This window comes from Lactuca sativa, chromosome 6 (genome assembly GCF_002870075.4).
Source record: "Lactuca sativa cultivar Salinas chromosome 6, Lsat_Salinas_v11, whole genome shotgun sequence".
NCBI lineage: Eukaryota > Viridiplantae > Streptophyta > Magnoliopsida > Asterales > Asteraceae > Lactuca > Lactuca sativa.
Genome location: NC_056628.2, coordinates 131,640,035 through 131,712,123, shown reverse-complemented (window position 1 = coordinate 131,712,123; position 72,089 = coordinate 131,640,035). Strand labels below are relative to the sequence as shown.

Sequence of the window (72,089 nt, the reverse complement as noted above, 5' to 3'; positions counted from 1 at the left end):
GGTATATAGGATAATGTTATGTTAGTGATCGGTTAGGTCGGTATCCTGGTTATAGGATGTTGCTATGATAAGTGATCCATTAGATCGGTTTGACTATCATATATACGTACATATATATATATATATATATATATATATATATATATATATATATATATATATATATATATATATATGCTAGCGTATGATATTTATGTACACATGATTGTTTGATTTGGGGGTTGGGTTGAGGCGGACCTGCTTTGTGCTGAAGGCCAACAAACCCAGGGCAGACCGGATAAACTATAGGCTCGGGAGGGTATACTAGTTAGGCCAAAGGCCCGACGAGCAGTGCAGATAGGTTGTAGGCCCTGAGAGGCGATCCAGACGTAGCGGAGGCCCGGAGAGCGGTCCAGAGAGACTGATGGCCCTGCGAGGCGGTCCGGTCAGGCTGAAGGCTCATTATACATGTTGTTTGTTTGTTTATATGATATTGATATGGTTTGTATGGCGTTGGTATTTTTGGGGAACTCACTAAGCTTCGCGCTTACAGTTGTTGATTTTGTTTTAGGTACTTATGATGATCGCGGGAAGGCGAAGGCGTGACCGTACACCTCCTCATGTTTTTATGATTTGATTATGGGATACTCTGACATGAAACCATTTTGAAAACAAATTTGTAATACTTATTGGTTTTTGAATGACTTAAAAAGTTTTAAATTGGCATTATTTTTACGGCGTTACAATAAAAATGGTCAAAAGTGATGCTATAATAAGATATTAACATATTTATAACATTGTAGTTCCATTTTGTCTTAATAGGACAAATATTTTTGAGAAATTACTTATAGATTAATTACCTTATCCTTTTCCTATTTGAAGAACCATGAGTGGTGGAAAAATGAGTGATTAAAGGAGAAGTAAGTTGATTGTGGTTGTTGCTGCAGTAAGGGGAGACTATGAGGACAAAAGCAAACTCGCCTTTACATGCAAATGATATCACAACCTACACTAAAAACAAGCAATCAAAATATAAGCGATTGTTTTGTAAACAAGACATGTTTATGTTTATTTATAGCATTGTACTATCTGAAAGTCACATTAATGACATATTTTGACGGTTTCTGGAAAAATGACCATTTTTAAGTTCACTTATGGCTTTGTACTATTTAAAAGTCACAATTATGACATAATTGGCCAGGTTCTATAAAATTGATAGTTTTTAGAGTAAATTACACGAATGGTCCCAATGGAAAGGGGTAATTTGTGCGCTTAGTCCCTAACTTATTTTTTAACTCGGAAGGTCCCTACTGTTTGTTTTTGTTACGCGCTTGATCTCTATTGTTTGTTTTATTACACGATCGGTCCCTATTTTTTCTAAAAATACTATTATTTAAATAGAGAAAATATAAAACCTAAAATTTCAAGCAAAATTTAAACTTTTAAAAACATGTCATGTTCATCAAAACATTACAAAATTAGTTTTCAAAACATTGATTATCAGAGTCTTTTCCCAGAAACATAACATAGTAGGAGGAGTTGTACGATCACACCTTGGCCTTGCCGCGATCCCCTGAGGTACCTGAAACCATAAACTGAAACTGTAAACCCGAAAGCTTAGTGAGTCACCCCAAAATACCGATACACATACAGTCCACATAGCAATATCAATAATATCATATCATATCAATCAAAACAGAACAGCATGTACTGGGTCCACAACTTTTCAAGCTGGACTACCCCTGGGCCCTCAGTACAAGTCTGGAATGCCTACCGGGCCCTTAGCTCGTATCTGGAATGCCATCGAGCCCGCAGTACGAGTCTGGAATGCCTACCGGGCCCTCAGCTCGTATCTGGAATACTCCCGAGTCCTCAGTATGAGTCTGGAATGCCTACCGGGCCCTTAGCTCATATCTGGAATACTCTTGGGTTTGTTGGCTACCGCACGGAGCAGTACAACCTCAACCCACCCCACACAACATGTCGACATGTAACAAATAAATGCACATACAGGTAATCAATCAGTATCACAGGCAGTCCTACAGATCTACCCGACTAGCATATCAACTGTCATACATTACTAACTCAACTCAACATATCAATAACTAGGGGTGAGCAAAAACCGCACCGCAACTAAAATTAACCGCAAAAACCGTATAAGCCGCAACCGAAAAACCGCAACCGCAATAAAAACCGATGGTGAGGTTTTCTGTTTTTCAAAAACCGTAAATTTGCGGTGCGGTGCGGTTATTAGTTTCCATAAACCGCAAAAAAAACCGCACCGCACCGCATATATTATATACAATTTTTTTATCAATTATTAGTTTATTAAATATTAAAAATAAGACAAGTTTCATGAATGAAAGACGGATAAAATACTAAAAGACAAAAGTGCTGGTTTTTTCTTATGTTTAAATTTGAAAAAAGGATGAAATTAGAAAATTTTAAGATATTTGTTGTTAATTACAATTGATTTGATGTTTTTAAGATATTAGTTGTTTGAGGTTTATGTTAAATAGTTAATTGTCTTATACCTTATGGTTTTTATTATTATTACAAGTAATATGCTTGAACTCTTAACACTATTTGAACTCTAATCTGTGGTTAAAAACCACACAAAATAAGCGCACTAAATCCATGCGGTTAATAACCGCAACACAAAAAAAATAAAACCGCACCGCAAAAATAACCGCCTAACCGCACCGCAAAAATAACCGCACCATGCGGTTTTGAAAATGGATTAACCGCATTTGCGGTTAGTGGTGAGGTTTTGGCTAATAACCGCACCGAACCGCACCGCGCTCACCCCTATCAATAACTACTAGGATATCAAATCCATTGGGCCGGCCTTGATGCCTTAGACCCCTTAGTATAGTGAGGATAACTCACCTCGAAACGTCGACTCACAGAAATTAGTTCCAACCTTCGGGTTACTGTCACGAATCCCACCACCTATATTTATTACGATTTGCATACATAAGATTCTGATCCTTCTAGAACTGTCCTTAAAAGTCAACAGATCGACTTAGGTCAATGGTCAAAGTCAACAGTCAAGGTCAACAGTCCATGTTGACCTGACTCGTAGAGTTCCCTTGGCTCCTCGCCGAGTTTCCTTGGCTTCCAGTGCACTCGCCGAGTCATCAAGTGACTCGTCAAGTTTCCCTTGTTTTTCGACTGAATTCTAAAGCCACTCGTCGGGTTTCCTAAGCGAAACTCGACGGGTGCATGCGTGGGCATATCCTTGGGAAAGTTCATCTGACTCGCCGAGTTGTTCATCAACTCGCCGAGTTTCATGACGATCTTCACCGGACTCGTCGAGTTGTTCATCCAACTCGTCGAGTTCACGGCTTTCTTCATCGGACTCGCCGAGTTGTTCATCCAACTCGTCGAGTTTCACGGCTTCCTTTATCAGACTCGCCGAGTCATCCTTGTGACTCGCCGAGTCCGTTTGGTCTTTTTCCATACAGACTTATTCTGAGCCATGCAGTGGCTCCAATTCATAGATCTAGGCTTCTATGGTATACTTATTACGTAAAGTCTCAAACTTTACGTACATGCATTGCATTTAAGGCTCTAAATGCCAAGTCTAAGCTCTTAATGGGGCTTCATGCCCAATAGGGACCTCATACATGATCAATTCTGAGACTTTATGTTTCTAGAGCTTAGAGAGGGTTCAGATCTGAAGTTACAACTTCAGATCCAACTCATTGTTCAACTTATCAACCTGTAAGGTCCATAGAAAACCCTAGAACTTCAATGAAAGGAAAACTCACAGAAGAGATGGTAATTTAGGATACCTCTGGAAGATGACATTAGGAAGTAGTGCTGATTTCCCCACCTAACTTGCTCCAACCTCCTCTTCCTTCAAGCCTTCTCCTTCAAAATCTTCAAATCAAGCTTCACACACTCAACAAGCACACACACTCGAATCAGGGACTCACTAAGACTGTAAAGAGACCCAAGGGAGGCTAAGGCTCCTTTAAATAGGGACACAAACCCCGGGAATTAGGGTTTCACTTACCAGATCCTACTCGCCGAGTCTCACTAGTGGACTCGCCGAGTCAATCACTTAAGTCGCGATCCAATCCTGCTGCTACTCGACGAGTAGGGTAACCGACTCGTCAAGTAGGGTCAAAACCAAGAAACTATAATTTGAACAATACCTGAGAATCGGGGCGCTACAGAAAAATAGTGGGGTAGATAAGGTAAGGTAAAGGGGATGGGTTTGGGAGTGTGTTTAGTTAAATAAATTAAAAAATCAAGGGTAAAATAGTCCTTTTAGGTAAGACAGTGACCAAACGCGTAACAAAAATAAACAGTAAAGACCTTCCGATTTAGAAAAATAAGTTAGGGACCAAACGCGCAAATTACCCTAAACAATAAGGACCATTCGTGTAATTTACTCTAGTTTTTAAGCTTATTTATAGCATTGTACTATTTAAAAGTCATAAATTTGACATATTTTTTTAAATTCTTTTTAATTAGTAAATTTGTTTATTAAGTATTGTACTTTGAAAGTACATTACTATAATGCAAGAAATGTTGTGTATGTGTTGGACATTTCAATTAGGTAAAACAAGAAGAAAAAAAAGTATTTTGGTCATTTAAATTAGCATTACAAGTATAAAAAACATATTTGGACCGTTTTGGTCATTTAACAATTTAAATCTATTTTTGTCATTTTTATCATCAAAATCAGGTAAAACATAAAATAGAAAAAAAAAATCTTTTATATATATATATATATATATATATATATATATGGACCAAAGGTAAAAATGATCATTTATTATTATGATTCACATTCCTTACATTCCCACACAATTTCATATATTAATTATAGATACTTATAAATATACACTCATTATTATATACAAAGAACTATTTCTAAATTTATAATTAAAGATTATGTTTTTCTTATTATCCAGCTTATTTTAATTTTTCAATCGTATATTAACAGATTTGTACGATTACTACAAAATATCTAACTATATTTTAAAAATAATTGCTTGCAAAAATATTATTAATTTTAGCGCGTTTTTAAGGTTATAATATGTTTTCTTTTGTGGCCGTGTAAAGGGTTATTAAACCCAATAATTGTCCAATTTTGATGTATAGTCATCTTGCAATTGAATCTAGGGTGATCATGGTTCGTTTCGTTTTTTAAAATAAAATCGAAACTAATATCAAGAATCATTATGAGGCCATGGTTTGTTTTATTTATAACATATATATATATATATATATATATATATATATATATATATATATATATATATATATATATATATATATATATATATATATATATATATATATATATATATATATATATATATTGTTTTGTTTATTTCCATTCATTTGTTAATGTCGTAGAATCCGTATGGTATCTCCAAACTTAGTTACAATCAAGGTTCCAAATGGCATTTCTAGAACGAATGATTGAAAGAGTCCTATCACTCGCTCCCTCCCTCCCTCCAATCTATTCTTTCCTTCCTCTCTTTTTCTCTCAAGGCCTAAAATTCTGGCAAAGTGGTTATCACAATTGATTCATGATTCGCTCAACGACATTGGTGTGATATTTCATCAATAGCAAAAGAGTTGAGAACAGAAAATAGCCATGACAATGGCGATGATGTTAGTTCAAGATCCAAGATGATATGCATGTATATATATGAATTCATGAATAATCAACAATACTGATCTTGGAAACCACATATCTATTGATCATGCGTTCAAAGCCATGCCTTTACATTCAACCCAAGAACTTAATGAGCAGCTGCATGCTTTGATCCTCATCTTGGCCCCATTAAAGAAATCTTGTCCTACCCCCTTCATCCCTATGACAATCCTTCTAACCTTATGTCGTGGAGATCCCAAGGTAGAAGTGTATTTTATCTTGCATCGATGAACCATTGACTTCTTCGATCTTTTCTTGTGGTTAGGTTCTCTTCATATGTTTCTTCATCTCAATGGATTTTACATCTTTAAGATTTTGATATCTCCTCAATCTCTCCATGTTTCGTTGATTCTTGCCTTGTGTTCTTGTTCGAAACATATTACAACACCTAGATATGATATACCTTGGGGATCCTATACATTGCTCGAGGGGCTTGGTATTTGTTAAAGTGGTTTCGCGTTTCAAGCAACAAAATGAAGCGTTTTGGTTTCACATAAAAGGAATTTCCTTCATGTTTGAAGGTCGAATCTGCATGTATGGAGGTCTACATCAACAGGGAGGAAGAATCAAGGTAGGCGACACTCAATAGGTCCTATATATGGGTCGGTTTTTATCTTTTACATGTGGTTGTGGGTCCCATTTATGTAAAGAAAATGGGACCCACAAAATAAAGATTGGAAGAAGAAATGTATTCTAAATGTATATTACACTCGATCCACCATATGATGATGATTATCCAGAAGGGATTAACTCCAATCATATCCACCTTACGATTCCTTGTTCCTGTTCTAACAAATAGTAGTCGAGCCTAGATGATGCTACGGGATTTAATGTTCATCAACTGTTCTCTCATGATTTATTTGAACTTGATTGATTAATTAATGTAAGAAAAAAAGTATATAATGATGTGCATTTATATTGTCTACGTTATTTGGTGTTACCAAGGTCAACCCTAATGTAGACCATTTACTCTGTAATATTTTGGTTTTACCTAGGATTTTATATAAGAAGGCTTACATCGTAATAAGAAAAATTATGTGTTGAGTCTGCATCTTACATTATTGGACGATGAAATCATGAAATACAATCTTGTCATATTAAATATATTGTTTTGTACCAAATCAAACGAACATTGATAATGCTAATTTTAGTTTATTCTTTTAATCTCCAAGAAATGATTGAAATTGAATCCAATGACCTAGTTTGAAGCTACAAAAAATAGAATTTGTTACGAAGAAAACGGTAAACCTATATAGATTTTAATTTAATAAATGAATAAACTTGCTTGAAAAACAATAAGTGACCTGAATATTAGGCCATTAAATGAGGGATACAAATAAAGAATAACATCAATTAAGGCCATCCACAATTGTCTTAAAATTGACCTTATCTTCACCCACACCCACTTTAGAATATAGTGGATCATCAAACAAGTTGCTAAACTATATGCTGCTACAATCAAACATGTGTCTAATAATCAAGTGTGGTTGTGAAAATACAAATAGAAGGAAATATTGATTATAAAAAAACATTTATGGTGACAAATAACATAATCGTGAAAATACTTGGCCAAGAGACCCAAAAAAAAAAAAAAAAAATAGTTTCGGGTCATGTGGGTGTGGGTCGGTTTTGTTCGGTTTTCAAACCATTGGGTCGATTCGGTTTCAATTAGTTGGTTTTTAATATGCGAATCGAACCCAAACCGAATTTTTCAATTTTGAAAAATCTAAACGCGAAATCAATAGTTTTGGTTCAATTTCGGTTTTATTGAATTTTGTCAGCTTTTTATTTTCAGTTTCGGTTTTGTTCGGTCCTAATAGAAAGAAATGCTTCAAGTTTAAGAAATGCTTCAAGTTTGTGTAATTTGTTTGCTGAGATTTTTGAAATGGTAGGAGAAAAAGAATGTGGTTCAAATTGTTATCGACAATGCTACTAATTACAAACTTGTTGGCCATAAGTTATGTGAAAGATATACTTCCATTACTTGATTTCCATGTGCAACATATTGTCTTAATCTTGTATTAAAATGTGTTTTAGAATTTGAATATGTAAATTTTTGGTGCAAGACATATTGTCTTAATCTTGTATTAAAAGGTGTTTTAGAATTTGAATATGTAAAATTTTTGGTTACTCTTGCACGTAGGGTTCTTATTTTTATCTGTAATCATAAGTGGCCCTTGAATTGGTTATGAAATAGACCTGGATGGACGAACATAAATCATTCGTCTAGGTGCTACCACTTCTGGTTTCGCATTCATTGCATTGAAAAGTTTGTAAGACCATAAAACCGATTTACAAGCACTTGTCATATTTAACGAGTTTAAGATGACGAAAGTGGAAAATGCGGTTAAATGTAAACAAATTGTCTTGAATATTTTTGGAAAATTTGTTTGATTACGATGAAAATGGTGACTCATTTGTTAAGGCTTTTGTGTTTGTGTGATTCAGATGAAAAACTACATTGGATTATATTTGACAATAAAGTTTATAACTCTATTTTTAGCATATTTATCCTTATCTTCTTCTCATTCCATTGCTATCAAATTAGAGCTTTTTAAGCTTTTTGACAATATACTTTTATAAATTTGTATTTTTCTTATAGTGAAATGGTACTTTAAAGTTATTAACTTTGTTATTTTCATTACAGTTTGGAATTATCTTTTTTAATTGTAATTTCCACATGTTTAAACCTAATTGTATCTCCCCCACATCAGCTTCTCTCTCCTCTATCTTTCATATTTCCCAAACCAAACCCTATATTTCTCAACCAACTTAATTTTTAACTTTAAAATAAACATAAACTAATAAAAATCATACAAAACTAATTTACAAAATATTACAAACATACAAAACTAGTTTGATACAAATCTTAAAGCAAGAAATACAAGTAATCAATGCATGTCTCAAAATCACTGATTTGGTTTGATCTTAATGCGTTAGTATTCAACTATTATTCATCAATATTCAAAATCTTGGTAGCAACTCCAGATCAAAAAACAAGAACATTGGATAGATATGGAACAAATATCAAAAGACTACACTGAATCAAAGATATAGAAACAATTAACAAAGGACCCACCTCAAAAAATTGCAGATAGTTGAAGAGGATTCACTTCAAGAATCTCTTGTGTGTATTAAGCTTCCTCAGCTTTTACTGTTCATTTATGTGAATGAATTCAAGAAACTCTGATAACTTATCATTTCAAAACACTATTTCTTCTTAAAGGCCGAGTTGGCTTCTTCTGATAACATGAGTTCCACTCTCCTCCATCCTGAGAATAATAATCCATCGGATAATCACTGCCATTGTTGTTCCCACAACAAGCTTCATTCTTTTCACAGCAATTTGAGTTAGAACCATCTATAACAACAGCTTTTCTCTCCCACCAACCAGGGTAATCACCAAGTGCAATCTCAGCTTCAAATGAGGTCAACAATGGCTTCACAAACGCATCCCCCCAATCAATTGACAACCTAGGGCATGCAATCTGGATCCAAGCATCAACTGAATCACCAAACAAAGAAATTCTAGCGGGAGATAGCTCTGACATCAATACAATCGTCCATGAAAAGCCCTTTTCTCTCATCTTCTTCTCTAACCTATCGAGTATTCTAGGGTTCCCTTGTCTTCCTAAAGTACCCAACACAATCCCCCAGTTTTTGGCCTCTCGAGCTTTTAATATTGCGTTCATTCTGCACTCTTTCATCCCCTTGTGATCGTACTCTTCTAAGAACAAGGATCCGATGTAAGGATCGTAGCGAAAAGCCTTGATTTTAGGGTTTGCGATCATGAATGCTTCTAAATGAAACCTCCCATCAGCTACAAACACCAGAACTACGTCACTTTCGTTTTTGAATTGACTCATTGGAATAGTCGGAGCAGTGCAACCGAGAACTTCACCGGCTGATAGCGGCTTCGATTGAGGAATCAAAACCTTAAACCCTGCGTTTTCCAATTCAAGTTTAGCAGATCGAATCGCGGTTGCAAACTGAATCGTACCGGCGAGGATAAGCTGCTTCGTAGCGATTGACGGATCAAAATTTAGCTTCACGGTGTTGATTAGCCGCTCAACGTCGATTTTGATATCGACGAAGACGTAGAGGCAGGGGATGACGGTGTTATCTACGGGAACAAGGCAGCTATGGCCGTAATGGATGAGTAGATCGGCGTCGAGAGCTGCCGCGGAAAGGTCGTCGACGCAGCAAGCACCGTAAGTAACGTCACCGAGGACGAAGCACCGTTCGACGTCGGCGAAGGCGGCGATGATGTCGGAGATGACTAAGGAGTACATGAGGAGACCTTCAGGGAACTGAAGAGCGACGCGTTTAGCACCAGTGGAGCGGATACGCCAGACGGATTTGTGGATTTCGAAGCTGTAGTTGGAGGGGAGGAGAGCTATGGCGGCGTTGAGAGCCGGGTCGTTGATGATGGAGTCAGGGATTTGGTTCTTTATGAAACGCTTTGGTTGACGCGGAGTTGGCTTTCGGACTTCTTCATGATTGGTGGCGGTGGTGGTAGAAGATTGCGGCAGAAGTTGGAGGTCGGCTTCCATCTCCGGTGAAACAATAGGCGCTGTATGTGGTGGTTGTTGGAGGTTTAAGGGGCAACAAACCCTTTTTCCGTTTGGTCTAAATTAGGTTTTAATGCTACACGTTCTATGGTAGGCAAATTGTTACACACAAAAAAGCCACGAGTTTTTACTTTTAGGGCAGGGATTCAACTATAACTTAACCAAAAATTTGATATAGATTTTAAAAGGGTTGTTGATGTCAACATAGTTTTACGGTATGCTTTTAAATGACCATTCAAATTTTTTAGATCCATTAAACTTTAATTTTACCCATCAAAAATATATATATTTTTTAAATTATCAGGTTTCCCGGTTATATTGATGATGTGTACATTGACTTTGATAGTCATCGGTTTCCATAGCCACTTGAACCAAACATTGCACAGAAATTTGAGAACGTGTACATGAAAATGAAAAATGATTGTTTCTTTCAACACCAAAATGACTAACCTTGGAATAACAAAACGATTCTTTATTCGAGAAATGGTTCGAAGCATCAAATACATGTTGAAGCTATTTGAAGAAGAAGGAGACTCATTCGCCAAGAAAGTTGAAATCTATTGCCAAAAGGGATCAATCTCATGTCGAAGACTTCTACATAATGTTCATCAGACCTACACCGAAGCCAAAGCAGACTTGAGGAGGAGTCATGTAACGACCCGTTTCCGGTATGTTAATTCCTTAGTAATTGTGGTAAGTTTTGCAAGAGGAACTCGGCGAGTTCATAGCCTGACTCGCCGAGTAGGGTCGCGGCTGCGAGCACGCGTGAGCCGGGGACTCGGCGAGTCCATATCTTGGACTCGGCGAGTCCATCCGTCTGGGTGAAACCCTAAATCCCCGGGTTGCCCACTATTTAAACCACCTTATAGCCCCATTCTCGCCTCCCTCACCCTGAGAACACAGTGAGAAAACCCTAATCCTCCCTTGAGAGCTTATAAGTGATTTGGTGCCATTTTGTGAAGGTGTGAAGAAGGAGAAGAAGAAAGAAGCAAGGAAACGAGTGGTAGTGAAAAGATCCAAGGGCAAATCTGAGTTTATTGAGGTATTTTCGGAGTTCCCTTCTTGTTATATGCTTTAAACTTCCATTAGAGCTCTTCTAAGAGCTATTTGATGTTTGTTCCAAGCCTTATGTTTGCATGAATGTCTTCTTAAGTCGAAATACCTTTGGATCTGAATGTTGGGGTGTTGTAGAGCCCAGATCTACTGTCTTTTTGGAGTTACTTTGCATATTAACCATAGATCTACCCATTTTATGCATCTTTTAGCCTTATTTCCCTTATTCATGAGGTTGTGCACGTAAAGTTGGAAACTTTACGTGGTAAATCAGCTTATTGGACTCAGATCTATCAATTGTATGTGTTGGATTCAAACAAAATCAAGTAAAAGTCAGTTGCATGGCGGCAACTCGGCGAGTCGGGAAGAACGACTCGGCGAGTTGGGTCGCGAGTTCCCGAGTCCTTCATTTTGATCAGTGTCGAGTGAATCCAGTGAGTTAGAGAGTGGACTCAGCGAGTTGAGGGTAGACTCAGTGATGGAGGGACTCGGCGAGTTGTTCATACAACTCGGCGAGTCCAAGGCAATCTTCTTAGGATCATGAACAACTCGTCGAGTTTGTTCATACGGCTCGGCGAGTCGGATGAAGATTGTCTGAGTTCTTGGATCAAGAGGGTACTCGTCGAGTCGATGCCACACTCGACGAGTAGCAGCGTGTAGAACTGAGAAGTGAGAGTAGGACTCGGCGAGTTGGGTGGCCCAACTCGGCGAGTCAGCCCAAAGAGAGTTGACGTTGACCAAGGGTAAAAGAGTCATTTTACCCCAAGTGCAGTGTTTAGTATTTGATTGAGTGTGCTTATGGACTTGTAGCCGAGGAGATTCAGGAGCAGCAGCCGTTAGCTTCCCGAGCCACACGCTCAGCAGCCAGCTTACGAGGTGAGTTTCCTTCCAGTAGGGACGGGTCTAAGGCCACAATGCCGGCCCGTCCAGTTAGCAGTAGTTTCCGGACTTTGGTCCGATGTAGCAGCTAGTATGTTTGATGCCTTCGTGGCTCAGACAGGATTTATGTACTATGGTTTATGTGTTACGTGTTATGTGTTCAGGGCTACGGCTCGATGTAGTATGCAGTATACGTGTTCATGCTAATTGATATGCTATGATATGTTCAGTCAGTTAGTTCCGGACTTCGGTCCGATGCAGGGGACAAGGTCCCAGTTAGTTCCGGACTTCGGTCCGATGCAGTTAGTTCCGGACTTCGGTCCGATGCAGTTAGTCCCGGACTTTGGTCCGATGCAGGGGACAAGATCCCAGTCAGTTCCGGACTTCGGTCCGATGCAGTTTCCGGGCTTGGCCCGATGCAGTGGGCAAGGCCCAATATGTGTTATATGTTATTGTATGGTATGCGGTATTTTGGGGGAGCTCACTAAGCTTCGTGCTTACAGTTTCGGTTTTGGTTTCAGGTACTTCCGCAAGCAAAGGGAAGAGCTCGGGGTGACAGCATCGCACACACCACAGCTTAGCTTTTATCCTGGTGATGGTTTAGTTGTTTTGGATTTGATGTAATATGATACAGTTTTCCGCACAGTATTTTATTATGTTTTGGATTACATCACGCATGGTTTTATTATATGATGCTCTGATTACAGTTTTGATTATATAAAAAAAAAAAAAAAAAAAAAAAAAGTTTTTGGGTCGTATTTTAGGGTCGTTTCAAGTCACCCACCGGACCTACGATCGCAAAACTCAGGCAACTTCGATGTGTTTTCCAAACTCCCTTCCGCTATCACGTCTCTTGATTATGACTATATAGATTATCTCATCACTTATTAGAGATTCCAATCTTTTATTATTATCGAAACAAAGGATGTGACACTTCAACATTAGATTGTGAGTCAGATTCGAATGAAACTTGAATATAATCAATCAAACTCTAAAATCGCATATTATGCTTAAGAATTACATATCGACAAGGAAAAGATCAGCTCATTAGAAGAAGAGATTGATAAATTGAGGACTAAACTCCAAAAATATGAATCGATGGAACCCCTTTCAGATGAAATTCAAATTTTGGGTCTATTTTTCTGTCTCTAACATGGTTATGGAAGGAGAAAAGGCTCAAATTGATCAGCTTCTGATGGACCCACCTACTTATATATTCATTTTCATCACTTGCTTCAAAGATTTGGCTCGGTATGTTTCATGAATTAAGATCCTATTGTATTTGTAACACCTATTTCTGGTTCATTTATGCTTTTGGTCCAATTAAAGACGTAAAATCATGGATTTTAAGGTGATCACAACATGGGCAAGGAGGCCTCACGATGTGACCATCAAGGCAGAAACACACATCCTTTCTTGTATGCCACAACATGACGAGCAAGTAGTCATGACGTGGCGGCCACCTGAGGGTTAACCCTAATTCTCCATGTTTTACGCCCTATTTAAGGGAAGTGAGGGGCTAGGGTTTGCACACCCTCGGCCTCCATCACCTGCCCTAAAATGAACCTAACTTTCATTATTGATCTTGAGAACTCTTTTGGTGATTTTTAGCTCATTATTGAAGAAGAAAGTTCATTTGGTGCATTGTTTCATCAAGCCTCCTTCTCACTATCTTGTGTTGTTTCTGGACCTTTGTAAGTCCTCAAGTTCTTGCCTTCCTCATTTAAGCATGTTAGATCTAGGTTTTACTCACTTTTCTCTATGAACATGTTGAGTTGAATGCATGGAATCTAGGAATGACAACGGGGCGGGTTCGGGGTGGGTCTTGATTTCCCAAACCCGAACCCGATTTCTAAACGTGTCCCCGAACCCGACCCGATACCCAACGGTTTTCTTATCGGGGAGCCCCGTCGGGGCTGAGACTTTCCCCGAACTCGACCCTAAACTCGATAACTACCCGAAAACCCGAAATATGGCAGGAAAAAAAATGGAAAAACAAAAATTACAGAATGAGAAATTAAGAACTTAAGACGTTACATAGGCTTAAAATACCAAAAAAGTTCTTAAATTATTTAACCAAATAGAAATTACTAATAGTCTAATATTGTAACAACCAACCAACCAAAACACCAAAGTACAAAATATGAAAAACTAATTCATCACAATAATACATTAGCACTTAACATTAAAACAAACTTAAAATCAAACAAAATCATCCAAAATTGTTGTCCCGCTTTCTTTAGTGTTTTCCTACAAAATATTAAACAAACTCAAAATCAAACCAAATCATTGAAACTATATAAAATTAATATTCATAGAAGTGTCGTTTTACCTTTTCCACGTCATAATCAAATTCAACAGAACGACAATATGCCTCTGTCTCTTCAAAACAAGTTGTTATATATAAGAAAATATAAAATCAATTTAACAAAAATATTATTAATGTGAACGTGTTGAGCTTTTTGAACCAACCACTTCATCTCCATCTTCATCAAAAAATGTATCATTACCGTCATCAAAAAATGTATATAAGACAATTGAAATCACATCACCAAACTAAATCTCTTACCCGGTTACCTTCTGTAGACATGGTCATAGAGCTTGTTGATGTCCGAATTTCTTGCCTACAACCAAATGATCGATATTATTATGTTAGAGTCTAAGTCACAAGTTAGTTCTGCTGTAATTTGCAGAAAAACTCTTATATCAATAAAACCATGCATAAAACCATTGATTACACATAAGAAAATAAGTAAGGAATTGCAAAAACATAACAAATTCATTAGAAATAATGACTCTTAACAGTAAATCTAACTATCATAACACACACTGGTTATTATATGGAACAATCTAGATGTAACATTGCTACCAAAACTGAACCAACAATGCTAGCAAATAAACAGTGCCCCCTTTTAATTAAAGAAAAAACATCATCGATACAAAATAGCAGTACCTCATGCTCTCGAGAGCAACCTTCTGTAATCCTTGATCGCCATCCTGAACCCTCTCAACATACAAATCTAATTGCTGCTTCAACACCAAATCCTCATCTAAAAACTTCGACATAAATAATCATATTTTTAATCTAAAAACTTAGATAGAACTTGAGTCTAAAAACTAATCAGAATCTGGATTAAATCTTACATGGATTAGGATTTAGGTAGGGGTGTTCGCGGTGCGGTTTAAAGTTGAAACCGCAAACCGCACCGCACATGCGGTTTGAGGTTTTTGGAAACCGCAAACTGCACCACAAAAGCTCGCATTATGCGGTGCGGTTTCATGCGGGCGATTTGTAAGGTTTATGTGTGGTTTATACGGTTTGATAAGTTGTTTCAATTTATAACTTTGGCTGTTATTCATTAAATTTAAACATTTTCAAAATTTATTATTATATTGCATACCCCTTAAAAGGCATAGATATTGCAAACGAAAGACCACATAATGTTTTGCTAAGTTGTTATCACTTATGAAATTTGATATCATAGTCTTTTAAGTCTTTAATTACCAAATTTAACCATCATGATATAGAATAAAGTTATTGGACAGTATGAAGTATTTGGTGATTGGAAACTTTGAGATATATATATATATATATATATATATATATATATATATATATATATATATATTAATACGACGTGGTGCGTTTTAAACCGTGGTTTGGTAACTATAAACTACAAACTGCACCGCATAGTGCAGTTTGACAAAATTACGAACCGCAAACCGCACCGCGAAATTCTAAACTACATTATGCGGTGCGGTGTGGGCGGTTTGTGCGGTTTATGCGGTTTTTTGCACACCCTTAGATTTAGGAACTTATTCTTACCTGGATTTAGATTGTGTCGAACACATGTGCTTCAAGCCTGCGAATTGCGATTGCCGATTCTCCAAACGGTGGTGAGGTAAAATAATGAGGCAACGATCGACTAGAGAGGTTGCGACTTGCGAGGGGTGATAGACGAGTGAAACGAGGCAACTTGAATACTGGATTCGAGTCTTCTTCGATGAAACAGAATGAGCTTCAGGAATAGGCCTTTGATTCTTGTGACGTCGGCTGGAAGAGATTGACGATAGCGTTAAGTGGTAACGTGATTGTAGGGTTAGAGTATCTGAGGGGCTTATATATATATATATATATATATATATATATATATATATATATATATATATATATATATATATATATATATATATATATATATATATATGGGACAGGTCGGGTCGGGGCACGCATAACCCACTCTCTGCCCCGAACCCGAAAAAAAATACCCAATAACGACCCGATACCCGACCCATAACCCGATAAGCTTGACCCAACCCGCCCCGAAATCTTCGGGAATCGGGTTTTTTTGCCATCCCTAATGGAATCCATAAAGTTTGCAACTTTATGGATCTTTGATGTCCTTTGATAAACATAAGTCTCAGATCTGAAGTTTGGTGGTGGATTGGACTCCATGCATGAATTTTGGTCTCGTTTTCCCTTTATTTTGAACAAGTTGGTGTTCAAGACATGCTATATATATTTGTATGTTATCTACATTTGTATTTTAACTATAATTTTATAAAACATTAAATTATATCAAAATTTATAAATGCTTCTCTACAAATCAAAGACCAATATTGATATATCTATAAAAAAAATATAAATAATTTCTAAATTTTAAAATAAATATGTTACTTGCACTTTTATAGAATAAAAAAAGTTATAGATTCAATTTAAAATAGAATAAACATAATCACAAATTATATTTATACAGCAAAAGATTGGGTTGGTTTTAGTTGCTAATACGTGTGCAAATTTTGGTTTTAATTGGTTGTATGGATGGATGAGAGAGAAAATAGTTTTTTAATAGATAGTAGTCTTAAAGAAAATTTGTAAATTTTAGATCAAGAATTCATGAATAAACTCAACTCGCAAGCTCAATATATTTTTCATGAGGTTTAAAAAATCTCAAAACTGGCTGAGCTAAATCTAATTTTAAAATATAAACAAAATAAGGTGCATCGCTAAAATGTACTGTATGACTTTTTAAACACTATGGTAAGTTGCTAACACTATGGCTCTGTTCTTAAGGACGAAAATGAGACGAAAATGAAGGTAACAGGTGTTCTTGATTTTTAATTTTTAGGGGGGAGAAAGAAAAAAATGAAGGGAACATTAACATATGCAACATATTAAATGAGGGGAACATATGCAACATATTATCCAAACAAACAGGAAAGGAAACGCCCATTAATTGTTAACATCATTTGCTGCATATGTTTTAATAGAAATCCCATATCGTCATCTTACATTTTGAATATTGAATGTATTTTATGATTTAAAAAAAAAAAAAAAAAAAAGTGCAATTCCTAATTTCTAGAATATTTTGTTGTTATAGAAGATGATGAATGTAACTTGATCATTAACGTAAAGTTTAAAAAGCTTATGGAATAAGGAATTTCTTTTTAGAAACCTATTGGATCATTCTTCTAAATGCTTTTATGTTATTTTATATTTCTCATCTATCTTATCATCTATCTTATCAGCTAGTATTTATCAATTATATCTATCTTATCAACTAGTTTTTATCGATCATAATTTTTTATCTGCTACTTATTCAACTACTTTCATCGACTAGTTTTGACCCTAGATAGTTTTTACCGATCATAATTTTTTATCAGCTATTTTTTTCAACTACCTCATGAACTAATTTTTACCCTAAATTCCCAGCTAATCTGTCAAACATAACTTGAATGAAAATGCATTACATAAAACCCTATTTTCAAAAGTCTTTAGATGAAAATGAATAGACAAACATCTTACATAAAAGTTGAACACTAATTACTTGATAATTTTTTTTAGCGTTTTAAGAAATTGTTACAAAAAAAAAAAAAAAATTAGGATGCAACTAAATCGGGTGTTTCTGCTTCCACGGATATCAAAGCAGTGTGTACTTTCCCAACCCAATTGTCCAACCGATCACGCAATGACTTAATCTGAGCCACCCCCAAAACTCGCGGTTGCACCCACGACACATAAACCGTCCCATCAACTTGATCAATTATCCCCTCGATTAAATGCACCTACAATACAATCCAATCATAGTAAATGACTATTTTACCCTTCTTCTTCTATGGAATTCAACCATTTAAACCATTGTAAAGTGCATCATAATAATATTACACAAAAATTGCAAAAATAATTATGTGGTTTTGGTTTGGTGGTCCAATTTTGGATACCTTGTACATTAACTTTTTTAAATTGACAATTTTACCCTCAGGGACCATTTCTACATCTCTTCTTTTTAATTTTATGGGAAAAATGCAGAAAAGTCTCATTATTTTGGAAATTTTTTTGATAAAGTCCTAAAAAAAAATTCAGATTATTTAATATTTTGCCCAAATTAATGAAAAAGTACCTATTTTTATCTTAGTAGGAAACGACAGATTATCGTGTAAAATTTAACAATCGGGACTTTTCTGTACAAAAAAAGAACTTATGACTTTATCAAAAAATTTCCCAAAATAATTGGACTTTTCTGCATATTTCCCTAATTTTATTCAATTATTATACATTAATTCTTTTATTGGATTATTATAATATTATTTTTAATAAAAAAGAATTAATCCAATTAAAAAAAATTAATGTATAATAATCGATTAAAAATTAAAAAAAAGACGCAGACGAGGATAAATTTGTCATTTTAAAAAAGTTAACTGTTAAAATTAACGTTTTTGGACCAAAAAAACACACAAGGTATCCAAAACTGGACCAAAACCACATAATTTTGACAACCACAGGGACCATTTTTGTAATTTTGTCATAGTATTATTAAAAAAAAAAAAAAAAAAAACTTACGGATAAACTTTTCATGAGAAGGTATTCCACATCTTCAACCGTGAGTTTTGTCCGCTCTGCAATCACACTCAATGGAATTGTCCTGTCTTCAGAGGGCCGACTGCAAACAAAGGAAACAAATTAATTAAGGCATTGTACTTTTAATTTTTTTTTTATTAATAATAAAAAGAAATTTGAAAAATAATAATAATAACCTGAAGATAATTTCCATCAAACAGAGAATGTTGATCTTTTCTAGAAGCTTCTTCTCGTTTTCCAGTAAAGCAGGCTGAGCATTCAGTGAAGCTGAATGAACACGACATAGTTCTTGATAGCGAACTAAATCTCCTGAATTGAATGCTTCTAGAATGTGGTAAAGCCATTCCACTTTTGTCCCTATCAGACTTTTTATCTGCAATGTTCAATTTTGTACCACAAAAAGGGTAAAATCGTCATCTACTTTACTCTGTTCTTTTCATACCATCCAAAAAAGAAAACAGTTTTTATTCGTATATATTCAGCACTTTCCATATAGGTTGGTTCTTTTTGACTTGATGCATAAAAGACTAAAGGGTAAAATGGTCTTTTACTTTCTCATTCAGACACTTCTTTTCATAATACAATCCAAAAAAGAAACAGTTTTTAGTCGTATATAGCACTTTTCATTTATACATACAGCACTTTCCATATAGGTTGGTTCTTTTTTGACTAGATGCATAAAAGACTAAAGGGTAAAATGGTCATTTACTCTCTCATTCAGACGTTTCTTTTCATAATACAATCCAAAAAAGAAAACAGTTTTTATTCATATATAGCACTTTTCATTTATCCATTCAGCACTTTCCATATAGGTTGGTTCTGTTTGACTTGATGCATAAAAAACAACCAAATATATAAAGTCAGAGAAACAACACTTTCTCCATTGAACCCTATCTTTTTACAAATTTGCCCTTCTCTAATTTTTTTTCCTTCCATTTCCCCAAGTGTGACATCACTTTCTCAGAAATTTTTTCAAGATTATTTGTGTTTATTGTTAGCTTTTTGGATATAGCAAGAATACAAAATTTAATAATGGGGTAATATAATATATAAGAATACTTCACAAGATAGATATGGCTTTTGAGGAAAATCAAGTGAGATTAGATGTAAATATGTTCACATAGAGAAAGATGATGAAATATACTTACAACTGGATGTGCAAGTAGTTCTCCAAAGTTGTAAATGTTGTCTCCCAACAATGCAGATAGTGATAGATCAAATGCAAGATCCTAAAAACACAAAATGTAAACAGCTTTCCACTTAATTGTCTAAGTAAGGTCTTTTCAATATGATAAGACTTGTATTTCTATGAACATAAATGAAAATAAAATCAAAACATACCAATTTAAACGAATCAGATAGAGCCTCAACTGATGTATATGCCAAATAAAGTAGAGAATTCTTGTAAAACTCAGCAAACTCCTGGCGAGATTTATGGTATTGAGATGACACCCAATAGTAGTTTGCATACACAGAAGGGTCAATGTCAGTCATGCTATCAAGTGTACTCTTCCCATCTTCTAGAAGATTCTTGCACTCCTTTTGATCTCCTTTTTCAAGATTAAAGATGGCTATCTGCATCTTTATGTAAAGGATTGGCTCCTCTATACGCATCTCTTTTGTAGCTCTGAGTTTTTCAATCACTCCTTCCAGATAGCTTATGGCAGCTTCTTTCTCTGAATATTGCCTAGAGACTATAACAGCAAAATGTGCAAGTTTAAGAAGGTTGATCTTTGTCTCAAAATCAGTGATGAAGTGGTGGTATAGTTGTATGAGAGCATCACCAGCCTGAGATGTAAAAAGGAAAGGTGTTTCATGAGCATAAATGTGAAATATAAATAACTTTTTTTGTGTACTTTTGAGTCTTTGAGCAACTGCAAAAAGATTATGCTGTTTAGTTGTATGGAATCTAGAACTAATTAGAAGTTTAGAACTCATTAACATGATAGTATGATACCACTGTGTAGAAGTAACAGCAATATAAGGCTTAACTTTCAAGTACTTATCTCTTTTATTGGCTTGAATTAGACCTATTAATTGTATTCTTTACATAATCTCACCCTCTATTGTTAATTTGGAATGATTTAATTAGGAATCATGCATTTGTATCGTTTGATTGCAACACAGATTTAATTCGAAACTTCTTCTGTTAGAAGTTTATTTCCAAAGTATGATCAGGTTATCAACTTCACATCTAAACTCGTACAATTCATACAATTCACACAATTCATAGCAAGTATACTAGTATAGTGCCAAAAAATTTGAATATTGGACACCAAAATTTATGAGTTTATAGAGACAAAAACAAACCGGCAACCTGGATCTCCAACCTACTTTTTCGTCAATTCTCCAAAATCGAAAACAAATAAATCAAATTTAAACCCCGAGTATCAGAAAACAAAGAGTCGAGAAGCTCCATTTGAAAATCAAACTAGCATGAATATAGGGACAAGATAGGGAGAAATGACCTGGAAAACAGCGAGAGCAACGAATTGTTCGAGCTTGAGAGTGAGTTGGTGCCATAGCTTCCTTTGATACAGATCGGCAAGCGTATTATACCAATCGGAGAGCTCTGGATGAGTAGTACGAAGAGAATCTAGGTACTGAAGAGCTGTCATGGCTGAATAATGTCCAAACTGTTGTTCGAGAGAGGATTGGGAAGAAGAAGAAGAATGGGGTTGCTTGGGGATTTGTATATAAAACCCTTGTTGATGTCTTCGACTCGTCGGAGTTTTCTTTTCCCCAAAGAAACGAATGATTGTGATTTGTGAATGAATCTGATACATTTTAAGTATTTGATTTAAACCCGACCCACTTACTACAAAACGGGTCTCCTTTTTTAATTTTAATTATTTTCATTTTCTAATTTCAAGAAAGAAGAAATTAATATATTAAATTTAGAGAAATTAAGGTCCCGTTTGATAACTCTAAAAAGATCTTTTCGGCTAAATGGACGGGAATGACTATTTGATATGCACAAAAAATAGACATTTTCCGGTAAGATATATATTTCCAAAAAAGCTCTAAAACCATATTTTTTCTGGCTGAAAAAGCTGGAAAGATAACTGTACCCCAAACTGTCTCTTTTTTTCTTGGATTATTAATTTCTTTTAAATAATTTTTTTAATTTTTTATTGAATTATTATATATTAATAAATATTATGTTTAATATATAATATTTATGTATATAATATTATTTTATAGGATTATTAATTTCTTTTAAATAATTCTTTTTATTTCCTTTTTATGGATTAAATTTTTATTAGATTATTATATATTAATAAGTATTAGTTATAACTATATAATATTTATATATTAATAAATATTATTTTATTGGATTATTAATTTCTTTTAGTTAATTTTTTTAATTCATTTTTATTGGATTAATCCTTTTTATACACAACACCACCATCATCCTAATATATTTTAAATGATTATTGTGTAATTTTGATTTTGTATGACAATTTATATGTTTTTATACTTATTCAGCAACTTCATCCATCATAATATAGAAAATCATGGTAATATTGTCATTTTTCATCATTCAACTCGGCCAATAAGATGTATAATCAAATAACATGGTTTCTTTCACATTCAAAAAAATTTCTCATACAACACTTTCTCAAAAAGCATTGTCTCGGACAGAAACTATATGGACCTAAATATTCTTCTTCTTTTTTTGTTCCTATTATTTTTCTATCCATTTTAGATGGTGACAAGTGTCATTAAATTTAATTTAAATTTGGTTGAGATGTTAAATTTGTACAGTTGTCATCATTTTAAATAGGTAGGAAGAAAAGTAGGAACAAATGTTAGAAATATATTTAATTTCTGTTAAATTTGTGTTGACAAAATATATGTGATGTTTAAAATATTAAGACAGATGATTGCGTTTCTCCTTTCTTGAATCTAATGTTTCTGGTCTGTTAGATGTAATTCAATGAAACATCCTAAAAACTAAGACTACAAATTTTTAATTTTAAAGTAATAAAACCATTATTCAAAACAATATCATAAAAATCATAGTGAATCATAGTGTATCAATAAACATCCAAGTACATCAGAGTCATGTAATATGTGGAACAATGTGGTGTGTCCCGAGCTCTTCCCTTTTGAAACAAAAGTACCTGAAATATAAACTAAAATCATAAGCACAAAATGCTCAAATAGGAGCCAGGGTTTCGAATCTTGTGTTTAATGGGAAGGAGGCTGAAGATAAAGGGGGACTGGAGTTGAGTTAAGATTATTAAATAGGGTCCAAGACCCTAAATTCTAGTTTACATGAGGTTGGAGTATACCCTACGTACTCCCAGTACACCCACTGTACTCCATGAGGTGCCCGCGATCCTCCTGCCTAGTACACCCAACGTGCTCCATATGCACGCCCCGCGTACTAGGCTTAGCCTTAAAGCCACCAACTTTCGAACGCCATAACATTTTCGTTCTAATTTTGATTCCGACGATCCTTATATCCACGAAAAGGTAATGAGAAGCTCTACCCTTTTCTCAACTCCCCCATGCCATAAAACTCTCCGAACTAAAATCTAAAATTCATAAAAGGCCCGAACTGCCACTTTACTGATACACCCTAAGACTCCAAAACACAAACTGAACTCCCAGATCATCTAACTTACATTATCCACACTCAAAAAGGGAGGGGTCTAGGTCTCTTTCCCAAATGCCCTGGGCCTTATGATAATCTGTCTTCGGGTCACGACCCCGAATTATGAAACGATTTGAAACAGGGTGTTACAACTCCCCCCACTTAAATTAGATTTCATACTCGAAATCATTTCTTACTATTTAATCCGTCGTTGGACGATACTTCCCAAACATCCTGAATTCTGATTAAGATTGAAGATTCATCACATTCCAACGACCGCCTCCCAAACCTGCCATCCAAGCCCCGTCTTGGCATAAATTTCTTATACCTCTAAAAGAACGAACCTTAACACTCTAACCTCAACCCCAAAGAAGGAAACCCAACTGCCCTGCCAGAGAACTGAAAAAACTACCTTACTTTTGTCAACTGGAAGACCTCATAACACAGCGATAACCACCCAAAACATGAACTTCCCAAAAACGTGGGCCCATCAATTTAATCCCCAGAAGATTACTCCCTAGGATTACTGATCATTCATTCATCGCACCCACCCCTAGTCCCTGACTAGGAATACCATTCTACTATGTAGAAAGAAGGCTTAAAATATACCGATAGTGAATTACACCAAATTCCCAATTCGCAGGTTGCGCCTAACAACCTCAAATACGCGCTTGACTTCCTGACAAGTCATCACCAACCTGCTGATCCCACGAGCATAAGGATGGTCAATCCAAAAAATTTCATGCTGCATCCAAATCCCATGTCATCTCGGGTGTACCCCTCCTGGCGAATCGCTCGAGACATTCACAATGGATTTCATGGTTCAGGATTCCATAACCGATGTCCAACATTAGTAACCGAACTCCTGATAGCCATCCCTCAAGCATTCAAAGTTCATAATGCAAACACTCTGCAAGCGGTTACTGGTACACAACCATCACTCCTAATAATCTTTAACTACCCACATGATCCAAATCAGCTGGTCACCGAATCTCCTGACTCCCACAATGCAATAACATCCCAATAAGCCAGGAAAGCTAACGATCCGAGACCTGAGAGTCTCAATCAAAAAATTTATTATGAAAATTGGGATGTTAGATGTTAATAGATTTTTTTGTGATAATATTTGGGGGGTTTTGCATGTGGGGTTGTATCTATGATTTTCGCGTCAAGATTTTTGGGTTTGAATTTGAGTTTGAGTTGCAGGTTCAATTTTGGATTTGGATGTGAATTGAAGGTTCGATTTTGGTTATGGATTTGATATCCAGGTTTGATTTGTGTTTGGATTTAAATTTCAAATTGGATTTTGGTTATGTATTTGATTTACTGGTTCGATTTTGGACATTTAGGTAGATTTGTATTGAGTTTGAGGTGATTTCCTGTAGTATTGGGTGGGGTGGAATTGGTACGGTACCGATTCATTTTTCCTTAAACCGTGTATCGTACCAATTATAATTAGTATAAAAAAATTTGCTACCGGTACCGTACTAAGTACACTTGGTACCAATATATTTGGCTACCAACAAATTGAAGGGTTTTTATCATTCTAATACTCCCATGGTGTACATGCAACCCTAGATGCTTTGGATATATGTTTTCTCTAATTATACATGCAATATTGTTTCCAAATCGTTAAGCTTACAACTAGCATACAAATGACATAAACATCATAGAAATGAGTTATAGAATTACCTATTTGTTGTAGCTTGTAGTTCTGGCCTTTAAGAACTTAACACCAATAGTATGAATTCCTCAAATGGAATCACAATACACCTTTGGACAAAGGATGAATTTGAGAGAATATCCTCACACCAAAATCGGCTCAATGATCTTTCAAGAACTAGTGCACGATATGGAGGCTAAGGGGCTTCTTATATAGTGTGGCTTAATTAGGGTTACACCATGCAAACCCTAATGTGCATGACTTTCCACATTCCTTAGACTCCTTGGGTTTTAACCTCCATTGAGTATCCATGGTTCACCACATGGGTTTAGCCCAACATAAAGAACTATGGATCACAAGCCCACTTTATAAGAATGAATGATTTAGCAAATCAATCCCCATTTATCTAATTAGTCTCTTTTGATCACAAAATTAATTTCAAACTAATTCTTGATCAATACTAATTAAATAATATGATTTCATATTAATATATTAGAACTTATAATATATTAACAAATCATAAATAACCTCTTCTCAAAAGTCCATCCTATCAAATTGTCTTGGTGATATGCAACCCAAATGGACCACGCTACTCTCAGGTCAAGTACATACCAATTATAGTTATGGACATAGACACTAATCCGACAGTCTCACACTTGAATAAGTCTAATAACTATTATTGCAAGTACGACTCCACAACCCGACTAGCAATCGTAGCTCTTAAAAGCCGTTGTCGAACTCTGACCTAGTCAATGACGCGTCCATTAGATAATGGATCATGTATTCCTCCATTCTAGATATCATATGGACTGAGACATGGATTATAGTCATTCTCTTTGTCCATCTATTGTTTCCTGATTTCTGATTTATGACGAACGACTAATTGAACAAATCAAATCAGTCCAAGCTTGGCCAAACACTTAGGGGTGTCATCACTAAATCATCGAGGGGACCACATATATCGCTTTTATCCACATGGGGTAAAAGGAATGGATAAACTTCGACCCAAATGTTTGATTGTACTTACTCATCAAATTATACACAACGATATGTTTTATAACAACCAAGTTACTGGTGCGTTTGCATATGTCAATGTGCAACCGACTCACAACTACAACTCACATGTCTCCGTTTCAAGAATATAAGATATTATTGTCTCACAATCACTCGTGATAAAATCCATGAAGTGATTTAGGTGAGCGTGGGTTGAATCCAATACTTGAATCTTATTCCAAGAGTACTCATGAACACTATAACAAACTTATGTTATGACTAAAACACCTTTACAGACCCATTCATGACAGTCTTGCCTCAATACTTACTTCCAAAGTATGATCGACTGCGGATGGTTTGAATAACCTAGTTATTCGGTAAGTCAAAACATCCAAAGTGAAACACAAAAATAATACTAATCCTATATAGCCCCAAAACTTTTGAGTCCCATGTTGATTACTCATTATTCATTGTATAATGTTTCGAATAATCAACTTAATACTTGAATTAAAACAATAGGTGCAGCATGCACACTATGTTTGTCTATGGTCCTTACTTTGTGAAATAGATCAAATGACAACATTTCAATGATGCTCATTTCACAATTCCAAATCCTTACCGTAAATGTAAGAATATCAAATTCTTGCCATTTACTGTAATCTGTTAGATTCTAAACTTATATGCAATGATTATTTTGCAATGTCTAGGTACCAAAAGTTAGAGACTTGACCAATAATGTTACAAAATATTCCTTTGGAGATTGTTACAAGACAATTCCATGGAAATGAAGTCTCAAATTCAAAGTACATTCCTTTGAACATCCTTCTTGCATAAAGGTTTCTAACTTTCTCATCTATTCTTCAACTCCCAATATGGAAACATTCCATATTTTCCGTACGGCAACTCATTATTAATAGACACCATAATAATGTCAATATGGTCCATCCATTTCTATACTTCCAACTGTCCTTAAGCGACCAATTTTCGGCGAACCTTAGATTGTCCTTAACAGTTGTTTAACCACTTTAGTCATATCCGGTTCTATTCCTTTTTCCCTCTTAATGCCCTAGGCATTTGGAAAATTAGAACACGAGAATATTATAGCATATGCAATCGATCCTATACCCCGAAGTATATGGGACGCGATTCATAATGTCTAACATAAAGAAATGATACTTGATCAGTCTTTTGCTATAATATTTCTATGAGTAAATTACACGAATGGTCCCTATGGTTTAAGGTAATTTGCATGTTTGGTCCCTAACTTATTTTTTTAACTCGGAAGGTCCCTACTGTTTGTTTTTGTTACGCGCTTGGTCCCTATCTTACATAAAAAGTCTATTTTTCCCTTTATTTTTTAATTTATTTAAATAAACACACCCCTAATATCACCTTTCTCACCTTACCTTACGTACCCCATCATTTTTTCCTATTTAAATAATAGCCTTTTTAGGTATGACAGGGACCAAGCGCGTAACAAAAACAAACAATAGGGACCAAACACGTATAAAAAACAATCAGTAGGGACCTTTCGAGTTAATAAAATAAGTTAGGGACCAAACACGTAAATTACCCCAAACCATAGGGACCATTCGTGTAATTTACTCTATTTCTATTTGCCATGTTCTCATAATTTTGATTATGAAGAGGGATGTCGTAATCATGATTGAATTTTGAGAACACAATTAACCTTTCCATATATGAATTTCCTTATGTTGAACCATTCCAACATAACATTCATATATATTTGACTAAATTTGATTAAAAACTCAATCTAAGCTTTTAGGTTTTGAAATGAAGTTTAAATTCCTCTCCCTTAATTATAGCAAAACAACTTTTCAAACCCTGCACCTTTGCAAATTGAAACTTTTGTTTTTTTATAATTAACATTGCTAACTTTCAACACTTACCATAATAATTATGCTCCCACTAGCATAATAATTATTATCTTTACTAGCATAATAATTATGCTCCCACTAGCTTTGACATGTACTCATAAATCAGCTGGACTTCTAGAAATCAATATTTATTGACTTTTCTTACCAAAGTTCAGATTTCTGATACGAGATGCTTTGATAAGATTTTATATTGGCTTCTCAAACTCATACACCTTTCCTTAGATAGCTCACATGTGTGTCTAAACAATTTTAGAACTTACAACAATAAGTCTCAAATGTTTAGACCTTTGCCATTTCTCACAATTTCAAATTATGAAGAAGGATGTTGTAATCATAACTGAATTGAAGAATGCAAATAACACAATTGCTATCTCCTTAAAATCTACTTACTAAAACGTTTCCTCACAATCATTTTCATGAAGTGGAGAGAAACCTTATGACACTTAAATTGTATGGTGTATGTGTTCCTATCCATGTGAATTTGGCATAACCATAATCACAAGACAAGGTTAGTGACAAATCCAAACCCATATGGACTGAACCTGTTCAATCTTAATTTCGTGCCACCTGGCAGCACAAGGGTCTGCCATTGCTTCCAAGTTGTTATGCAAACAATTAAGAACTCATAAAACTCACATGCATAGTCAACTTTAACTGGAATGAGCACATAAATAAGAATATGTCATCACGATAGGTTACAAACCTTACGTCGTGTGCTAGTGTTTAATAATAGGTTTACTCTTGATTTGTTCTTGAAACTTTCAAGATCTTTAATACTCCCACTGACCTTTTGAGATATAAGATTCACTTTGTCAAGGAACATTACTTGACAAACAAATATTCAAGAGTTAGTGCGGATTCTAATCAAGACTAACACTTCACACAATTGAACTTAGTTGGTCTTTGTCCTTACCAATACATCACAACTTACTAATTTCAAATGTACAAGGGTAAGAAACATTTTACTCTACATTTGATGAGTGTTATAAACCTTCTTAAGATTATGTCACTCAAGTTACAATCTTGGATTATGACTCTAAGACTTGTTCTTGGAACGAAGTATGACTCATCTTCTTGATTTAACAATTTCAACAATTCACGATTCTTCTTCTTAGCCATACAAATGCACTAAGATATCCTTAGAGGATCAGTTGTGATATGGTTTTCCATAATCATTAAGATGATCATAAAACACGATACTAAAGTACTTCCTCATCTTTTCAGATCGGAGAAACCTTTTATCTTTCTGCCTAATTTCATTCTTCTAATTCGCTCTATCATACATTGAAACTTTTCCAATGTTCAGAATTATACTTAAACTTGTAAGCATAACCATATTTACTAAACTTTGGTAAATCATGATGAATAGTTTTATCTTTCTTTGTAGTGGACCTGACCAACACACACCTGGTGTACCCGATCCCCTAGTCCTTCACTTGACTCACATATACATATGAACAAGGAATAAGTCTTAATTTACCAAAGATGAAAATTCTCATTCATCACACAATATAAGTTGCAAGATTCCAAGTTTCTATCCAACTGAAACTTGGGTGATGAGAATCTTTCCTTATTTGGTAAATTTTGACATTACCACAAACGAAAAAATCAAATCCATATTGCTAACATAGAAACATACAAACATCATTTTTTCACAAAAGCCATTGTAAGGAGATATAAAAATAAAACAAAATTTTATTTATTTATAAAATGCGGAAAAACTTTCCTTACAATGCAATTACAAATGAAAACTATGTCATTACATATTTCCTAGCAATCTATCATAACTCTTACGCGACAACTCAAAAATTCGATCATCGAACAATGCGATTGAAATCCATCTTCGCGACCAAATTCAACATACTCTTCCTTTAAGCTTCCTTACCTTTTCATGATCCTACAAAACATCAAAAGTCAACCCTGTCACATCATGTATTAAAAATCAACAATTAGGAACTTAATAGAGTTAAATAGTAGACTTACCTGAAGTAGAGTTAAACTTTTTGATTCTACCTTCTTTCAAATCTTTCAAGTAGTCTAGGCAGCTTCGCTTCCAATGTCCCTTCAAATGGCAGTAGAAACAAATGGCTTCTTTTGCATTGGCACATGAGACAATCACAGACTTAGACTTTCTCTTTACCATTTGGTCAACCGAGTTGACTATGGCCGGTCCCTTTCCATTGGGAAGAGAAATCTTTTCTGGACTTCCAATGTTAGCATTGTCAATGTCCATAGAAGTTTGAGAAGTAGATCTTCCAATCAAATTTGCTTTTCTAGTGCGCCAAATCATTGTTGATTCAGCAGCAACAAGCAAATATGTAAGATCAATAAGGGTCATGTTGTGATCTGTCACATAGTAGTCTTTAATAAACTCACTGTATGACTCGGGAAGTGACTGAAGAACCCAGTCAATAGCCAACTTCCTTGGGAACACGACACCTAACATTCTCAGTCTGTCAATGTGTGACTTCATATCCAAAACATGTGCACACACATAATTTCCATCCTTGTGTTTGCTATCCAATAGGGCTTGAGTGATCTTGAACTTTTCAAGTCTTCGAACTTGTGGGTTAGGGAGAATAATTAGAGGAGGTGAAGGAAGTGAAACATGATATTGTGGAACATCATCTTCAAGAGGAAAGCTTGTTCCGAGAGATTTGGGAAGACCATAGTTGTCTGAACTAGACATCTACAATGGGAGAAATTCAAGTTAGTTGATTTCAGTTCTTAATATAACACCCAACAATAAATATTAAGGCTAGGACCCAACACAATTACAATTCGGAAGAGGGATGTCATAATCCGAATGCAAAATATTTGAAGGTAGGTAAATGACGATTTACCAATTTCCACCACAAAAAACGAAAAGAATTTTAGGTTTTAAGTGAATTGAAACTCCTAGATCCTTTGAGATTCATTGAACTTTTCAATGACATGTTTAAATCTCGATTGTGCCCTTCAAGTTTGTAACTGGGATGCCGAGGATCATAAACAAGGTGTGAATAACCATCCAAATTAGCTTGGTACACTAAATGTTACAACCACCTAATCAATGTGCTGGTTAACCACACATGCTCCATTGATCTATGATTAACACCAAGCTACCCATTGCCACACACTATCAGTCCCAGATTAGTGTGCAGGTTAACCACACATGCTCCACTAACGACTTAAAAATGTGCAAAGTGCAATTTCATGGGTTAGCACCAAATTCACATTTTCCTAAGTAACTAAGATTGAGAATTTATAAGTGTTTAGTTAATTAGTATTTCATTATACTTTTACTGAGAATTTAAATGTCTAATCAAACCCATTCGACTAACGACCCTCCACCAGTCAAGGAAGCGGTGGGTGAGAGCGGACACCCATTAAACTGCCATTTTATAGGCAGTAACCTTATACCCTCGTTATAGACCGACTTCGTGAATGGGGCCTACTAACGGTAAGACTGACTTTACTCTTATACATATATATATATATATATATATATATATATATATATATATATATTAAACCTATAATATTATAATAGTATAAGGGTTGAATTTTAAATTTTTAAAATTCTAGGGTTTGGAACTAAATGTTTCAAAGGTGAAACTTTACAAATTCCAAAACTTGAGGACAAGTTTTGAACTATTCAAAAACTTTTGGAATCCATAACTTATGAGTTTAATACAAGTTTTAATGAAAAAACTCTTGAAAATCCATAAGTTGAGGACAAGTTATGGAGTTCATGAAACATTTATGAAAATGACTCTTCATGTTCCATAACTCGAGGACAAGTTATGGATGACATAAAACCATTTAGGATGATATTTAAAAATGAGACTCTTCACTTTTCATAACTTGATGACAAATTATGGAATTCATCAAAAAAACATTTAGATTAACTATTGTAACTTACAAAATCAAACAATTTGTCTATGATCTGAATTAAACTCATAAGAACAAGACAATTCATATCAAACAAATTTCATGTAATTAGCCTAATCTTTTAAACTAACATGAAACTTTGACAATTATATTTTAAATTAGATAAGCATGATCATTACCACATCAAAAACAAGTTTATAAGTTCAAAAACAGCTTAGGGTAATGATCCTAGTCCAATCCTAGCCAAAAACCTCGAAAATCTGCATTCTGGACCACCAACTCGTCGAGTGCATGAACTGACTTGACGAGTTAGTCAGTTTTCTAAGGGGACTCAGCGAGTTCCCCAGTGGACTCGGCGAATCCACTATCCAGAAAGCAGAAAGTCAATTTTTTCAAGCTCTGAAAACAAGTAGCATCAAGTATAATGGAAAACAACCCTAGGCACTGATACCATTGAAGGGTTTTGAGCATACTAACACTCCTTTGGTGTACATGCAACCATAGATGCTTTGGATCTATGTTTTCTCTAATTATACATGTGATGTGTGCAAACTCACTTAGTTTTAAACCTACTTTTAATTATAAACTAAACACACAAAGGCAGTGGACCTATCAATTGTGGTATAGTCAAATAAGTATGGTATCGAACACAGGGAACGGTAAATTAAAACTAAAAACTAATTCTATCTAAATTAATTAATAAGTAGGTGGTTTTCTCTAGTTTTACAAGACTAGAAACTTACTAACTATCACTTAATCTAAAAACTAGAAAAACAAAGAATTAACTAGATTCAATAATGGAAAGGAACTTCTGTTTAGTTCAACTCAATTGATCCTATGGTTGATTTAAAGGTAATGGTGCAATGAATTAACTCTTTTGTTGGTTACCGATTCAAGTGATTAGATTCGCGTTCACTACACTAATCCATAGAGAATAAACTAACTTAAACAGTGATCAGTTGTCTAATTTAATTAAATTCACTAAATTAATTATTCGGGTTAATTTAGACTTGCAATGATTAACTAATTTGGTCCTTTAATTAACTTCTTGTTGATGGTCATCACACAAGCTCACACATGAATTTACTCAATTTTTTATTAATTCTAGTTTCATGTTCATTAATCCTAGACACATGACAAAGTGATCACATAAACATATGAGGTTGATAATCAAAAGATGTTCATGCTATTTAATTACCTTCATATTAACAGAAAATTAATTATCATTCACACACAAGGTTCTTTAGCAAGCTAAAACTAACAAAGATCACCAACATTGAATTAATCCTACCAATAATCAAACCATAGTCTCAATTTTGTATCCCCAAACAGAAGTTTAAGAGTTTTAGCTCATGATTGAAGTAAATAACAACAAACAAACGAATTCTAATTGTCTAGCCATAATGGAAAACAAAAGATTAAGTAGAATGATGAAATTTGCCTCAAATCTCCTTCGGAATTGGATTCTAGCTTGTATCTTCCTCTCTAGGGTTTTTCTGGTTCTCTAATCGCAGCTAATCTCTCCAGAAGGGTTCTAGAATTCCCCCTTGTCGATCTGAGAAGTTATCTTTATATTTGCGAAACGACTCGTCGATTCAGGAGCCGACTCGTCGAGTCCATCTCTCAATCCCCGTATGTGATAAGTCTCTGGGTCTTTGAGTCTTTATCTTCTCGAATATTCGCTCGGACTCGCCGAGTAGGTGTTGTTTTTGGTGTTTTTCTTCTTTGTTCAATTCCCGAACTCCCAACCGCTTCTCCCGCTTCCTTTTGCTTCCAAGCTTCACTTTTGGACTGAAAACATAATTCAAACACTTTTAAGTACCTTTTGTCCATGATATGCAATAATTTAGCTAATAAATGATAAAAAAATCTATACTTAATATGAACTAAATATGCACATATCAAAATACCCCACACTTTACTTTTGCTTGCCCCCAAGCAAAACTGAATTTTAACACATTAGAATCACATATGACAACTCCAATCTAACCCAACCATTATGCCAAGACTGCAACGCATACATTTGTTTCTAAAATTTTCCTAATAAACCCCCCCCCCCATACTCCAAATACTCACAATCCTCATAAACATTCGCCCACTCACCCCGAACTATGCTCATTTTATGCATCCCTCCGAATCCATTCGCAGAAAACCTCTTACACTCAAGGTATTTTTAGTTGAGCAACCCAAGCATACATAATCTAGAATTACAATTTATGATACCACTATGGAGCTCTTTTGAATTCTTCACTTCCTTGATAATTTGATCTTTGATTTCTTTGAATTCACCACCTTTGTTGTTTGATTTTTGGTATCTTCATTTTTTTGAATTTCTTTGGAATTTTTGATCTTCTAATTTCATATTTGACTTTGATGCTCCAAAAATTCTTCAAACTTTTCTTGTAATTTCTCTCTCTCTCTCTCTCTTTTACATGTTCCTCACTTTTGTCACTCAAAACCCTACATGCTTAAGCAGGGGCGCTCAACCTCAACCTTTATTGGCTACCGATAATAATTTTCCTGGATACATTTCTGGTACACGATGCTAAACATATTGCATCCCTCAGGCTGAGCGAGACCGTGTTTTTGTCCCATGATTTCACTGGAATAAGGAAGCCACAAATGCACTAGAACGTATATAGGCTCAACTAAACATTTGGGTCTTCATGCAATTATCCACACAACTCTAACACGGAATCCTAATTACTTTTACCAAAATTTCCTAAATTAATTCCTAAGTAATATTTTCGGTATGCAACAATTTTTTAAAATTAGACCTAAATTAAGATCCTAAATTTTCTAACATGTGACCAACCCCCTACCCCACACTTATTTTATGCAATGCCCTCATTGCATATTATACAAAAAATAAAAATGCAAATATAGAGGGAATTGGAACAAACTCCCCTGGGGGTAGCAGTCGATAGGTTGATACTTTTCTTTTCAGCTCCAACTTCAATTGACTTTAGCCATGGAAACAACTCATCCATGTATTGGGCATCAAATCACATGTGGCGGCTCCAAATAGGCAGGGAAAACAGTGTAAGATCTTCAAGAATCGATATGGAGGAATAAATGGTCAAGTGGTCCACTCAACAGTATCGAATCAGCAAGCTTGTCGGTATAAGATTGAGTGACTCGGCGAGTCATATAAACGACTCGTCGAGTATAGTCGCGGACGGCTTCGGATATGCGAAAATACAAGGCGACTCGTCGAGTCAGTTTAGTGCACTCGATGAGTAGACCACTGAGTGGAAAAATTCAGATTTTGCATTTGTTCCGACTTTTGATAATCTTCAAAACTCCTCATATCTTCTACACTCATTCACTCATGTCCTTAGGACCGGACTCGACACCTTAACTCTAAACTCCGCCATTTCTTGACTCTTTTCAACTCTTATATTTTTCTTTCTCTCTCAAACTCTAGACCCTTCTATGCAAGCATTCTAACCCAAAATCTGAAAATCATCAAGGCAATTAAACATCAAGCATAAAGTAAAAGTCTTAAATTTAAACACTCCAAACCCAAATAAAAACAAATTAAAAATTGTTCAACAAAAACATAAAGAACTAATCCTCCTCCTCATCATCATGGTCCTGTGCAGCTCCACTTCCACTAGCGCCACTCCTTCTTGCATTAATCACCTCATCCCAAGATGGAATATATGGGAAGTTACCACCATCGATATGCGGAATATGGAAGTGGTCAAAAAGTCGAATGTTAGATTGGTTGCTAAAATTGAGACTCCTTGCCATTTGATCTTGCATTCTCCTCATCTCAATATTATACCAATCCATTGGTACTTCATCATTATCCACCGGAATTATCGGCGGTTCCTCCTCCATGTCTCGCTCTCTCCTCGGTCTAACCCTCCTTCCCGGCGCCTCGGGACCAACCACTGGATCATCATGCGGGATAGCATAATGACCACCACCATAGTCCTCAATAATCCTAGCCATCCGAAAAAGAATGGGATTAAATGGAGGGGTAGGAATCACCGTCATCAAATTCCATGCACCGTGGGTCATCAACCCAAACGAGTTGGCTAGCCGGGTGACAAACATACCACCATTAATTTTTGATGTCTTGCGATCCTTGACCGCACCCTCCGCCAAATAGGAAGGCAAACACCACGGAATGTTGCAAAAAGTGTCTGGTGTGATAATGCTCCATAGATAAAAGACATCAAGGTTAGAAACCTTGTCATCATCCTTTCGTTGGTTAATGGTAGTGGAGATAAGGCGGTGAATGAGACTGTGCGTGGGCGACCGAATACTTCCTTCTTGGGCCGACTTTGGAATGTACAACTTGTTGGTGATCGTGTTCCACCAACCCGTACTCGTAACACCATCGGGGAACACCTTGTGAGAATGTTCCATAAAGGCGCGAAAATAGCAGTCGAGACCAATGGCCGGTCATAGATTCCCAGCCGACAAGCAAGATCAATAATGGAGCACTGATGAAACTCGCCCCCAAGGCAAAAACTGAATCTTGTCGGGTGATAGCAATCGTCACCTCCACGGAAAGATACCGTAGAGAAGAATTCCCAGCAAAGTTCCCGGTACACCGGTTCTTGAATACGAAAGACCCTGCTCCATCCGTCACAAACCATTGTTTACCCCTCGAATGTAAATTCCTTCACAAGATAAGGTGCTGACTCCTCCTCATACCGAACATTCTGCAACCAATCCCAATCAACTCTGTTTGGCATGTAGATCTCCTTCTTTCTAACTTCAGCTAACTTCTTCTTCCATCTCGTCATGGTTGAAGCTGATTTGATTTGAGGAAAATTCAACCAAGGAAAATCTCCTTGGCGTCCACTGGAACCTTGACCTCTGTGAAACATTGTCCCTGCAAAACAAAGAGCACACAACCCATAAAACACAGAAAATCATCAAAACAGATTACACCTGGGTCCCCGACTGGACTCGTCGAGTCCATGAGCGACTCGGCGAGTCGTATGAACTGCGCGAGTCAGTCGGCAAGTCGATCAAAATTCGACCATGAATACTCAAAATTTCTTCAAGGGTTTTATCCAGGGTTGTTCTTAAGATGTATTAAAGGAGAAATAACCATCCAAAACAACATAATTGATGTAAAATCAAATCCCTAAAAATTCACTATACTTCAAAATTGGGTATTATATGAAATTGGCAACCTAGATCATCTAAAAATCATTGCTTTAACAGAATAAAGGAAGAAATTAAGTACCTTTTGTGAAAGAAATCGAAAATCTTGAAGAAAAATTGAAGAAGTTGATGAATGCTTGAGAGAGAGCAAAAATGGAGGCGCACGACGAGTGAATGGGAAAAACTGATTTCATTAGGGTTAAAACCCTAGTTACCGGTTGTAAAAATAATTATTTTTTTCTGTAAATAAAACCGACTCGTCGAGTCAGGGTCAGACTCGGCGAGTCTGGTCGCGATTTTTTAACTTATCTAGAATCTGAATCGACTCGTCGAGTCATGGTCAGACTCGGCGAGTCTCTTGCAAATAGTTCAGAAAATTAAATCATTTTTCCATTAAAAATTTATTTCACCCCACACTTAGTCCATACGCACTCTCAAGCAGACATGTCTAGTGATTTGGAAGATTAATAAACTCCTAAAAACCAAAACCGAACTAAAACGAAAAAAATGAAAGAAAGCAAACTCTAAACGATCGGGTTGCCTCCTGCCAAGCGCTTCTTTTTAAGGAGTCGTTAGCTGGACTCCTTCCCATCTACGTTTCTTCCTCTTCCTGCATCAAGAATGCACGCCTAATCTTTTGCGGTTTGTACTTTGTCTTGTAAGCGTGAATTTTCTTCTTGTAAGCTCGCCTCAAGTCTTCTTTCTTCTTTCTTATAGCATTATCCTCAGCTGCATTAAATTCTCTTTTCTTTATCTTTTTATTCACCCCATTCTTTTGCACCTTCTCTTGCACTTCTGTAACACCCAAAGTTTTGAAGGCCAAGAAAGGAAAGAAAACCCTAATTTTTAGGGGCGACTCGACGAGTCCAAGGAGGAACTCGGTGAGTCCGAGCGGGATCCGGGTCGAGGAGTAAGTGACCAACTCGGCGAGTCGGCCAAGTGGACTCGACGAGTCTGGTCTGTGCGAGGAAAACCCTAAATCCGGGACTTTGGGCGCTATTTAAGCTCCTTATTCTCTCCATTAGGGTTCCTGAGAGCCTCCCTCATTCAGAAAGCGAACCCTAAGCCTCCATTGTTGTGCATTCAAGCTTCCAAGCCATTTTTGGGTGAATTGAAGGAAGAAGAAAGAGGGGAATCAGTGAAGCTTCAAGGATTGGCTTCAGATCTGGAGTTTGTGGAGCCTTTTCTGAGATATTGAAGGTAATAAGTCGTTTCTCTCCTTTAGATCTTCCATGGTGGTGAGATTTGGGGCTTTTAAGCCATGGTTTGTCACCCATTTGAATTAGAAGCCTGATCTGGAGTTGCTACTTCAGATCCAAGTGTGTTATGGACTAGAGAAGCATAAAGTATCAGCCCTTGAGTCAATTTTGATGCCCCTTGGCCTTAAACCCTAGTTTATGGTGTATTTTGCCTAGATCTCCATCTCTACACGTAAAGTTTGCAACTTTAGGTGAGGAATAGGCATGGGAAGGGTGGATCTACAGTTTGGAGTCCATGCATGACTCAAAAGTCATCTGCATGTTTGGAGATCTGAATGGACTCGGCGAGTAGCATGAAGACGAGGAGGAACTCGATGAGTGGGATGAACAGCTCGTCGAGTAAGATGATGTTGGGCAGGAACTCGGCGAGTTGTATGAACAACTCGGCGAGTCTGTTGAAGGTTGTCCTGGACTCGGCGAGTTTGTTCTTGGACTCGGCGAGTCAGGTCGCGAAACCCCAAACCCTTCGAGTTGAGACTCGAAACAGTGAGTCGAATAGAGACTCAGTGAGTTGGACAGGTCAGGACTCGGTAATCGGTAGACTCGGCGAGTTGAGTCGCTAAGAGAAGGGCTCTGAACATATGAACTCGGCGAGTCAATAGGGTGACTCGGCGAGTAGGGTTGACCTGGAAGGTTGACTTTGACCAGGACTTTGACCTTGACCAGAGTTGACTTGATTGTCTTTCGGGGGGTCTGTTAGACTCAGTGTTGCTTTGACATTGGTTGCTCGGGGAGCGAGTGGAGCAGGAGTTCAGAGAGTTGTCGGTCAGTAGCCAGAGGTTATCAGCAGAGTTCAGCAGTGCGAGGTAAGTCTCCTCACTATTTGTATGGGTCTAAGGCACCAATGCCGGCCCATTTAGAATATGCATGAAAGACCAGGGGGCGACTCCTGGCACACAGTATGTTATTATGTATGGTAGGAAGACTCGGGGGTTAGCCCTAGGCAATATGCATGAAAGACCAGGGGCGGCTCCTGGCACACGTATGTTATTATGGATGATAGGAAGACCCGGGGGTTAGCCCTAGGCAATATGTATGAAATACCGGGAGGTGGCTCCTGGCGCATTGTATGCTATTATGTATGAAAGACCAGGAGGTGGCTCCTGGCGCATTGTATGCTATTATATATGAAAGACCAGGAGGTGGCTTCTGGCACACTGTATGCTGTTTAGCTAAGTAGAGTAGTATGTACAGTTGTCTTTGTGATATTTGCATAAAAGACCAAGGGGTGGCCCTTGGCACATGTCTGTAAGACCATGGGGTGGCCCTTGGCACTTGTCTTAAAGACCCAGGGAGCGGCCCAGGCTTGACCAGGAAGACCACGCGCGGCCTGTGGCATAATGGCAAGACTATGTTTGGCACATAGCACCTTACTTGATTATGGATAATTCGGTTATGTATGGTATGTGGTATATGGGGAACTCACTAAGCTTCATGCTTACGGTTTTCAGTTTTGGTTTCAGGTGCTTCCGGTAACGGATGATGGAGCTCGGGATGATCGCATGGCACACACCATAGATTAGTCAGTCTGGGAATGTTTTACTCTGATAATGAACATGTGTTTTGAAAACTAATACTCTGTTTATTAAAAGAAATTTTTAGTCTTGAATTTTGGGATGTTACAACTTCCTTTTCCTTAAACTTAATTACTTCATATTTGGTGAGAACTCGTGCTCTAGGTTTAGTGATGAATGGTTGATCATCATCATTTCTCCTATCCCTTGCATTTTCTTCTTTTCTAAAGCTTGCCTCATCTTTAAATGGATTATCTTCCTCTTCTTGCGTAATTGTATCAAGGCATGCTACATGAGCGTGTTGAAATTTACCATCCACTTTTCCTTTTGCTGCTTGTTCTTCTAAAGAATGAGGAAAAATCTTCATGTCCAGAACATGCAGGGAGCTGGTAACAAACAGATCAAAACCATCCAAGTTGCTGGAAATTTCGACTGGACGCATCGAGTCTGGGAAAGCGACTCGACGAGTAGGGTCGTATTCCATACTTTCTTCTGTGTTTTCCGAGTCGGCTCCTCTCAGCAGCTTTTCTAACTCCTCTAAGTCCTTGTCAACATCTTCATCACCTCCAGAGGGTAGCAACAACTTGCTTGGATCTTCTTCTTGCAAGAGTGCAAGCTCTTTTTGTAGTATCTCATCATCCAAATCAATGAATGAGATCTCTTCTTTTCTTTCTTCTTCTTGCTTGATCCCTGGGCAAGCTTTAAACACCGCTGACTCGTCTCTGACCCTCAACATTAGTGTGGATTCACATAAATCAATTAATGCACATGCGGTGTTCAAAAATGATCTCCCAAAATAATTGGTATTTTAGGGTCTTCTTCCATATCAAGCACCACAAAGTCTATGGGAAAAATAAAATTGTCGACCTTAATAAGAAGATCTTCACACACGCCTTTTGGATGAATTGTCGTCTTGTCCGCCAAATGGATCTTCATGTTAACTGGTCTTGGCTCCGGTAAATTCAGCTTCTTGAAGAAGGAGAAGGGCATTAAGTTGATACTTGCACCCGAATCGGTCAACGCTTGAGTGACAAGTACACTTCCAAATTGGCATGAAATTATGATGCTCCCCGGATCACCCTTCTTTTCTGGTAACTCACTCAATACTATCTCCGTGACTTCAGCTAAATCTTTTCTGGCAGCGAACAGACCCTTTAACAATTTAAAGTACTTAAGTGTTTGAAGCATTGTTTCCACAAATGGAATATTGACTTGAAGGTCTCGAACATGCTCCATGAAGGCTTTATACGCTATAATCTTCTCTCTAGGCATGGCTTTGATTGGGAATGGCAAAGGGGGATTGTAAGGCCTCGAGGTAATGAAATTTCTGTCATCAGCGCATGGACTCGGTGAGTCTGGTCGGGTTTAGCTGGATCCGACTCTTCTGCCTTTTCTGTATTCACCTTGGAGATCTTCTGTGCAGGATTGAAAATGTCTTCATAACTGGAAGTCACTGCGCTCACATTCTCCATTCTCGGATTATTTTCGGTGTTACTTGGAAGTTGACCCGGTCTTCTCTCGTTCACTTGATATGCAAGTTGTCCTAACTGTTTCTCAATGTTGAGAATAGATGCTTGCTGATTTCTTAGCATATTTCTGGTTTCTTGTATAGCAACATCATGATCATTGTGCCTTTTCTCGGACGCGGCTATGAATCTAGTGAACATTTCTTCTAAATCGGCTTTCTTTTCCATAACCGGTTCTTCCTTTTGATAAAATCCCCTTTCTTTTTGCTTGTATTTCTCCTCCTTAGCTTTCTTGTATTCTTCGTATGGGAGCCATTCCTTCTTCGGTTTCCGCCAATTCTCGTCGTATCGATCGCCACTTGAGTAGAACACTTGAGCTTTCTTGTTTCCATTTTCATCCAAGTCACAATCTTTTGTGAGATGGGGCCCTCTATAATTCTCACATCCAACTCGAATAGCATGGATTGTTTGATCCATTTTTGTCATCCTTCTATCTAGACTATCGAGTTTAGCTATCACCGCCGTGATGCTATCATTTGCCGAGTTCACTACCCCCCGACTTACTTCGTTTCTTGGATTGTGGTATTCTCTAGAATGCTTAGAGAATTCTTCAATTAACTCCTTGATTACCGGGGGCGCCTTCTTCGTGAGCGGGCCTTGTGAATCGAGCAATTTCCTTGTGGTGACACTGACTCCATCATAGAAAATGGAGACCTCTTGTTGGCTATTGAGGTCATGGTGTGGGCAATTTCTAAGAAGACCTTTGTACCTTTCCTAAGCTTCATAAAGAGATTCCCCGGGTTGTTGCTTGAAGTTGGCGATGGCTTTCTTCAACTTAGCTATTTTGGAAGGCGGGCAAAAGTGGTCTATGAATTCTTCTTTCATCTTGGCCCATGTGGTGACCGATTCGGGAGGAAGTGACTTGAGCCAATCCTTTGCAACACCCTTGAACATGACTGGAAGCATGCGAAGTAGCTGGGTCTCGCGTGGCACATTCGGTACATTGAAGTAGTCAGCCACATCGTTTACTTCATCCAAGTGCTTGTAGGCGTCTTAGTGGTCTTTCCCATAAAAAGGAATCTCCTTGAGTTGAGCAAGAATATGACCCTTTAGCTCGAAAGTAGCGGTTGCGGGAATTGCGGGCTGCACAAGTCCGAGCCAGTGTCATCGCGCATCCTCTTCTTCCATTCCCCCATGGGGACTTCATCGATATTAGCCATAGTGATAGCTAAATCGTCTTCAAACTCGGATTCGTGCTCGTATGTGGGTTCTTCTTCCTCCTCGGTCTCGTACTCGGTGTCTTCTTGAATTGGGTCTCCGATTGTCAAAGAGGCACTGGATGCTCCTGATTTGCTGCTCCTCTTCTTGCTGAAAACGGACTTGAGGTTCTTGAGTGGCGAGTTCTTTGAAGAAGCGGATTCTCCAACGGTTTTTCCTTTGCTCCTCCTTAATGCGGATTCCGGGTCTTCGAGAGGAGGGACCAGAGGTGTATCAGATCCTCGGGTCATGAAACAGCTGTAAACAAAACAAAAAAAAATGCGTAAAAATAACAAAAAATAAATAAAAATTAAAATTGTGAATCAACGATGAACTCGCCGAGTCGGGGCAAGTGCACTCGGCGAGTTGAAGGCAAAAACAGAAAAATTTTCTAGTTACTTTTAAAAACGGATTTTTGTTAAAACTTATACTAATTACTAACTTACCTTTTAATTAACTTTGTGTAAGATAAATTCCACACAAAGCATCGATTAAATTAGAATTTAACGTTAATTTTAGAACCGTTCCCCGGCAACGGCGCAAAAAACTTGATGTGTGCAAACTCACTTAGTTTTAAACCTACTTTAAATTATAAAATAAACACACAAAGGCAGTTGACCTATCAATTGTGGTATAGTTAAATAAGTAGGGTATCGAACACAGGGAACGGTAAATTAAAACTAAAAACTAATTCTATCTAAATTAATTAATAAGTAGGGGGTTTTCTCTAGTTTTACAAGACTAGAAACTTACTAACTATCACTTAATCTAAAAACTAGAAAAACAAAGAATTAACTAGATTCAATAATGGAAAGGAACTTCTGTTTAGTTCAACTCAATTGATCCTATGGTTGATTTCAAGGTAATGGTGCAATGGATTAACTCTTTTGTTGGTTACCGATTCAAGTGATTGGATTCGCGTTCACTACACTAATCCTTAGCGAATAAACTAACTTAAACAGTGACCAGTTGTCTAATTTAATTAAATTCACTAGATTAATTATTCGGGTTAATTTAGACTTGCAATAATTAACTAATTTGGTCCTTTAATTAACTTCTTGTTGATGGTCACCACACAAGCTCACACATGAATTTACTCAATTTTCTTATTAATTTTAGTTTCATGTTCATTAATCCTAGACATATGACAAAGTGATCACATAAACATATGAGGTTTATAATCAAAAGATGTTCATGCTATTTAATTACCTTCATATTAACAGAAAATTAATTATCATTCACACACAAGGTTCTTTAGCAAGCTAAAACTAACAAAGATCACCAACATTGAATTAATCCTACGAATAATCAAACCATAGTCTCAATTTTGTATTCCCAAACAGAAGTTTAAGAGTTTTAGCTCATGATTGAAGTAAATAACAGCAAACAAACGAATTCTAATTGTCTAGCCATAATGGAAAACAAAAGATTAAGTAGAATGATGAAATTTGCCTCAAATCTCCTTCGGAATTGGATTCTAGCTTGTATCTTCGTTCTCTAGGGTTTTTCTGGTTCTCCAATCACAGCTAATATCTCCAGAAGGGTTCCAGAATTCCCCCTTGTCGATTTGAGAAGTTATCTTTATATTTGCGAAACGACTCGTCGAGTCAGGAGCCGACTCGTCGAGTCCATCTCTCAATCCCCGTATGTGATAAGTCTCTGGGTCTTTGAGTCTTTATCTTCTCGAATATTCGCTCGGACTCGCCGAGTAGACGACCCTACTCGCCGAGTAGGTATTGTTTTTGGTGTTTTTCTTCTTTGTTCAATTCCCGAACTCCCAACCGCTATCCTGCTTCCTTTTGCTTCCGAGCTTCACTTTTGGACTGAAAACATAATTCAACACTTTTAAGTACCTTTTGTCCATGATATGCAATAATTTAGCTAATAAATGATAAAAAATCTATACTTAATATGAACTAAATATGCACATATCAACATGCAATATTGTTTCCAAAGCATTAAGCTTACAACTAGCATACAAATGACATAAACATTATAGAAATGAGTTATAGAATTACCTCTTTGTTGTAGCTTGTAGTTTTGGCCTTTAAGAACTTAACACCAATAATATGAATGCCTAAAATGGAATCACAACACACCTTTGGACAAATGATGACTTTTGAGAGAATATCCTCACACCAAAATCGGCTCAATGATCTTTCAAGAACTAGTACACAATTTGGAGGCTAAAGGGTTTCTTATATAGTGTGGCTTAATTAGGGTTACACCATGAAACCCTAATGTGCATGACTTTCCATATTCCTTAGGCTCCATAGGTTTTAACCTCCATGGAGTATCCATGGTTCACCACATGGGTTTAGCCCAACATAAAGAACTATGGATCACAAGCCCACTTTATAAGAATGAATGATTTAGCAAATCAATCCTCATTTATTTAATTAGCCTCTTTTGATCACAAAATTAATTTCAAACTAATTCTTGATTAATACTAATTAAATAATCTGATTTCATATTAATATATTAGAACTTATAATATATTAACAAATCATAAATTCTCAAAAGTCCATCCTATCAAATTGTCCTGGTGATATGCAACCCAAATGGACTATGCTACTCTCGGGTCAAGTACATACCAATTATATTTATGGACTTAGACATTAATCCAACACAAATTTGGTTGGTACAAATTGGTAATGTTATATATCGACTTCTTTTAATAGTTCATTGTAAAATTTTAAAATAAGCAAATACATTAGGTAATTTAGACATTTAGTAAAGAAATTTGTTACGTAGTTCTTTTAATTTACAAAAGAATTCTACTGAAAATAACGCTAAAGTAATGTTTTAATTTTGTGACTTAACGTGGTAATAACTATTAACTAATGCGACCAAATAACTTATATAACGTTCTTAAAAATGTAAACACTAAACACAATTAACAATTGAAATTTACGATTTTGTTTATATATATATATATATATATATATATATATATATATATATATATATATATATATATATAATATGAATTGGTTGGTATAGTATTACCATGATATTCAAATTTTTGTATCATTACCGTACCAAGATTGTTCAATTGGTACGGTACTAGCAACCAAACATGTTAGCTACCAAATATATTGACTACCAACTTTCTTGGTTCGGTTGGTAGCATGTTGATTGGTTTTCCATAGTATAATTTTTACAGCCTTAGTATTGGGTATTGGGTGGCTGGAGATGGTGACCAAAGTTGCTACCTTTAAGTGGGTTCATCCATTTAAGGAAGGAAGATGATGGGGTGAAATGAGGCAAATGAAATTAAAAAATAAATAAACCTTAAAGGTCAAAAAAATGCCTCTGACTTTCAGAGACATGTGAGACTTAATGAATGTTTTGGATGAACAGTTAATTTGAGGAACCAAAGTTGCTTTAAAGTTTCAAATTTGGACCGACCATGAGATAAAAAAAAATTGAAATTGAATTGTACTTTTTGTAAACCATAGGGATGAATTTTACAATTTACTCTAAATATAAACATGTCTTTTACATATATTTAATGGTTTGATATTAAAGATAATAATAGAAAAGATCAATAATACAACAAAATAAAACCATTAGGATCAAAAATTTAATGTTTGTTATAGTTATCCTCCAAATTAACAATCTTAAATTTTGTCTAAATATATATATATATATATATATATATATATATATATATATATATATATATATATATATATATATATATATATATATATATATATATATATATATATATATAATGTATAATGACAGATAGCATATTACAAAACCCACCTAGCCAAGCAACCGTCCGTCTTCATCTTCCCTTTCCACCTTACAATCTCTCTGGACTCTCTCTCTCTCTCTCTCTCTCTCTCTCTCTCTCTCTCTCTCTCTTACAAAGAGAAAGCAAAGCAATCTAACGACATCACACCCATATCACGTTTGGAGCTATTTCATTACTCTTTTGCTCCAAAATTAAAGCAAAAGATATGGTGGGTCTTTTCTCTAGATTTTCTGTCAGCAGAAATGGCCATCGTCGCTCTCAAAGTGCACTCGTAAGTTACAACATCTCTCTGTAAACTCCTAACTATTGATCACAGTTCATGGATCCTGTAGGTTCTCTTATTTCGTTTTCTATGCAATTCTATTTGTCTTAATCAGTATTCAATCCATAAAGTTCTTTAGGTTGATGATGGGTACAGGGTTATTCGTTTTCTAATCAATTCGTTTTTGACATTTGTAAATTCAAAATTTGGGGGTTTGACTTTTTCTTCAATAGCCTGAACAAAGAATCTGATTTTGGGCATTCTGGGTCTCTTTCACTATGTGATAAAATCCAATTTTGCTGAGATTCACTTGAATTTTTTGGATTTTGGCTGTTGTCTTCATAGAAAACATACAAGTCAAAATTTGATTCTGTTTACATGTCTACCATGTTTGACTATCGACAGTCAAATGAGTTTCAATTCGAAACCAAAATTGATGAAAGTTGTTTCCTTTTATGGAATACGATTACTATCGACATGTAACTATATAACATCTATCATGAATTCTATGCCAATTTTGCATTTGGAAAGCATAAGTTTTGAGTATAGTCGATTGATTTTTTACATAAAGGACGAAAGGGAAGTTGTAGCTGAAGATACAGAGGCTATAGAAACAACTGGTAATGTTACAGGATTTATGTCGACTTCTCATCATGGAATCGAAGTTGCAGTTGAGTTTAAGCCTGTCGAGCATCCGATTGAGCCTCTTGATCTCGATCAACCCATTCAATGCCCATTGCCTGAACCTTCGATCCTCAATGTAAGCCCATGCTTATTTATATTCCTATATATTTGATAAACTTGACATTTGGGGAAATGGGAAAGAGAAATAAAGTAGGATAATCTAATAAAAAAAGTAAAATGTAATGGGAAAAAGTAAAAAACCCTTATTTACTATAATAGTATTAAGTTAAAAAATTGCTCTTTTTGTATTAAATTAAAAAAATAAGTCCTTTGGATACCGGTAAATTACCGTTTTAGCCAAAAATGAATGTTTGTCTTATAAATGTTATAAATATGAATTCCCAAAAAAAAAAAAATTACAAAAGCTATGAAGTAATAAAATAAAAAACATTTGCCAAAAAAGTAATAGCAAGTCTTGTCTTATTCATAATAGTTTAATGGAATGGTTGGATGTTATGTCAACTTTGACATTTTATGAATCATAATGAGTTTAACTACTCTTGAACTAAACAATGGAAAAAAAATTAATATAAAATGATTAAAATATAAATGTTTATATTATTATTATTATTATTTTGCAATCCATTAAAAATTTATGTTTATATTATTATTATTATTATTATTATTATTATTTTGCAAATCTATGATCCATTAAAAATTTATAGCGCTTAATGCATTGTAGGAAAAAAAATGGTACTTATAAAAAATGAAATGATGATGTAAATTCTATAAAGTTTAATGTATTGTATGTGTGAGGTCTTTATTTGACAATCTATATAGGTATTTTTTAATTCATTTTTATACCTTGTTTGCTAATTTATTTGCTTTGTTACATAACAAAAAGGATGGGAGAATATGGAAAGAACGCGTATCTGCAGGCGTGCAAAAACGGGTCGACTTACCCGGAATGCATGATGAAACGGGGGGCCCACCCGAACCCGAGACACCACGATCAAAATCACGACCTCGGACAAATCGAATGATATTGCCATCGATCAGTGCACCTGAACATAATATTCTAAAACTCCTAGAAGAATCAGGGATGTAAAATGTAAATTTATGGCTATCTTTGTTTAAATTTGGATGCAATTTTCGGGTTTTTCATCATTTGCTTTATTTATCGTTCTCAAAAACACAAACACAAGAATGACATTATATGTACATATTTTAAAGTTTTTTCATGCTGCTTATTAGAATATATGAATATATATAGAGATGTACATATATATGTTTGTTAAACATGTTATCAAAGTGTGAGTTGTGGTTAATCTGTTATGGTTCTTTTCACAGTCAATCCCTCTAACTACATATCCGACGTGGACATATAGTGTCAACAAACAAACGTTCTAGAGTCTAATTAGATGACATTAGGACAATGTCTTTCTTCATTGGTTAATGGAGTCATGACATTTATGGGTCAAATATTGGTTATACCTCCTCCAATTACTTATTATTCAAATCACTTATTTTGGTTCTAGTTTGAGTTTAAGACCTCAAGAATCACCCTCCTTTCTCTTTCGAGTGTTTGGAATTACATCGAAATCCACTAGATTATGACGTCATTCAACACTAGCTCCCAATTGTCTCCGAATCCGGAAACCTAAATACATCTCTAAATTTTGTTTCAACCTTGATAGTTTTCTTTAAAATCCATTTTCTTGCCTACATTTTCTCACTTTATGTTCTCCTCTTTCATGGCTTCCACTTGTGTATTTTCTATTTTCTCAATAACATTATATATTAGTTCTATTCTCATTGATCTTCATTTAATTAGCTTTTATTTCTCTTTTTGGATCAAGGCGTCGACTATAACATTAGCTTTCCTAACATAATAAATTAGTTCACAATCATAATCATTTATAAGCTCAATCCTTCTTTTCCACATATTAAGGTAATTTTGAGCAAACACATAATGCGAACTTTTGTAATCCTTGTAAAATTTGCATTTCGTTCCATGCAAATAGTGATTCCAAATGTTAAGCGTGCAAATAATAGTTGTAAGTTCCAAATTGCGAGCCGTGTATCTTATTTCGGTGTCTTTCAATTTCCTAGAAACATAAGCGATTACTTTCCCTCTATTCATTACACCATATCCGAGGCCTTTTGTTGAAGCGTCGGTTTAAACCACAAAGTCTGTTTGGAAAATTGGTTTTACCAATTTCCAAAAATGGTTTTTTCCCATTTTGAGCATGAATTTCAAACTTTATATGTAATCAAAATGGACAAATGATTTCATATTCGTGTTCTCCTCCGTGACACCTTCATTTTGATATATTATACGTCCAAAACAGATTAAAGATGAATAGAAAATTACATGTTAAAGTGAGGTGTTTGGAAGAGTATAAACAAGTGGTTTATTGGATTTACTTCATCCCACATTGGTGGGAGTTTGAAAAGGAAATGAGTTTATAACTACAAAGCCTAACTATCTTTGTAAGACTTATGAAATCCAGACTCTCTTATGTTTGAATGCATGGGGTGCAAATGTGAGCCAATTTGGCTCCGGGCAACTAATTTGTGTGTGAGTGCACGTCCAAAAAAGTTCTTATTAAGGATTTTGTAACATCCCAAAAATTATGACTAAAAATTTCGTTTTTAATACATTGTCAATCCATAGCATAAATCATAACATAAAATCAGAGTTAATTCAAAACATATTCTTATTATCAGAGTAAAACATCCCAGACTGACTAACTATGGTGTGTGTCATGCGATCATCCCGAGCTCTTCCCTCCGCTACCAGAAGTATCTGAAACCAAAACTGAAAACTATAAGCACGAAGCTTAGTGAGTTCTCCAACCTACCACATACCATACTCACAATCACATACTGGGCCTTGCCCCTGCTGCATCGGGACTAGCCCGACATCGGACTCGCTCCGGCATCAGGCCTTGCCTGGCATCGAGCCCCGCTCGGTATACAGATCTGTCTCACTTAGGCCCCGCCTGTCTCTGGGCCCTGCCCGCTAACATATACTAACATACAATCATAACATAACACATAAACTGAACATATATTACTGGATTCCTGTTCTAAGGCCTCGCCTATCTTGGGTCTCGCCCCTGTCCTGCTACTAATGAGTCATGGAGCCCCGTCCACGCTCCTACTGATAGTGAGATACGGGCCCAACCCACACTCACTCTCTTCCTACCTTGGGACTCGCCCCTGCTCTGTTGCTAATGAGATATGGAACACCGTCCACACTCTGCTATTGGTGAGATACGGGACCTCTACCATACTCACCTCCCTACCAGGCACATACATGTATCACACAGACAACAAGTATAATCTAACATGCAACTTACCTCGGGCTTACCCCGACATCAGATCTTGATTCGGAATAACAAACACATAAACCTTCCTCAGGCACCCGCCCGACATCGGACCTTGGTCCGGAATAACATACTAGCATATAGTGCCTAGGGCTAACCTCTGGGTCTTCCTACTCATAACTACATGGGCCGACATTGTGGCCATAGACCCATACACACAAAGGGAAACTCACATGCACTGATGAACTCTGCTGATAACCCTCTGGCTGTTATCCGACAACTCTCCGAACCGCTACTCCTCTAGCTCCCCGAGTTACCAATACCAAAATAACACTTAGCCTAACTGTCCTCAAGAAGTCAACTAAGTCAACTCTGGTCAAAGTCCTTCTCAAGGTCAAAGTCCTGGTCAAATTCAACCTTCCAGTTGACTCGACTCGTCGAGTTGTTCTGCCAACTCGCCGAGTCCATGCTCCTCAAATCCCAAAACAACCCCGACTGTCCTCGTCGAGTCTAGCAAGAACTCGACGAGTTCTCCTTCATCTAACACTTCGGGACTATCTTCAACCGACTTGCCGAGTTCATCCCTGAACTCGTCGAGTTCATTATCATCGTATGAATGCCTAGACCATGATTCGCCGAGTTGTATGAACAACTCGTCGAGTTCATCTTCATAACTAAGGAGATTGTCTTGGACTTGCCGATTTCCTCCTCGAACTCGTCGAGTACTATGATTTTCATGTCCATTACGGACCCATTCTGGCTGAATCCTTTACTAACTCCACTCACTGATCCGAATCATAAACAAAAAGGTTTGGGTTTGCGACCCGACTCGCCGAGTCCATGAACGGACTCGTCGAGTCCACTTTGTTACATCTCTATTCTGTCGATTACAGTCCATTCCAACACTTCCAACTCATAGATCTGGGCTCCTAATGCTAGCATTGCACGTAAAGTTGCTAACTTTACGTGCATGCAAGGTGTTATCAGGCTAGAACACTTAATCCAAGCTACAATGAAGGCCTAGGTCATGAAATGGGACCTTAGCTGGATAAATCCAACAACTTTGCGCTTCTAAAGCTCAAGAATGTCCAGATCTGTTGTCCAATCCATCCTCAAAGGCTTAATACTCATATTCTACTTGGAAATGATCCAATTGTGACAAAAAGAAAAGCTAGAAAGGGGATCTATCACTTAAAAGCTCAAGATTTAGACTTTTTACCTCCTAACAGTTGCCAAGTCAATATGGAGTCTGGATCTACTCTTCCTTCCTTGCTCCTTTCTCTCCAAGCTTCCAAGACGCACTCTAAAGGCCCTTAATCTTCTCAAAAGCTCAAACAATGGAGTTGGGTGACTAGGGTTTTGGGTTCTGGACGAGAGAGGCTGCAAATGAAGCCTAGGGAAGAGAATAAGATGCTTAAATAGGGTACCAAGTCCTGGAATTAGGGCTTCCTAACCTAGACCTGACTCGCCGACTCGTCGAGTCGGTCACTTAATCTTTCACACAGATCCCGCTCCGACTCGTCGAGTTCTTCCTTGGACTTGACGAGTTGACCCCCCCTTTGACTTAGGGTTTTCCGTTCCTTTCTTAGCCTTTCTGATACTGGGTGTTACAAATTTTTTTTTGCAATTATTTCTTTTTCAATTAACATTTACAAACCCAAAGTAAAGACCATTAATAATTAGATTTTGGTTTTGATTTATTAATTAAATGAAGCTCTTTAATTCTTCATCAGTTACACTTTTAACCTATATTATTCCCAGTATAAATACATGTCTTAGGCTATTGATTGGATACACCAAATGAAACGAAATACTTCTCTTCCTCTCTTCCGCTTCTACTTCTTTTTCCAACTCTTGTTGAAACAAAGGTATTTTTCGGGCCAATTTAGGGTTCGGGTGACCTAGAAGAGTCACTTTTTATTGTTGTATCTTGGGAAACAAACACCCATATAGGGCGAATTTGTTTTAAGGAAACTTTCTTAAATACATGCCTCAATCAAATTTCTTTCCGTTTGTTCTTTTGTGCAGTTTTGGGTGATACTATCCTAACAGTCTTAAAACAAATCGTTTGTGCGAAAGAAACAATTGAAAAAAATATTAATCGCTTCTGTCTTCTGATATAGTTCTCAAAGAAAAACATTTTTTTTTCCTAAAACAACTTTTGATTTATGTTTTGTTTCAGTTTCTAGTAATACCACTCCTGGTTTGCTTATGTTTTTAGAAATTCTTTTCTAAAACATATTTCTAAGACATAAAAACTGGTCTTCATTACTTTGATACATACTCTCCTGTCACATGTATCACATACATTAGATTGGTACTTGCAATCACTTCTATAAGAAAACTTGACGTACATCAAATTGATGTTAAAACAACTTTTCTAAATAGGGATTTAGAAAAAGAAATTTACATGGAACAACCAGAAGCGTATGTTACCCAGGACTAATGTCAAAGGTTTGCAAACTTGTGAAGTCATTATTGTTGGAATAGTGTCTAAGGCTGCAACTATATTAGGCAAGTATTTGATCCGGTTGTGCATGGTCCTTTTGGGTTGCCTTCACCATAGCAACTTGATAGGATGATTTATTAAGAGAGAGTAAATATTATTAATATATTATGGGAATAATATAGTGAATAATATATTTGTTATTTGATTAATATAAGTCATAGAATTAATTAGACTTAATTTGGTGACTTAAAGAGATTAATTAAATAAAGGGGTATAAACTGTCAATTGTTTGATAGTTAAGCTTTAGACTGTAAATCCATTGGGATATGGTATGGACGAATTCTAAGAGCTTTAGGATAGCTAAAATCGTCCATATGCTTATCTATGGAATGGATTTGGATAGCCTTAAGAGAAGATTATCCAATTAGGGTTTAGGTTGTAACCCTTAAGGAGTCTACAAGTATAAATAGACCCCATGGCATAGGGAATTCGACACATCTCATAAAGTAAGAGAACTCTGGTCGAAATTCCTCCCCTCTCCTCTCTCCCAAATCATTCTTCTTGCTTTGGTGTTTGTAAGCCATCAGAGGAGTGACATTTGTGACTCTAGAAGCTCCATGACCTCAAGATCAACAAGGAACTCAAAGGTATGATTCTAGATCTGTTTCAATGTTGTTATTTAACCTAATTAGTAATTAGAAGTCTTGGATTCAAAGCATGTTTATTAGAAAGCCTAGATCCGAGCATTAGGGTTTTGCATGCGCACATAGGAAAGTTCTTATGGCTAAAATTCATCAGTGGTATCAGAGAATAGCTTGGTTTTCTTTAAATTGTTGCTTGATTAACTGAAACAAACCTGCAAAATTCGATTTTTTGGTTTCTGAGTCACTGACTCGGTGAGTCCCAAGGTGGAGTCGGCGAGTAGGCCTGACTCGGCGAGTCCCCTTGTGCACTCGGCGAGTCAAAGCGTCAGGAATGGCCAGATTCGGGATTTCTTTGTAATTATCTTATCTAAACCTTCCATAAACTAATTAGATCAATGTTAATTCGTTTTTCTGATAAATATAACTGCAATCTTGATCTAATTAAAGATATTTATCATATAATAAAATATTTAATTTCCTTATATGATAATTAATTAATTATTTTGATTATTTTGGTAATTATCTTAAAAGAAATCTTGAATAAATCAAATATAGATAATTAGGATATTAATTGTTAATTGGAATTATTTGTTATTTGATCCTCCATATTTTAAATGTTTAAAACTTGCCCTCAAGTTTTGAAATTTTATATTTGTGATTAAAAGTTTTAATTTAGACAACTTAAATTTCAAACCCTAGATTTTAAAAGGTTTAAAATACAACCCTATACTAATATGATATTACTAGAATAATATATATATATATATATATATATATATATATATATATATATATATATATATATATATATATAACTAAATGCTAGTCTTACCGTCAGTAGGCCTCATTCACGAAGCCAATCTATAAGGTGAGTATAAGGTTGCGGCCTATAAAATGGCGCTTAATGGGTGTACACTCACACCCACTGCTTGCTTGATTGGTGGAGGGCCGTTAGCCGAACGGGTAGGATAGGGCAACCTCATCCTCTCATTAAAAGTATAATAAGAAATATAAAGTAACTACACATACTTTTAAAATTTCCCAATTCTAGTTACTTTAGGAAAAGTGAATTGATGCAAGATGTTAGTGGAGCGTGTGTGGTTTACCGGCACACTAATTGGTTCTAAGCGAAGGTGGCAAAGGGTGATTCATTGTTTATCATAGTTTGATGGAGCGTGTGTGGTTTACCGGCACATCAAATAGGTGATCGTTACAATGAAGGAACCATGTGAATTTGCATGGTAATTCACACCCGCTTTGTGATCCTCGGCATCCCAGTCACAAACAAGAGGGGCATATCGAGATTTAAACATGCCATTGAATAGTTTCAATGAATCTCATCCGAACCTAGGAATTCTTAAAAACACTTAGGTCTAATAGTCTAAGTTTTGTGATGGAGAATTAGTGAATCGTCATTCACTTACCTTCAATTTATTTGCATGTTAGATTACGGCATCCCTTTTCTAGTATGTAAATGTTATTGTTGGATCCTAGCCCTAATTTTCTTATTGGGTGATAATTAGGGGTTCTTGTTCTAATCTATCTTTGTCCTTTTCTAATTGTAGATGTCAAACGCAAACAACGCTGCTGCTAGTTCCTTCACGTTGATGAGCCTTTGCCAAAAGGTCACCTTCGATGGAATGAACTTTAGCGAATGGATAAGATACATTCGCACCATTGCTCGCTATGAGGACAAAGAGTATGTCCTTGATGAGAAGCTCGAGAAAATCAACACTGAAATCGCTACTCCAGCCGAAATCACCGCCTTTGAAACTCATGAGCGAGATGCAACGAAGGTACATTGCATCATGATCGCCACCATGAACTCCGAATTCCAAAAGTCCTACGAGGACATGTACCCGTACGAGATGCACCAAGACTTATTGGAGAGGTACCACCAAAACGCGAGACAAGAGAGGTATGAGATTTTCACCAACATGATTTCCGCAAAGATAGGTCATGGAGAATCTCTTACCGTGCACTTGCAAAAGATGCAAAGGTATGTCGACCGCCTTCACAAGTTAAATGTTGAATTCGGTGAAGACTTGGCGATCGACATGGTGCTTCACTCTTTGCCTCCGATGTACAACCAATTTAGGATGACCTACCACATGAACAAAGAAGAGGTCACCCTAAGCAAACTCCAAGGTCTCTTGAGAGTCGCTGCGAGCAACTTCAAGGACAAGTCTGTTGCACCTACTCCCAATCCGCCCGCTGCTCCTGTCTTGGCTATTGGTCAAGGAAAGGGAAAGAAGAGGAAAGCTTCATCGAAGAACTATCGCAAGGTGAAAGCCCGAGATGGTGCCTCTTCTAGTGGGACCAAAGTTGATCCCGCTAAGCCCTGCTCTAACCCGAAGGAGGCAGAGTGCCACCACTGCCACAAGATAGGACATTGGAAGAGAAGCTGCCCGGATTACCTGCAAGCAATCAAAGAAGGAAAGATCAAGCCATCTTTCGCAGGTATATACACAATCAAATCTAACGATTCATCTCATGTTATTTCTTGGATTCTTGATACCGGTTGTGGTTACCACATTTGTTCTAATGTGAAGGGACTAAGAAGAAATAGGGATGTGGAGGCTGGAAGAATAAATCTAATCATGGGGAACAAAAGATCGTCGCCTGTGACCAAGATTGGAGTGTATTCTTTGGTGCTTAGGAATGGTTTAAGTTTAGATTTGAACAATTGTTGCTATTCGCCAGAAATGACTAGAAACATCATTTCCTTTCATGGTTTGTTTAGACAAGCTTTTAGATTTTCTTTTAATAATGAGAATGGTTCTATTTTGGCTTATCTAAATGGTGTTTTTTACTTTGAAGCTATACCATGTAATGGAATATATGAAACCGTTATGATTGTTGATAACTTAGAAAATGATGTTTTGAATATTGATTCTTCCACTAGTATGGATAAAGCATCATTGTGGCATTGTCGTCTTGGACATGTCAACAAGAAACGCATAGCCCAACTCCAAAAGGATGGAATGTTGGAGTCATTCGACCTTAAGGAAGATGACACATGCGAGTCTTGTTTACTTGGAAAGATGACTAAGTCACCCTTCACAAGTACATGTGAAAGGGGCGAGGGTCTATTGGACCTAATACATACCGATGTATGTGGACCATTTAGATCAACCATGAAGGATGGGAACCGCTTCTATGTGACTTTTACCGATGACTATAGTAGATATGGGTATATCTACTTAATCAAGCAAAAGTCAGTCACCTTTGAAAAGTTCAAAGAGTTCAAGAGTGAAGTGGAGAATCAATTGGGCAGGAAAATCAAGATGCTTCGATCCGATCGAGGAGGAGAGTATCTAAGTCTTGAATTCCACGATTATCTCAAGGAGTGTGGAATAGTTTCGCAATTGACGCCTCCTAGGACACCGCAGTTGAATGGTGTGGCAGAAGTTCAAAGAGTTCAAGAGTGAAGTGGAGAATCAATTGGGTAGGAAAATCAAGATGCTTCGATCCGATCGAGGAGGAGAGTACCTAAGTCTTGAATTCCATGATTATCTCAAGGAGTGTGGAATAGTTTCGCAATTGACGCCTCCTAGGACACCACAGTTGAATGGTGTGGCAGAAAGGCGTAATCGAACTTTATTGGATATGGTTCGCTCTATGATGAGTCGTGCTTCGCTACCAATCTCTTTTTGGGGGTATGCCTTAGAGACTGCCGCCCATATCCTTAACCGAGTCCCTACTAAAAAGGTTGCCAAAACACCTCACGAGATATGGACAGGGAAAGCTCCCTTGTTGGCACATATCAAGGTTTGGGGTTGCGAGGCTTTCGTAAGACGAGATACTCACGACAAGCTTGAACCTCGAAGTGAGCGATGTATTTTCATTGGCTACCCGCAGACATCCTTTGGATATCTCTTCTATAAACCGAAGGACAATGTTGTCTTCGTTGCGAGGAGAGGAGTTTTCCGAGAGCGAGAACTCATAAGCCAAGGAGACAGTGGGAGGCAAATCGAACTTGAAGAGATTCAAGAGTCGATAGATGAAGGAACCTCTACTGCTGGCACTCAACCCGAGGAGGAAACTCCGGTTGAACCGATTGACGAATCCCTACCTCTTAGACGTTCCGATAGAGTTAGAGTTCATCCCCAGTTTTATGGCTTTCATATTACTACCGAAGGGGACACGCATATTAGTGATGGTACACTAGTAAACCTTGATGAACCTAATAGCTATAAGGAAGCCATGGCAGGCCCGAAGTCTGCAAAGTGGAAAGAGGCAATGGAAAGCGAGATCCAATCCATGTATGATAACCAAGTTTGGAATTTGGTTGATTATGTGCCCGGACGTAAGACCGTTGGGTGCAAATGGATCTTCAAGAAAAAGACCGACGTGGATGGGAACGTACACACATATAAAGCGCGATTGGTCGCGAAGGGCTTTACTCAAACTCCCGGAGTTGACTATGATGAGACCTTCTCACCAGTTGCGAAGATTAAATCTATTAGAGTGATGCTAGCAATTGCCGCATTTCATGATTATGAGATTTGGCAAATGGATGTCAAGACCGCTTTTCTTAACGGAAAGTTGGCTGAGGATGTTTACATGGCTCAGCCAGAGGGGTTTGTGGATCCGAAGCATCCGAATAGAGTGTGTAAGCTTGAGAAGTCCATTTATGGACTTAAGCAAGCGTCTCACAGATGGAATCTTTGCTTCGATGAGAAAGTCAAAGAGTTTGGATTTGTACGAAGTGAAGACGAATCTTGTGTATATGTCAAAGCCAGTGGGAGTATAGTAAGCTTCCTCGTTCTATATGTCGATGACATATTACTCATAGGAAACGACATCCCGACTCTGCAGGAGGTTAAGTCCTGGCTCGGGAAGTGCTTCGCTATGAAGGACCTCGAAGAGGCTTCTTACATTTTGGGAATAAGGATAGTAAGAGAAAGAAGTAAGAGACTAATTGGACTTAGTCAGAATACTTACTTAGAGAAGGTACTAAGACGTTTTAGTATGGAAAACTCAAAGAAGGGAGAACTACCGATACAAAGTAATGCCAAATTGAGTAAGACTCAAAGTCCGAGTACCGAAGCTGAGATAGCGGAAATGAGCCGAGTACCATACGCTTCCGCAGTTGGCTCAATCATGTACGCTATGACTTGTACTCGCCCTGATGTAGCCTTCGCTTTGAGCATGGTTAGCAGATATCAAGGGAATCCTGGCAAAGGACATTGGATTGCGGTGAAGAATATCCTTAAGTACCTTCGGAGGACGAAGGAATGGTTCTTAGTCCTCGGAGGGAGTGATGACTTGAAGGTGCGAGGGTATAGTGACGCCAGCTTTCAGACCGACAGGGACAACTACCGTTCGCAGTCGGGCTGGGTCTTTACCCTAAATGGAGGAGCAGTGACATGGAAGAGTTCCAAGCAAGAAACCGTAGCTGATTCAACGTGCGAATCAGAGTACATTGCAGCGAGCGAAGCGTCGAAGGAGGCAATATGGCTAAAGAACTTCATCGGTGATCTTGGAGTCCTACCTGCCATAAAGGAGCCCATGGAGATTTTCTGTGATAACGAAGGAGCGGTTGCCTTAACCAAGGAACCTAGGGATCATGGTAGATCAAGACATATCGACAGAAAGTATCACTTCATTAGACATCGTGTAGAAGAAGGACAACTCGTAGTGAAGAGGATATCATCAGAAGATAACCCAGCAGATCCGCTTACGAAGGGACTGAGTAGGGTTAAGCACTTGCAGCATGCTAGGAGTATTGGGCTGAAGGATGATATTAGCATAGATTAGATAGTATTAGAAACGTGTAATAGATAAATGTAATTGGCATTTGATGATTAAATAAAGGAGTTTTATTTATGAGTAATGTTACTATCTTATGTTAATTGTTTAACTATTGTTTCACTTTGCATGTTTTGACTTCCAGAATAATTGAGTTTATTAGGAATAATCGAATTATTCAAATGGTCCACAATTGTTCATATGTTGGGAGTAGATATGAATGAAGATTGTCATGAATTGGTGTGTAGAATGTCTAAATGGTGTTAGACATAGCAAAGGATTGCTGCAACATTCATGAGTGCTTATGAACTAGTTTTGAGCATTGGAATAAACCCGCGCTTGCTGGAATCACCTTATGGAATACGATATAAAAGGTGATCGCAAGACGATAATATCATATAGTCTTAAAACCTAGATATATGGTTTATTATTTGTTAATTGATTGTACATTGATAATACGAAAACGCATCAGTAACTTGGTGTTATAAAACGTATTGTTGTGTATAGTTGGTAAATGAATAAGTAAATGCATATAAGTCGAAGTTTATCTGTAACTTTTATCTAAGAAGGTAAAAGCGATATCTCGGCCGCTCGATGATTTGATTTGACTTATGTGCCGGGCCCGGTCAGAACTGAATTGATGTGTTCGATTAAGTTCTATGTCAATAAATCAGAGATCGAGAAACCTAAATGCTTGACTAACCATTCCATAGGATTGTCAGCATGATATCTAATAGAGGACTGTACGTTCCCTTATCTAAAGGGCAAGATTGATTAGATCAGAGTTGACAGCGTCTTTGAGAGCTACGATTGCAAACCGAATTGTACCTGTAAATATAGTTACTAGACTTATCCAAGTGGGAGACTGTTGGAATAGTGTCTAAGGCTGCAACTATATTAGGCAAGTATTTGATCCGGTTGTGCATGGTCCTTTTGGGTTGCCTTCACCATAGCAACTTGATAGGATGATTTATTAAGAGAGAGTAAATATTATTAATATATTATGGGAATAATATAGTGAATAATATATTTGTTATTTGATTAATATAAGTCATAGAATTAATTAGACTTAATTTGGTGACTTAAAGAGATTAATTAAATAAAGGGGTATAAACTGTCAATTGTTTGATAGTTAAGCTTTAGACTGTAAATCCATTGGGATATGGTATGGACGAATTCTAAGAGCTTTAGGATAGCTAAAATCGTCCATATGCTTATCTATGGAATGGATTTGGATAGCCTTAAGAGAAGATTATCCAATTAGGGTTTAGGTTGTAACCCTTAAGGAGTCTACAAGTATAAATAGACCCCATGGCATAGGGAATTCGACACATCTCATAAAGTAAGAGAACTCTGGTCGAAATTCCTCCCCTCTCCTCTCTCCCAAATCATTCTTCTTGCTTTGGTGTTTGTAAGCCATCAGAGGAGTGACATTTGTGACTCTAGAAGCTCCATGACCTCAAGATCAACAAGGAACTCAAAGGTATGATTCTAGATCTGTTTCAATGTTGTTATTTAACCTAATTAGTAATTAGAAGTCTTGGATTCAAAGCATGTTTATTAGAAAGCCTAGATCCGAGCATTAGGGTTTTGCATGCGCACATAGGAAAGTTCTTATGGCTAAAATTCATCAGTGGTATCAGAGAATAGCTTGGTTTTCTTTAAATTGTTGCTTGATTAACTGAAACAAACCTGCAAAATTCGATTTTTTGGTTTCTGAGTCACTGACTCGGCGAGTCCCAAGGTGGAGTCGGCGAGTAGGCCTGACTCGGCGAGTCCCCTTGTGCACTCGGCGAGTCAAAGCGTCAGGAATGGCCAGATTCGGGATTTCTTTGTAATTATCTTATCTAAACCTTCCATAAACTAATTAGATCAATGTTAATTCGTTTTTCTGATAAATATAACTGCAATCTTGATCTAATTAAAGATATTTATCATATAATAAAATATTTAATTTCCTTATATGATAATTAATTAATTATTTTGATTATTTTGGTAATTATCTTAAAAGAAATCTTGAATAAATCAAATATAGATAATTAGGATATTAATTGTTAATTGGAATTATTTGTTATTTGATCCTCCATATTTTAAATGTTTAAAACTTGCCCTCAAGTTTTGAAATTTTATATTTGTGATTAAAAGTTTTAATTTAGACAACTTAAATTTCAAACCCTAGATTTTAAAAGGTTTAAAATACAACCCTATACTAATATGATATTACTAGAATAATATATATATATATATATATATATATATATATATATATATATATATATATATATATATATATATATAACTAAATGCTAGTCTTACCGTCAGTAGGCCTCATTCACGAAGCCAATCTATAAGGTGAGTATAAGGTTGCGGCCTATAAAATGGCGCTTAATGGGTGTACACTCACACCCACTGCTTGCTTGATTGGTGGAGGGCCGTTAGCCGAACGGGTAGGATAGGGCAACCTCATCCTCTCATTAAAAGTATAATAAGAAATATAAAGTAACTACACATACTTTTAAAATTTCCCAATTCTAGTTACTTTAGGAAAAGTGAATTGATGCAAGATGTTAGTGGAGCGTGTGTGGTTTACCGGCACACTAATTGGTTCTAAGCGAAGGTGGCAAAGGGTGATTCATTGTTTATCATAGTTTGATGGAGCGTGTGTGGTTTACCGGCACATCAAATAGGTGATCGTTACAATGAAGGAACCATGTGAATTTGCATGGTAATTCACACCCGCTTTGTGATCCTCGGCATCCCAGTCACAAACAAGAGGGGCATATCGAGATTTAAACATGCCATTGAATAGTTTCAATGAATCTCATCCGAACCTAGGAATTCTTAAAAACACTTAGGTCTAATAGTCTAAGTTTTGTGATGGAGAATTAGTGAATCGTCATTCACTTACCTTCAATTTATTTGCATGTTAGATTACGGCATCCCTTTTCTAGTATGTAAATGTTATTGTTGGATCCTAGCCCTAATTTTCTTATTGGGTGATAATTAGGGGTTCTTGTTCTAATCTATCTTTGTCCTTTTCTAATTGTAGATGTCAAACGCAAACAACGCTGCTGCTAGTTCCTTCACGTTGATGAGCCTTTGCCAAAAGGTCACCTTCGATGGAATGAACTTTAGCGAATGGATAAGATACATTCGCACCATTGCTCGCTATGAGGACAAAGAGTATGTCCTTGATGAGAAGCTCGAGAAAATCAACACTGAAATCGCTACTCCAGCCGAAATCACCGCCTTTGAAACTCATGAGCGAGATGCAACGAAGGTACATTGCATCATGATCGCCACCATGAACTCCGAATTCCAAAAGTCCTACGAGGACATGTACCCGTACGAGATGCACCAAGACTTATTGGAGAGGTACCACCAAAACGCGAGACAAGAGAGGTATGAGATTTTCACCAACATGATTTCCGCAAAGATAGGTCATGGAGAATCTCTTACCGTGCACTTGCAAAAGATGCAAAGGTATGTCGACCGCCTTCACAAGTTAAATGTTGACTTCGGTGAAGACTTGGCGATCGACATGGTGCTTCACTCTTTGCCTCCGATGTACAACCAATTTAGGATGACCTACCACATGAACAAAGAAGAGGTCACCCTAAGCAAACTCCAAGGTCTCTTGAGAGTCGCTGCGAGCAACTTCAAGGACAAGTCTGTTGCACCTACTCCCAATCCGCCCGCTGCTCCTGTCTTGGCTATTGGTCAAGGAAAGGGAAAGAAGAGGAAAGCTTCATCGAAGAACTATCGCAAGGTGAAAGCCCGAGATGGTGCCTCTTCTAGTGGGACCAAAGTTGATCCCGCTAAGCCCTGCTCTAACCCGAAGGAGGCAGAGTGCCACCACTGCCACAAGATAGGACATTGGAAGAGAAGCTGCCCGGATTACCTGCAAGCAATCAAAGAAGGAAAGATCAAGCCATCTTTCGCAGGTATATACACAATCAAATCTAACGATTCATCTCATGTTATTTCTTGGATTCTTGATACCGGTTGTGGTTACCACATTTGTTCTAATGTGAAGGGACTAAGAAGAAATAGGGATGTGGAGGCTGGAAGAATAAATCTAATCATGGGGAACAAAAGATCGTCGCCTGTGACCAAGATTGGAGTGTATTCTTTGGTGCTTAGGAATGGTTTAAGTTTAGATTTGAACAATTGTTGCTATTCGCCAGAAATGACTAGAAACATCATTTCCTTTCATGGTTTGTTTAGACAAGCTTTTAGATTTTCTTTTAATAATGAGAATGGTTCTATTTTGGCTTATCTAAATGGTGTTTTTTACTTTGAAGCTATACCATGTAATGGAATATATGAAACCGTTATGATTGTTGATAACTTAGAAAATGATGTTTTGAATATTGATTCTTCCACTAGTATGGATAAAGCATCCTTGTGGCATTGTCGTCTTGGACATGTCAACAAGAAACGCATAGCCCAACTCCAAAAGGATGGAATGTTGGAGTCATTCGACCTTAAGGAAGATGACACATGCGAGTCTTGTTTACTTGGAAAGATGACTAAGTCACCCTTCACAAGTACATGTGAAAGGGGCGAGGGTCTATTGGACCTAATACATACCGATGTATGTGGACCATTTAGATCAACCATGAAGGATGGGAACCGCTTCTATGTGACTTTTACCGATGACTATAGTAGATATGGGTATATCTACTTAATCAAGCAAAAGTCAGTCACCTTTGAAAAGTTCAAAGAGTTCAAGAGTGAAGTGGAGAATCAATTGGGCAGGAAAATCAAGATGCTTCGATCCGATCGAGGAGGAGAGTATCTAAGTCTTGAATTCCACGATTATCTCAAGGAGTGTGGAATAGTTTCGCAATTGACGCCTCCTAGGACACCGCAGTTGAATGGTGTGGCAGAAGTTCAAAGAGTTCAAGAGTGAAGTGGAGAATCAATTGGGCAGGAAAATCAAGATGCTTCGATCCGATCGAGGAGGAGAGTACCTAAGTCTTGAATTCCATGATTATCTCAAGGAGTGTGGAATAGTTTCGCAATTGACGCCTCCTAGGACACCACAGTTGAATGGTGTGGCAGAAAGGCGTAATCGAACTTTATTGGATATGGTTCGCTCTATGATGAGTCGTGCTTCGCTACCAATCTCTTTTTGGGGGTATGCCTTAGAGACTGCCGCCCATATCCTTAACCGAGTCCCTACTAAAAAGGTTGCCAAAACACCTCACGAGATATGGACAGGGAAAGCTCCCTTGTTGGCACATATCAAGGTTTGGGGTTGCGAGGCTTTCGTAAGACGAGATACTCACGACAAGCTTGAACCTCGAAGTGAGCGATGTATTTTCATTGGCTACCCGCAGACATCCTTTGGATATCTCTTCTATAAACCGAAGGACAATGTTGTCTTCGTTGCGAGGAGAGGAGTTTTCCGAGAGCGAGAACTCATAAGCCAAGGAGACAGTGGGAGGCAAATCGAACTTGAAGAGATTCAAGAGTCGATAGATGAAGGAACCTCTACTGCTGGCACTCAACCCGAGGAGGAAACTCCGGTTGAACCGATTGACGAATCCCTACCTCTTAGACGTTCCGATAGAGTTAGAGTTCATCCCCAGTTTTATGGCTTTCATATTACTACCGAAGGGGACACGCATATTAGTGATGGTACACTAGTAAACCTTGATGAACCTAATAGCTATAAGGAAGCCATGGCAGGCCCGAAGTCTGCAAAGTGGAAAGAGGCAATGGAAAGCGAGATCCAATCCATGTATGATAACCAAGTTTGGAATTTGGTTGATTATGTGCCCGGACGTAAGACCGTTGGGTGCAAATGGATCTTCAAGAAAAAGACCGACGTGGATGGGAACGTACACACATATAAAGCGCGATTGGTCGCGAAGGGCTTTACTCAAACTCCCGGAGTTGACTATGATGAGACCTTCTCACCAGTTGCGAAGATTAAATCTATTAGAGTAATGCTAGCAATTGCCGCATTTCATGATTATGAGATTTGGCAAATGGATGTCAAGACCGCTTTTCTTAACGGAAAGTTGGCTGAGGATGTTTACATGGCTCAGCCAGAGGGGTTTGTGGATCCGAAGCATCCGAATAGAGTGTGTAAGCTTGAGAAGTCCATTTATGGACTTAAGCAAGCGTCTCACAGATGGAATCTTTGCTTCGATGAGAAAGTCAAAGAGTTTGGATTTGTACGAAGTGAAGACGAATCTTGTGTATATGTCAAAGCCAGTGGGAGTATAGTAAGCTTCCTCGTTCTATATGTCGATGACATATTACTCATAGGAAACGACATCCCGACTCTGCAGGAGGTTAAGTCCTGGCTCGGGAAGTGCTTCGCTATGAAGGACCTCGAAGAGGCTTCTTACATTTTGGGAATAAGGATAGTAAGAGAAAGAAGTAAGAGACTAATTGGACTTAGTCAGAATACTTACTTAGAGAAGGTACTAAGACGTTTTAGTATGGAAAACTCAAAGAAGGGAGAACTACCGATACAAAGTAATGCCAAATTGAGTAAGACTCAAAGTCCGAGTACCGAAGCTGAGATAGCGGAAATGAGCCGAGTACCATACGCTTCCGCAGTTGGCTCAATCATGTACGCTATGACTTGTACTCGCCCTGATGTAGCCTTCGCTTTGAGCATGGTTAGCAGATATCAAGGGAATCCTGGCAAAGGACATTGGATTGCGGTGAAGAATATCCTTAAGTACCTTCGGAGGACGAAGGAATGGTTCTTAGTCCTCGGAGGGAGTGATGACTTGAAGGTGCGAGGGTATAGTGACGCCAGCTTTCAGACCGACAGGGACAACTACCGTTCGCAGTCGGGCTGGGTCTTTACCCTAAATGGAGGAGCAGTGACATGGAAGAGTTCCAAGCAAGAAACCGTAGCTGATTCAACGTGCGAATCAGAGTACATTGCAGCGAGCGAAGCGTCGAAGGAGGCAATATGGCTAAAGAACTTCATCGGTGATCTTGGAGTCCTACCTGCCATAAAGGAGCCCATGGAGATTTTCTGTGATAACGAAGGAGCGGTTGCCTTAACCAAGGAACCTAGGGATCATGGTAGATCAAGACATATCGACAGAAAGTATCACTTCATTAGACATCGTGTAGAAGAAGGACAACTCGTAGTGAAGAGGATATCATCAGAAGATAACCCAGCAGATCCGCTTACGAAGGGACTGAGTAGGGTTAAGCACTTGCAGCATGCTAGGAGTATTGGGCTGAAGGATGATATTAGCATAGATTAGATAGTATTAGAAACGTGTAATAGATAAATGTAATTGGCATTTGATGATTAAATAAAGGAGTTTTATTTATGAGTAATGTTACTATCTTATGTTAATTGTTTAACTATTGTTTCACTTTGCATGTTTTGACTTCCAGAATAATTGAGTTTATTAGGAATAATCGAATTATTCAAATGGTCCACAATTGTTCATATGTTGGGAGTAGATATGAATGAAGATTGTCATGAATTGGTGTGTAGAATGTCTAAATGGTGTTAGACATAGCAAAGGATTGCTGCAACATTCATGAGTGCTTATGAACTAGTTTTGAGCATTGGAATAAACCCGCGCTTGCTGGAATCACCTTATGGAATACGATATAAAAGGTGATCGCAAGACGATAATATCATATAGTCTTAAAACCTAGATATATGGTTTATTATTTGTTAATTGATTGTACATTGATAATACGAAAACGCATCAGTAACTTGGTGTTATAAAACGTATTGTTGTGTATAGTTGGTAAATGAATAAGTAAATGCATATAAGTCGAAGTTTATCTGTAACTTTTATCTAAGAAGGTAAAAGCGATATCTCGGCCGCTCGATGATTTGATTTGACTTATGTGCCGGGCCCGGTCAGAACTGAATTGATGTGTTCGATTAAGTTCTATGTCAATAAATCAGAGATCGAGAAACCTAAATGCTTGACTAACCATTCCATAGGATTGTCAGCATGATATCTAATAGAGGACTGTACGTTCCCTTATCTAAAGGGCAAGATTGATTAGATCAGAGTTGACAGCGTCTTTGAGAGCTACGATTGCAAACCGAATTGTACCTGTAAATATAGTTACTAGACTTATCCAAGTGGGAGACTGTTGGAATAGTGTCTAAGGCTGCAACTATATTAGGCAAGTATTTGATCCGGTTGTGCATGGTCCTTTTGGGTTGCCTTCACCATAGCAACTTGATAGGATGATTTATTAAGAGAGAGTAAATATTATTAATATATTATGGGAATAATATAGTGAATAATATATTTGTTATTTGATTAATATAAGTCATAGAATTAATTAGACTTAATTTGGTGACTTAAAGAGATTAATTAAATAAAGGGGTATAAACTGTCAATTGTTTGATAGTTAAGCTTTAGACTGTAAATCCATTGGGATATGGTATGGACGAATTCTAAGAGCTTTAGGATAGCTAAAATCGTCCATATGCTTATCTATGGAATGGATTTGGATAGCCTTAAGAGAAGATTATCCAATTAGGGTTTAGGTTGTAACCCTTAAGGAGTCTACAAGTATAAATAGACCCCATGGCATAGGGAATTCGACACATCTCATAAAGTAAGAGAACTCTGGTCGAAATTCCTCCCCTCTCCTCTCTCCCAAATCATTCTTCTTGCTTTGGTGTTTGTAAGCCATCAGAGGAGTGACATTTGTGACTCTAGAAGCTCCAAGACCTCAAGATCAACAAGGAACTCAAAGGTATGATTCTAGATCTGTTTCAATGTTGTTATTTAACCTAATTAGTAATTAGAAGTCTTGGATTCAAAGCATGTTTATTAGAAAGCCTAGATCCGAGCATTAGGGTTTTTCATGCGCACATAGGAAAGTTCTTATGGCTAAAATCCATCAATTATATGGGTTGAAACAAGACCTAAAACAATGGAATTATAAGTTTGACCATGTAATGTTGGAAAGTGGATACAAGATTAATGAATGTGACAAGTGTGTTTATATTAAAAACACAAGTGAGGGTTATCTTATCTTATGCCTTTATGTTGATGATATGCTTATGTTGGTAGCAATGGTAAGATGGTTCAATAAGAAAGAACATGCTAAAGGCAAGATTCAAAATGAAAGATATGGGGTTGGGAAATGTAATCCTTGGTGTGAAGATAGATCACAAGGACTAAAAATGGACTCACTTTAAGTCAAACTCATTACATGGACAAAATTCTAGAAAAGTTCAACTCTGGTGATACTACTATGGCTAGGACACCAATTGATACAAGTAACCATCTAAGTAAGCATAGAGGTGAAAGAGTTACACAAAGTCCAATATGCAAGAACTATTGCTATTATAATGTGACTTATGAGTTGTACCATACCTAACTTCACTTTTGTAATAAGCTGACTAAGTAGATATACTAGTAATACGAGTGATAAGCACTAGAAGAGTATTAAATGAGTATTACACTACTTAAGGTATACTCGTAGTTATAGGTTGCACTATACAAGATATATTGAGGTGAGAGAAGGGCATCGTGATGCAAATTAGATATCTGACATTAAAGATTCCAAGTCAACCATTTGGTTCTTGTTTGCACTTAGAGGTGGAGCTATGTCATGGAAATATTTAAAACAAACAATTATAGTTAGATCCATCATGGAATATGAGTTTATAACACTTGATAAAAGTGGAGAAGAAGCTGAATGGATACGACAATTTCTGAAAGATATACTAGGATGGCCTAAACCATTTTTTGCAATTTCAATCCATTGCGATAGTCAATCTACAATTGGACGGGCGCAAAGTACTATGTATAATGGTAAGTCTCGATATATCCGTCGAAAACACAACACCATTAGAAAGGTACTCTCAACTGGAGTTATCGTAATCGACTACGTAATGATCAGCTAACCAAAGGGTTAAACATGGAGTTAGTTGCAAAGTCATAAAAAGGAATGTGATTCAAACCCATGCATGAATAAGTTATTGCGAAGGAAAACCCAAACTAGTTAAATGGAGATCCCAAGATCTAAGTTCAATGGGACAACCTAATTGTATATAACATAAGTGAATGTGGGGGTCTACACCAACCCATTCCTATAAACAAACAATGATGCAAGTTAAGCTTATAATAATTGATGATAAGTTGGAAATCATCAGGCTTAATATCTTAACGATATGATAGAATCACCTATGTAAGAGAGAACTGGCATCGCTCTAAAGGGAATAGGATGGGAAATTTCTAAGAGATCTTACAGAACCAGAAATTTGTCCATGACCATAACCGACACATTAATGAGAACCTAACTAGGCAATGAAGAATCATGTGAGATATGTATTGATTATTTACACAAATGGAAGAATAGTTTAAGGACATCGAGTCTACTAGTCTAATAGTAAAATAAATATGTATCTTAAGGGAAGGTTCAAAGGATAACACCTACCTATCCTATGCATGATTCAACTACTGTATTTTACCTAAGAAACTTGTAAATTTTGAAGCAATTTTCATTCATGTAGGAGATTTTTGGAAAATTGGTTTTACTAATTTTCAAAAATGGATTTTTTTCCCATTTTGAGCATGAATTTCAAACTTTAGATGTAATCAAAATGGAAAAATGATTACATATTCATGTTCTTCTCTGTGACACCTTCGTTTTGATATATTATACGTCCAAACTGGATAAAAGATGAATGAGAAATTACATGTTAAAGTGAGGTGTTTGGAAGACTATAAACAAGTGGTTTATTGGGTTTACTTCATCGCACATTGGTGGTAGTATGAAAAAGAAATGGGCTTATAACTACAGAGCCTAGCTACCTTTGTAATACTTATGGAACCAAGGCTCTCTCTTGCGCGCAGGCATAGGGGTGAAAATGTGAGCCAATTTGGCATCGGGCTACCAAACTTGTGTGCGAGCACGCGTCCTGCGAGTACGAATGCACCACCAGTTGACCAGAAAAGTTCAAGGACCTTTTTTCAATTATTTATTTTCCAATTCATAGTTACAAACCCGAATTAAAGACTATTAATAATTAGATTTCGATTTTCTTTTCTTAATTAAATGGGGATCTTGAATTTGTCATCATTCATGTTTTTTTTACCTCTATTACTCCAAGTATAAATACAAGTATTCAGCTATTGATTGGATACACCGAATGAAACTAAATACTTCTCTTCCTCTCTTACGCTTCTGCTTCATTTTCCAACTCTTGTTGCGACCAAGGTATTTTTCGGGCCAAGTCAGGGTTCGGGTGACCTAGAAAAATCATTTTTTGTTGTTGTATCCTAAGAAACAAACACCCATATAGGGAAAATTTATTGTAAGGAAAATGTTTTAAACACATGCCTCATCCAAATTTATTTTTGTTTGTTCTTTTGTGCAGTTTTGGGTGATACTCTCCTAACAAAGTCTTCTAGTCCGATAAAAAAAATATAGGTGCTTCACATAAAATTTGTTTGAACATTGAGATGACTTCTTATTGTTTCTTTTTCGAGACATATTTCACTCCTTTTTTGCTAATGACGTGTGGAGTACCACGATATGAGAAAAAATATTTGATAAAACGTTTATAGTAATCAACTAACGCAAGGAAACTTCTTATTTTAATTGAACTTGTAACACCTTGTTTCGAATCATTTCATAATTTAGGCCGACGTGACCCGAATATCAATTATCATAAGACTTTGGGCCTTGGGGAAAGAGAGATTTAGACCTTTTTGGTGGTGGATAATGCCAGTTGTGGGTACCGAGAGTTTGGTTTGTGATTTGGAGCCCAAGGGTATAATAGTAAAGTGATGGTTTGGGCCTTTCATTAATTTTGGATTTGAGTTCGGAACGTTTTAAGGTAAAGGAGAGTTGATTGGATTGTAGAGCTTGTCATTACCTTTCCTATGATATAAGGATCATTGAAATCAGAGTTAGAACGAAGAAGTTATGGCCTTCGGAGGTTAGGAGGATTATGGGTTAGTCTAGTATGTTGGGTGTATAGAGGTGTACGATGGATGTATTGAACTAAGTGATCGCGGATGCACAATGTAGTACGTTGGGTATACTCAAGTCTAGTTCAAACCCTAATTTAGGGTCTTGGACCCTATTTAAAGGCCTTAAATCATTTTCAAACCCTCTTATGTTCAGCCTCCATCCCATTTAGCCCTAAATTCGAAACCCTAGCCTCTCTTGTATAAATTTCAAGCATGGGTTTGCTTTTTGGTGTGCCTTAGAGAACAAGGAGATATTGTAAGGAGCATTGCTTGTCTTGAAGCTTGTGTACTCAAGCTCTAATCATCTTCAATAAGTTCCAGGAGGTATAAAGTTTCTAACTTGATGACTCTAGGTGTTAGATCTAGTCTAGGGATTGTTTTGGGTTTATTATGGTCCCTTGATTCATCCTTGTGAGTATGAGCTACTCGAGGAGCTTAGAATGTTAGATCTTAGCGTTTCTAAGGTTTTAGGTGCATAAAAATGTCATCTTTATGGGTTTGGATGAACCATGTAAGAGTTTGTGTTCATATTATGGACTTAAATGGATAAAAACATATATTGAGTCCCATGAAGACATGCAAAGGAGTAAAGTTGGAAACTTTATGGATTAATACCTTATTTATGTT

The 72,089-nt window shown here is 36.9% G+C and overlaps 4 protein-coding genes and 1 non-coding gene across 5 annotated transcripts; 2 read left to right on the top strand and 3 right to left on the bottom strand.

Moving 5' to 3' along the window:
- Positions 1-8,450: 8,450 nt before the first annotated feature.
- Positions 8,451-10,382, bottom strand: LOC111887509 (uncharacterized). The gene has a single exon (XM_023883676.3). The coding sequence runs from the start codon at positions 10,210-10,212 to the stop codon at positions 8,857-8,859; it is 1,356 nt and encodes a 451-aa protein (XP_023739444.1). The 5' UTR covers positions 10,213-10,382; the 3' UTR covers positions 8,451-8,856.
- Positions 10,383-17,922: 7,540 nt separating this feature from the next.
- LOC111887524 (26S proteasome non-ATPase regulatory subunit 13 homolog A) lies at positions 17,923-21,787 on the bottom strand. The gene is made up of 6 exons (XM_023883695.3): positions 21,490-21,787; positions 20,363-20,809; positions 20,170-20,250; positions 19,198-19,394; positions 19,004-19,103; positions 17,923-18,228 (listed from the first exon to the last, which is right to left on the bottom strand). The coding sequence occupies exons 1-6, from the start codon at positions 21,637-21,639 to the stop codon at positions 18,043-18,045; spliced, it is 1,161 nt and encodes a 386-aa protein (XP_023739463.2). The 5' UTR covers positions 21,640-21,787; the 3' UTR covers positions 17,923-18,042.
- Positions 21,788-40,731: 18,944 nt separating this feature from the next.
- Positions 40,732-41,226, bottom strand: LOC111887516 (uncharacterized). Its single transcript, XM_023883683.1, has one exon. It carries the CDS (start codon positions 41,224-41,226, stop codon positions 40,732-40,734), a length of 495 nt encoding a protein of 164 aa, XP_023739451.1.
- Positions 41,227-42,150: 924 nt separating this feature from the next.
- On the top strand, positions 42,151-42,257 carry LOC111887537 (small nucleolar RNA R71). Its single transcript, XR_002848793.1, has one exon. It is a non-coding gene; the product is annotated as a small nucleolar RNA R71 (small nucleolar RNA).
- Positions 42,258-46,441: 4,184 nt separating this feature from the next.
- Positions 46,442-48,570, top strand: LOC111887530 (uncharacterized). The gene is made up of 3 exons (XM_023883701.3): positions 46,442-46,714; positions 47,277-47,465; positions 48,234-48,570. Exons 1-3 carry the CDS (start codon positions 46,649-46,651, stop codon positions 48,435-48,437), a joined length of 459 nt encoding a protein of 152 aa, XP_023739469.1. The 5' UTR covers positions 46,442-46,648; the 3' UTR covers positions 48,438-48,570.
- The last annotated feature ends 23,519 nt before the right edge of the window (positions 48,571-72,089 follow it).

What these genes read in the sequence shown, in the direction of transcription:
- LOC111887516 (XM_023883683.1), bottom strand. Translation starts at nt 41,226, where the DNA reads ATGCCTAGAGAGAAGATTATAGCGTATAAAGCCTTCATGGAGCATGTT.
- LOC111887530 (XM_023883701.3), top strand. Translation starts at nt 46,649, where the DNA reads ATGGTGGGTCTTTTCTCTAGATTTTCTGTCAGCAGAAATGGCCATCGT. An exon ending in GTCGCTCTCAAAGTGCACTC is followed by an intron (nt 46,715 to 47,276) that starts GTAAGTTACAAC and finishes TTTTACATAAAG; the next exon opens with GACGAAAGGGAAGTTGTAGC. An exon ending in CTGAACCTTCGATCCTCAAT is followed by an intron (nt 47,466 to 48,233) that starts GTAAGCCCATGC and finishes CATAACAAAAAG; the next exon opens with GATGGGAGAATATGGAAAGA.
- LOC111887509 (XM_023883676.3), bottom strand. Translation starts at nt 10,212, where the DNA reads ATGGAAGCCGACCTCCAACTTCTGCCGCAATCTTCTACCACCACCGCC.
- LOC111887524 (XM_023883695.3), bottom strand. Translation starts at nt 21,639, where the DNA reads ATGACAGCTCTTCAGTACCTAGATTCTCTTCGTACTACTCATCCAGAG. An exon ending in AACTACTTGCACATCCAGTT is followed by an intron (nt 19,395 to 20,169) that starts GTAAGTATATTT and finishes TGAACATTGCAG; the next exon opens with ATAAAAAGTCTGATAGGGAC. An exon ending in TTGATGGAAATTATCTTCAG is followed by an intron (nt 19,104 to 19,197) that starts GTTATTATTATT and finishes CTTTGTTTGCAG; the next exon opens with TCGGCCCTCTGAAGACAGGA.